At 39.3% G+C, this 68,871-nt stretch overlaps 1 long non-coding RNA gene across 1 annotated transcript; it reads right to left on the minus strand.

Moving 5' to 3' along the window:
- Positions 1-15,449: 15,449 nt before the first annotated feature.
- Positions 15,450-56,901, minus strand: LOC133220863 (uncharacterized). Its single transcript, XR_009727797.1, has 2 exons — positions 56,534-56,901; positions 15,450-17,026 (listed from the first exon to the last, which is right to left on the minus strand). It is a non-coding gene; the product is annotated as an uncharacterized LOC133220863 (long non-coding RNA).
- Between the last annotated feature and the right edge of the window lie 11,970 nt (positions 56,902-68,871).

Below are 68,871 nucleotides of genomic sequence, written 5' to 3' on the forward strand. Positions count from 1 at the left end.
TTGCTTTAGGTGACTCAGCAAATCTCAGAATTAAGGCACACAAGCCTCAGCTTCCAATACTTTAGTATTTCTGGTGTATATCAAATTTAGTTGTATTAAAGAACTTGTAGGCAGTCCTGAACATTATCCATAATATTTGCTTATATTCAGAAATTACTAGGAAGTAGTGAAGGGTGAGGAAGTTGACGAGGCCTTCTACAGGCAGCTGAGAGCGGTCTCACAGTCACAGGCCGTGGTCCTTGTGGGGGATTTTAACTTCCCTGATGTTTGCTGGAAGGACTACTCGGCAACCCAGCCGCAGTCCAGGAGGTTCCTCCAGTGTATGGATGATAACTTCCTCATGCAAATGGTGGATGAGCCAACCAGGAGAGGAGCGCTGCTGGATCTCATCCTCACTAACAAGGAGGGTCTGATTGAAGGAGTGAAGGTTGAGGGCTGCCTTGGTTGCAGCGACCACGAGATAGTAGAATTCAGGATCTTGTGTGGTAGGGCCAGTAGAATAGCAAGTAGAATTGCAACCCTGGACTTTAGCAGGGCAAACTTTGGCCTCTTCAAGCAATTGCTAGGGGAAATCCCATGGACTAGGCTGCTTGAAGGTAAAGGGGCCCAAGGTAGTTGGTTGACGTTCAAGGACTGCTTTTTCCGAGCTCAAGATCAGAGCATCCCGACATGTAGGAAGTCAAGGAAGAGGGTCAGGAGACCTGCTTGGCTAAATAGGGAATTGCTGGGTATGCTCAAGTGGAAGAGGAGAGTTTACAGGTCATGGAAGGAAGGGCTGGCCACTTGGGAGGAATATAAGGCTGCTGCTAGATGACGTAGGAAAGCAGCTAGGATGACTAAGGCCTCATTGGAATTAAAGCTGGTGAGAAGGGTCAAGGACAGCAGAAAGAGCTTTTTCAAATACATGGTAGATAAAACTAACACCAGAGGCAATGTAGGTCCGCTGATGAAAGGGACGGGTGCCCTGGTGACAGAAGATACAGAGATGGCAGAGTTACTGAATGCCTTATTTGTCTCTGTTTACTCTGCCGGAGGCAGTCCTGAAGAGCCCTGTACTGCTGAGACCTCAGATGAAGACACGTCAAAGGAGCGGTTTGCCTTAGTTGATGAGGAATGGGTTAGAGACCAGTTGAGCAATCTGGATATCCATAAATCCGTGAGTCCAGATGGGATGCACCCGCGGGTGCTGAGGGAACTGGCGGAGGTCATTGCTAGGCTGCTCTCCATCATCTTTACCAAGTCTTGGGAAACAGGAGAGGTGCCTGAGGACTGGAGGAAAGCAAATGTCACTCCCGTCTTCAGAAAGGGCAAGAAGGAGGACCCGGGTAACTATAGACCGGTCAGCCTCACCTCCATTCCTGGGAAAGTGATGTAACACCTTATCCTTGGTGCCATCTTAAGGCATATCAAGGATAAGAGGGTTATGAGGGGCAGTCAACATAGCTTCACCAAGGGGAAGTCATGCTTGACCAATCTCATAGCCTTTTATGAGGAAATAACACGGTGGATGGATGATGGCAGAGCGGTGGATGTGGTCTACCTTGACTTCAGCAAAGCGTTTGACACAGTCTCCCACAGCATCCTTGCAGCTAAATTGAGGAAGTGTGGTCTGGATGATCGGGTAGTGAGGTGGACTATGAACTGGCTGAAGGAGAGAAGCCAGAGAGTTGTAGTCTATGGGGTGGAGTCTAGTTGGAGGCCTGTATCTAGTGGAGTGCCTCAAGGGTCGGTACTGTGACCAGTATTATTTAATATATTCATCAATGATTTAGATGAGGGAATTGAGTGCACTATCAGCAAGTTTGCTGATGACACTAAGCTGGGAGGGGTGGCCGACAAGCCAGAAGGCTGTGCTGCCATCCAGCGAGATCTGGACAGCCTGGAGAGTTGGGCGGGGAATAACTTGATGAAATATAACAAGGGAAAGTGTAGAGTCCTACATCTGGGCAGGAACAACCCCAGGTTCCAGTATAGGTTGGGGAACGACCTGTTAGAGAGTAGTGTAGGGGAGAGGGACCTGGGGGTCCTGGTGGACGACAGGGTGACCATGAGCCGACACTGTGACCTTGTGGCCAAGAAGGCCAATGGCATCCTGGGGTGTATTAGAAGGGGGGTGGTTAGTAGGTCGAGAGAGGTCCTCCTTCCCCTCTACCCTGCCCTGGTGAGACCTCATCTGGAATATTGTGTCCAGTTCTGGGCCCCTCAGTTTAAGAAGGACAGGGACCTGCTGGAGAGAGTCCAGCGCAGGGCAACTAAGATGATTAAGGGAGTGGAGCATCTCCCTTATGAGGAAAGACTGAGGGAGCTGGGTTTCTATAGTTTGGAGAAGAGGAGATTGAGGGGTGACCTTATTAGTGTATATAAATATATAAAGGGGGAGTGTCACGAGGATGGAGCCAGGCTCTTCTCAGTGGCAAACAATGAAAGGACAAGGGGAAATGGGTACAAAGTGGAATACAAGAGATTCCACTTAAACTTGAGAAGAAACTTCTTCTCAGTGAGGGTGACAGAACACTGGAACAGGCTGCCCAGGGGGGTTGTGGAGTCTCCTTCTCTGGAGACATTCAAAACCCGCCTGGACACGTTCCTGTGTAACCTTATCTAGGTGTTCCTGCTCCAGCAGGGGGATTGGACTAGATGATCTTTTGAGGTCCCTTCCAATCTCTAACATACTGTGATACTATGATACTGTGATATCATAAGGCATGTTGCTAGAAAAGAGCTACTTTTTTATACCAAAAAAAATTTATGGTCAAAATATTCTCCCTATGTCACAACTGGGATATTTTTATAATTGCTTCCTTCTATCGTATTGCACCCCTCCAGAGCTGAGTTTTTTACTAGATTAATGGCAACATCATTCTTTGTGGAAGATGCGGTGTATCGAAGACATTACATAGATGATCGAGGTCTAAAGAGAGTTTCTAAAAATCTCATTCATGAAAGACTAACAGCAATAGATGTTTTTGGTTCTGATTTTTGTTTTTTAAAAAAAAAAGATTTATTACATAAGGCAACGTTGCAGCTACTTAAATAAGCACACAACTTACAAGTAGATTTGAAATCACATTTTATAATTGCAGACTAAACAAAACAGGTAACTAGACCTGAGAATAACTAACTGTGGACCTTACTCCTGTCTGATATCAGATCCTGTACACTAATTGAGATAAGCATCCTTTGAACATCTCAAAAGGTGATGCAATACACAATCTAAGGGACAGCGCTAAAGTTTCATGCATAGACAGCAGAATCACACTTTCTATCATTCAACTATTTAGCATTTTTATTTTTTTTAAAGATAGGTACCTTTAATTTAGATATCTTTAATATTCCTATCTGCAATCAGAAGTGTTCCTATTCATTCCATAGAAGACCCTTGGAAAAGGTCAGCAGCAGAGCTCAACAGCTGGCCCTGGATTTTGAGTGACATTTCTCAGCAATTTTTTTTGTTGTGTATCACAGTTATCAGTACAGATGTCAACAGGTGCAGTTAGTGCCTATTTCTGCCTCTGCCCCAGGACATATGCCTCTAAGTAGCCAGTTGCCAATATCACAGCACAGATGAGGATTTTCTGCTGCTATGGGGCAATCAGCATGAAGTTCTAAAAAGCTGAAGCATAAATGATGTATGACAAGAAGAAAGACAAGGTTAAGACTGTCAATGCAATGCCATACTCCTCTCAAATCATCTCTCTGACTCTCAAATCATCTCTCTGACTGAGGTTACATTTTTCCTAGAGAGGACAGAAAAAACAGATGTTGTCTTTGATAAAGTGATTTATGCCGTCACTAACAGGATCTACAGAAAAGAAGGCAATTGCATTCAACTACGTGAAAATGAACACCCCGAAGTTCTAGTTGTAAGTGCAAGTGGAAACTGTCAATTAAGGATTGGGAGTCTCTTTACAGAAAGGCAGCAGGGTGCAAAAGCACTGACAAGGACAATCCCTTCACTTCCAACCCTCCTCTCCTTTGATGATTAGCTGTAAAACGTTTGCATTAAGGTGAGGCAACCTTGTCAAAGTGATATATTTATTACAAGAGTTCATCCATTAGAATAATACATAGATCAGGCACTGTGATTCGTGGCAGCAAATAAACAATGGTCTCTATCTACTAGCTGCAGTGGCAGGTACAGCTTTTGCTATACAGCCAGATACAGTATGACCCAAACCTCTCACAGCCAATGTATATTTTTTTGTTAAGAGAATCAAGGCAGAACATTCAGCAGAAAATGTTGGTGAATCATTTATATCAAATTAGAAGGGGAATAGGGAGAGCTTTACATTAACAAGAATGGAGAGATAAAAGCATAAGGGGGGAAAGAAAGCGCTAGACTATAAAACAACTCATGTACATTGAAAGAGAGAGCAAAAAAATCCTCATTTGGTGTTTGGCTGTCAGTGAAATAAAAACTCAGAGTTAAATAATCTGGAATAAGATGGTCCATCTTGTTTTTATGGCTTTGCTGACAGATATAGCAGATTCAGATCTTTCCTTACAAAATGGGAAGAGGTTTACAGCCATGCTCTCCTTTCTTCCTCCTTTTTCTCTGACATCCTTTCTTCAGCCAGGGCTGCCACTGTCACTAAAAATGATTCACTTGTCTGAGCAATATCTATTCAACTATGGGAGAATAGAGGCCAGTACCACTCACTGTTCTGCTCTCCAGCCCTCCCACCAGCCTGAGCCCATCACCCATGGGCTCAAGCAGGCACTACACCCACCTCTGGCATGGCCCACTGGTGGGTCTCCCATCTCCCAGTTAAGGACAGTAAGCCCAGATTTTTTTGAGTTACAAGTTTAAATCAATGTATAAAAAGATGTTGTGTAATTTTTGTAAATACAGAAAGGTCTGAGGAACACTACTGAATAATATTGGTAAAATTTTCCCTGTTGAGTCTTCATTTATGGAAAGTAGAGCAAAACAGACATGTTATCATCGAGTATAAGAGTAACACAGTGATAGCAATCATATGCAATCCTTTGAAAACACGTGACCCCCAAAGAGAGCTTATTTTGTATACTATGAATTACCAGCAAAAACAGATATTAGGAATGTTGCTACAAGATACTATCAGCTGTTTGGTCAGGGTCATCGATTAGGTTACATATGTTTGTTTCAAAAGTAGCTGGAAAAAGGACAGAGAAATGCCTTCTCAGAGGCTGGATAAAAGAGTGAACTATTGTGTCCCCATCTTGAACAAAGATCCTCTTACTCAGAAAAAGCTTCAGAACAGTGTTTTTACAGTGAGGAGAATGCGTGTCAAAAAATACCCTCAGTCTAATCCTACATAAGCTAATTTACAATCTATTCAAGCTTTTATAATAGATCTCAACAGCACAGTATTTTAAGAAATAGGAAATAAATACTGTGTCTTCAGGACAGTCAAAGAGAATTAAACTTGTGTGAGACACTGCTGCTTTTGTTTTTTTTACCTATGATGGCTATTCATAGGTCAAAGATCAATTACTTCCAAAGCACTGAAATACTTAATGCAAGTAACAGATTTCTAGGTATATGATACAAGTTTTTTGTCCAGGAAGTCCAATATCCCCAGTAAAATTTTAGCTACTGTATAAAATCAAGTAATATTGTTGTCACACAAGACATCTCAAAATATTATCCTGTTACAAATGGCACACTTAGGGGCAAATATTTCTTTGCAGAAAACATCAAGTGTTTCACCCAGACACCTGAAACAACTAATGATGCCCCTTAACAATAGTGAAGCTTATGACATAAAAGGTTGATTGACCTGGCTCTTGAACCACACTGTTCAGAACATGTAGCCATCCCTGACTAGTGTCAGTAACACAGGAAATATGGAAAGAAGTCTAGTCAGTGTAAATTTCTTACAAATTGAAATGGCAGGCTATTTGCACTTTCTCTTCACTCTCTTGTACCTATCTTGACTGTTGTGGTGCTAAAAAGAGTGCGCCACAGTAAAAACCAAAGGAGTCAATCATTTACAGATGGCAGTGGATTAATTTATCTACAAGATGTACCCACCAGCTGAGGATGTGTACCTCCATACCATTGCTAGAGAGAGCTATACAGATTGATAATCACCTTACTGCAAAAACAGCAACAAGTGACAAGAACAACCTGCTAACAGCATTCATTAAATTAGATGCTTGGTAAATTTTAAGTGTAGTATTAACAAAAACCAATATGCAGTTATTCAGATCTGAACTGGATTATCACCATTGTTATATTTCATCACAGCACCTGCCTTCAGCAAAAATTTTATTGTGGTGCAATAGAAGCCAGTTATGCAACCACAAAATTTCTGTACTTCTTACTCAAGTGTTATGCCATTAGAAGTTGTTGTTGCAATACTAGTTTTATGACTGTGTCAGAAAACAAGCCATGCAATGGAATGGCATCAGTCACCACAGGATTGCTTTATATTTTCTATAAGTATGATAGAATATAGGCAAGAGAAAACATACATGTTAAACAGTAACTCAGAAAGAAGTTATAAGGCCATTACACAGTGATGTAGATTGTGAATCTGGCTTAAAATTGGTAGAAGACTTATTTAATTATAAAACTTTTCAAAGTGAAGCTAAGAATAGCTGTAGAAAGATAATTACACTCTTATAATTTAGTGCTCCTCTTTGATTATTTGAAATGTCCTTTACACTTTCAGAACTGATGTAATATAAGAACAAACACACTTATCTCATGTTTAAGTCAAAAGCACTTTTCAAATATTTCATTCTGTGTAGTTTAGAATTTGTGTAACAGTGGAAAATATATACTTGTCTGTTTCAATTTGTTCTGCAGTTATTTTCCAGCCAAGTAATATAATCCTACTTGAAAACTTAGTAAAACACAGCTGACTGTTCACAAGTTTCCAGCAGTACAAACTGACAGTAGTATTTGATAAAATACGCTGATTTCTCAAATTTGGAAAGTTGCTCGGACAATTTTGAAAATGTAAATTATGTAACTTCATACATATTCTTGTAATATTTTCCTATAAGTGTTTTGCCATAACCGTATTCTATATTTACATGTTTGTGTACAAGAAAAAAAGGTATTAAGTAGAAAAATAAATAGCATACAGAAAAAAGAAATTAAGTCCACATGTTAGGACAATTATACACATAAGAAAATGGAAAATTATAGCTTCATTATCCTTATCTGTAAATAAGCATAAGAATTACACTGTGTATCACTCAAATGTAGTTACCCTGTAATAAAATTAGTAATATATTGTAAATAGTTTTAAACTTTGTCTTTTTCATATAATTTTGATAAGCTAAGATTAAAAAAAAATGAGAGCTCCAAACAGTGCAATATCTTTGTTGAAATGTTTTGTTTCAAAAGCAAAACATTTCAGAGATTCATCAGTTTTGACAAAGCTTCGAGCATGGAAGATGTCTAAGGTCCAAGGTTACTAACACTCCTGGTTACTCCTGACTAGAAACACTCAAATTGAAAACTTGACCTTGCAGACTAGTAATGGTTATTTCTACAGTTCCATTTCACAGGAATATATAAATATTTTTGATTCAGTCTCACACAGAATGCTGGTAAAAGATGACTGAGGTTCTCTAAACATCAGCAAGGAGTCATTTTAACAAGGACCTTTTCATATTATTGGTTTTTAATTTTAGAAACAACAATCAAATAGTAGTATGACTCATACAAGGATCAAACAATTCTCAAATTTAGTGCAACCATGTCAGTTCCCCAGAGACTAAAATGAAAGTTATTAGAACACGTGAATTCATGGACACATGCCACCTTAGCACTAGCAAAATACACTTGAGAGTATACTGGGCCTTTCACCACCTACCTACACAATTTGCCTGCCATTATGAGCTTACCTTTCTACAGTAAGTTGATGTGCAATACATTTATGTCAGTCCTTTAGCTTGCTCACAATCCACTGACATAGGTGTATTCACTGGGATGCTGCAGTTCTCCACACCTACTACATCGATAGGTGGCAGACATTCTTCATGGGATTCCCATTATAGCAACAGACCAAGGCAGACTCTACCTACCCGCAATCAAAGGGCAGCAGAAGACTAGTAGACCGGGAAGACTACCAGCTCACTGTCAGAAGTTAGAAGCAAGCCCAGGTAGTCAGTCAGTCTTTCATGTCAGAAAAATAAATATCTATTTCCAATATCAGTAAGAAGTTTCTGAAACAGTAAGTGTCCGTTAAATAACCCAGACCTGAGCTGTGCTGTGCAGCTTCCACAAAATAGCTACTCAACAAAAATAAACTGGAACTTGTATTGACTTTTGAAGCTGACAAATTCTTTACCTGTTTGAAAACATTAAGAAAATCCAGGTTTTGAATACTAAAAACATAAGATATATTTTGCATATTATCCTAAGTAATTGATAAATTATAGTACAGCTTCATTTCTTATTTGAAAGGAAAAGGCAGTGTCCTAAGCACTATCTTGGACCACATAAGTAAAAAAAAAAACAAAAATGCCTAAAAATATTTATGGAGATGCTTTCACCTACCCTTTTGTTTTCAGATCAGTCAAATTTCAGGAGGCTTTTGTTACTCTAATTTGACTCAATTTGTTAGATACACCCTTGCAGATGTGTAACATGAGTTAGAGTTATGAAACTCACTAACTCACCTAAGTTGCAAGATACTTTCTTGCAAATGCAGTATTTCTGGATCTAATGTACAGACCTATCCATGGTAAAAGAATTTATAGAGTGCGTTGTGAAAAAAAATCTAAAAAGTATGCATGTATATTACATATGCACACATATATTTCTGTATACACAAATATATTTATTACATGCACATGTGTATGTAACTTTGAGAAGAATATCTCACTTGATCCATAGCTAAAAATTTGTTAACACAAGATTTGAGAAGAAATTGTGAGACATGAAGAAACAGCATTAGCTAACATTTTTTGAGTTACTACCACACTTAAAGCAATCCCTTTGAAAGGGAACTTCCAGTGCTCTGCACAGAAGCTGCCATATACTGAATTCATTTGAAACAAACACAAACCATTTCAGACCACCACAGTGAAAGAGTAAGGTAGTACGTCACATTAATCAGGAACTCACCTGTTGCTATTGCTTAAATGTCATTCTGTGACTTAGCTGAGACTCACTAACAAGGATGTTTTCCACCTATGTGAAACAAATATGATACTATTAGCAGCATCAATTAAGGTAGATAAAGTAATAGTCTAACTGAATGCTTGAGGAGTCTAATGGTTTTGCTTTCATTTTATGATGGATTGCACTCTGTACTCATGCTATAAAGCCAGACATGGGATCAATAGTTTCTTCTGCTTGGAACACCTCCTTGCCTGGAGTGTAACATATCTAATTTAAGATTTATTGCTCAAGCTTTTTTCTCTTACTCAAGGAATAATATATAATGAAAAAAACCCACCAAAACCCCCCAAACCAAAGTACTTTGTAGGTGTAATTTCCTCACCATTGTGTTTTAACAAACTTTTAAGTAATTTCCTCAGCTTAAACTCCACAGAAGCAAAAGGTCCATTTAACTTAGGACACATTCCAATTCGCACTTGGTAAAAAAGAATTTCCTGATCAGCTCATCTGGAGAAAAATGTGTTTGGAGCCTTGTGCTCTTAGGAGGACTCTTTAGGGACAGTGCAATGCACTACACTGAGTTTGCAAATTAAATACACTGAGAAAAAATAGTTTGGATCATGTAGGGTTTTTTTTCTTGTTCAAGTAAAGCTCATAGGAGTGTTAAAAATAATCTCCATTCTGTATTCTCAGGAACTAGGATGATGATGCATATTGAAGATAACATCATGTTGCAGCACCAAACAGGAAAATTCCAGGCTTCTCAGCATTTCACTCAAACTTGAAGGAGTAATTTCATACAAGAGAAACATAGATTATCTCAGTCTGCCAAGAAACGATTTTTATATTAAGGAAGCTTAAGGTGGACAATTGTTTGAGCAATGCAAACACTTTTATTGTCTCTAGCTTTCCCCTTTCATATCAGAAACAATAGTATTTAGTCATACTAGGCCAGCAACTGGTCCGCTTAAGAGTACACTTTATACTCAATTGGCAGAAAGAGTATTGTTGGCAATGTTTGTGGCTCAAACAAAAATAAAGAAAAAATCAAAGAAACAAAAACCTCACAAAACCCAAGCTTTGTGATCAAAACACATCTGAGATATCAAAAATACATAAAGACAATTTGATGAAACTTTTTTCAGCGCATGAAATGTATCCACATTTTCAAGTTACAATTATAGTACTTCATTATGGTCTTCCTTCTATTGTTTTTGTTTGTTTGTTTGTCTTTTTGTTTGGTTGGTTGGTGTTGGTTTTTTTTTTTTTTTGGTTGCTGTTGTTTGGCTTTTTTGTTTGTGCTTTTTTTTTTCTTTTTCTTTTTCTTTTTTTTTTTTCTTATCTTGCCCATGATGTTACTAAGGGCAAACTCTTACTGAAGCTAGTAGGACCTTGGCCCAAATTAAAGTCCAACAAGAGATCCATAGGATATAATGAAATCTAAAATACCTACACTTCTTTACACTCGCTTATAGAATTCATCTGCCACTCAAAACTTACTGAAAACAAGATGTTACTCCTCAAGATACAGAATGCAAAGAGCAAACTGATAATTGCTTCATAGTTTACACCACCAGTTTTCTGTGACTATGAGTAAGACAAGATACTCAGCTGCTTCCTCAAACATACACAACTAGTATGTAAGTGACTAAGTGCACTGGTACTGCTTTGGCCCTTTGTTCAACTTGAGAAAAGAAGGAAACCTGCCCACATGTCTACTGTAAATATTTACAGAAGGTGCACATTCTGTAGGCAACAGAAACCAGACAATAATTCTGTGATATGCGGCTCACCAAGGCTGCAGAAAAATCAAAGCAAGATTCCGAGAAATCAGTTTTTGACAGATTTGAAGATACCAACAACCATCCAACTAGTACAGCTTACATGGGGAAAGGAAATGCAAATAGACCAAAAGAATTGCTTATCAATACTACTGACTGCTTCTGTCTTAAAAATTATTTGCCTTTAGGACCCAGAAAGAGTGTTAGGCAAGTTCTGGCACACATCCACTGTGCTGACCAACTGGGAATTAGCAACACTTAATCATCTACATCAAAAGCAGGGTCTGTTTTTTCCCAAAGGTAAGGCCCACTATTTAAACAAACTGCAATCACATTTTATGTAACAGTAGTGATGCTGCTATTTCTGCCATGTGTTTTTAACCAGTTCTTAGCCACTTGTATCTGTAAGGAATCTGTAAGGTGATAGCAAGTGATGCTTTCTTGCACATGTAATTAACAAAGGCTTGATCCATCTCAGTTACAAATACATACTGCACAGAATAGAGAGGGAGAGTGGAGGGAGAGTGCGGGGAGGAGGAAAGAATGAATTATAAATGCATCTAATTTGGCTGCACGTGTGGACTGAGAAGAGTCCATGGCCCACAGTGTGTAAGCTGTCACCAAATTGCGTTTTGCTAATAATTCATATCTGCAGCCAGCAAATTAAGCCAGCCAAAGTGCCACCTACCCAGGTAGCTGTGCTGACTGTGTTCAGATATTAAACAGTTACAGCTTGGCTTTGCTTAATATGGCTTCTCTTAAAATTTCGACAGCTGGCTGAATGCTCTAGTAGGTTTTAGCTAAATTATCGCAAGGTTTCGATTTTCATCTTAAGCCTTGCAGATAGGTACGTAATCATATTATGCTAATAAATAGCCAGTGTTTCAAGGTCAACAGAATAAAGGGATCAAAAATTGTACAAATCAAAAACATAAAGAAAAGTCTTAAGCAGGCACAAGTTCTAATTTATTTCACATTGATGTTCATCACTGTTGGTCAAATAAATGCTCTTTTGCTTTCATTTCTGTGATACTGTGTGAGTTTCTAACTGCATGTGAGTTGCTTTTGATAAGCGTCCAGCAAGTCTGAAGCATAAAATCAACACATTGCACAGTGAAATATTCCATCTTAACAGACATGAAAGACACATCTCTTCTCCAACAGTGCAGAGATGTATCAAAATGCTGCCAGTACTCAGTTTTTGTCATCTCAAATACCCCATTAAATGCTGTAAACCACTTTGCCATTTCAGCTCTTTCTTATTATTTCACAACGCACTGAACCAATATCTTTTCAGTTGAATGTACCTAGAAAAAAAAAATCTGCATCAAGAGCCTGTTTTTTCCTTTTAATGAATCAAAATATCTTAAGCCTCTCTCACCAAGAACAACCTTCAAGTCTGTATTTGAGACAAACATGCTTACATCAACACTACTTTCTAGAGCAAACTCTGGTCAAACTTATTAAGGTTAAATTTGTATCACTTTGCTTCCAACTCCATTCTTTCCACAGTTTAGTTTTTACCTTGCCCAAGATGCATGTACAATCTTGAATTATCTACTCCTCCCCATCTTCTCATTCCAGATACTAAACATATCATACACCTGTCATGTACATACACCCATCGTACACCTTTTATATACATACACCTTTAAAAAGGTACATTTCCCATTTAACACATTATAAGTTTCTATTTATTTGAAAAGGCACATGGCATATTATACATTACATACAGATATGTAGGGGTAGCAATGAAAACATACAGCTTTTATTATCTTTAGGGAATGCAAGAGATCTTTTACCTGAGTTGAAAACCTTTTTCTCCCAGATTTCAAATGTTTGGATCTTTGGAATCAACTATTTCTTGACTCAACTGATACAACTTTTTGTACCTCTGTACATTAACACATCTCTGCTCTAATAGATATGAGCAATAAGAAAAAAAGACTTTTCAGTTATTCATATTATCCAGAGTTAAAACATCAATGGTTTTATAATAAGCATTGAGTAGAAGAGAAAGTCTGAAAGCTCCAGTAGCAGCATGGATGACTGAGGACCTCCCTCATCCATACTTCCTCTGAAGTAAACTCATCCCAGCCACATCTACATTAGCCACCTTCCCCCAGGTGGTGCTTTTTCTCTGCAACTTCTCCAAAATTAACTAGTGGAAGTATTAAAAAATACTACAAAACAGCCTGGGACCACAAGAGTCTCTTCCTCCTGAGTTGCTGACTTCATTGTATGCCACATCACAGATCAGAAGTTGTTTTACCATTTTATATCAAGATTACATAAGTATTTAAAATTATGAAATTTTAAAGTTTCAATTATTATATTTTACTAGTTAAAAAAAACCTGAAAAATCCTGCACATATCAGAACACAAAATTCAGGGAGAAACCCCAGGAAGACAACATGCCTAGCATAAGAATAAATTAACAGTATGGGGAAGGGTTAAGAATAATGTTCAAGTGGAAATCGAAACAACACCAGTGAGGAAAAGCTTTTCAAAACTGCTGATCCTGCATTTAACAGAAAAATCAGAGCAAACATGTTCACAATAGTAAAGATATGAAACCTGTTAAAGACAAACACATCTCCAAAGAGAAAAAATATGTGCTTTAAGATTCTGTCCATTCCTCAGAGTGACAATGTGAGTTATTCATTACAAGCACCTCTGGTACCCAGAAGGGCCCTCACACTCCAGTGAGGTATAAACATATGGAGGAGCAGAAACAGCCCCTCCTGTTTCCAGGTGGGAGGCTTCCAGATGTGCTAAGGAGGGCTCTCAAACAAGTTGTGTACAACAGTCACAGCTGGATAAAACAGATGAGTCCCAGAGCATACATCTCTCAAAGAGAGGTAATACCTCCAAGCATAACACAAAGGAGTCCAAGATGTTTTAGGGACTGAATGCTGTAAGTGAGTTCAGGTGGTGTTACAAGTATTCCAAATTGTGTTAGATAATATCCTTTATTCACTGTTATTATAGCAAAGTTTGACTGGAAAACTGTACATTTGAGACTAACATAATACAACTCAGAGACACTTGGAATAAACACCGAGTGAAGCAGATATCTCAAGTACATGGTCCCAGAGCAATTCCTAAACTCTCTTCAATCAGACATCTCTTCCAGGTATGCGATGCATTTGAAATACATACTAAAGAAGCCCCTTCAAACAACTCCCTTTCCTACTCTGAGCTGAAGAACCTGCATTTCTGTGTTCTCCTGAGGAATTCCCATAGCCATTCCACTACTTCCTCCACCTGAAAAGGTCTCACATCACTGCTACATTAAACCTAAAGATTAAGCCAGCAACTTTAATTACTGGTTTACAGAAAATGCAAAGAAATAGCTTTTAACACACCAAGAAGTAATCCAGAAATTTAGCTGTAAAGATTATTCTTTATATAAAATACTGCCCTTATTTCATAACTTAGACAAAGGTTACCAAGGCAGTGAATAGTTAAAAAAAATTGTCAATACAGAGCAGGTCAGCAAAAACTTTTCAAATATAAATGTGTTTATATACATTTCTAATACAAACATGCAGTTTTATATACATTTTTAACACAACCATGCAGTAATCCTAGGAAAATCCCAGCATGCTTGTCCTGTTGCTTGTTCTGGGGAAATATAAATGTACAGATACATGTTTCTTACTAGCCCCAAGATTGACTCGCGTTGAAATATAATGATGTCCCTTCCAGCAGTAACATTTTTTTACTGTATATTTTTTATGTAATTGTAGCAATGCTTCAGGAAGTATCCTGGATAGTCACTGCATTTGTTGAGCTCTCCTCACTTTGGTATTTTCTTAAATTCTAAATCAACCAAAGCAAACCTTTAGTGCTTCTTTCACAGCGAAATATTTGCACAGATTTACAACTTCTCGATGAGATTTGGACTCCCTAAGCACTGTAGAGTCTCTAGGCAGACACGTTACTTACGGGTGATCCAGGAACTCATTTAAGTAAGTGCTTCTCTCGCACTGGAAAACAGCATGCCTGTTACTGGGAAGGAAGTGCAGATGCTCACACAGAAGGGGAAAGTTATTGGATGAAAAAATATTGGCCTTATGAGCTCAGTTATTACATTTCTGGTTTGCATATTATGATAATGGATACTTGCAAGACTGCATTCAGTTTTAAGGAATACAAATGCTTTTGTGTCAGTGCAGTGAACTCTCCAGAATTTGAATGAGAAAAGAGGCACAAGCAGAACTATTTTACTGCCATTTCGGTCTCACCATAGGTGAACTCATGTTAAAAAATTAGACCTTCAAAGCTGTCTCTCCCTAGCTACTTTCTGAAGTTCTTCAGCTTATGTTTTTCAAAAAGTTGAAGGCTTATCAAGACCTACTCCGATTTCTGCAGTCATGCTCTGAACCCAGTATTATCTTCCTTTCTTAGCCCTTCTCTGCCTGTCCGTAATCTCCAGACATATCATATTAAGCCATTATAAATCAAATGTGAAGGAGATTATATTTTTCCTCTGCCATTAGCTGTCATTCTTCTCTGCACCCAGTACAACAGTATATAGACAAAACCACCCATCCATAATAGGGAAGTATGCATTTTTATTACTCCTCTCAGAGGAAATTTCACCTCCCAGTCTCTGCAGTCACAGTGAGAAAGGGAGGTTGGACTTGTTTTTGCACTCATGCTATCCCCACTTGTACCAGAAACAATTTGACATTGAGTGTGTCAGATGACAGAGTAATGTATTCAAGGCTGCCAAAATAAGCAGGTAGGATGCTAAGTGGGCAAGGGGTAGAGGGGAGTTCCTGGTGTCCTTGAGTGAAGTGTCTGATGATAAATTAAGGTAAAATTAAAACTAATGCTACTATAAAATCTAACTCCATGAATACTTCATAAAAATGTATTGAAGCTAATTGCCTACCTTGAACTTAACAATTTTAAGAGACCAGCCACAAGCCATCTGTGAAGCACCTTCTAATTTGAAGATTTCATTTGATATATATTTGTCTCCACTATTTAATGAAGTAGGCTCATTAATTTTTCAACAGGTACAACTTATTTTATGAAGTGTAAGTGAAAGGATAGCAGCAATGTAAGGCCATTTCTTAGATTTGTTTCAAAAAGAGAACACTTAGATTCTGTGTCTTAAATCTGTTATGAATAAAGCAATAAATACTGAACAGAAATTACTTTAAAATATCATTTAACCCTGCAGCCACTTCCACCAAAACAATCATGATGGGTGCAGTGCACAGGTTTGACAGCCCCATTATAAACTCATCTGATTGAGCTTTCAATGGATTGCCTGTTGCAACAAGGATATCAGGTGGCAAAGAAAGACTACTTTCTCCTTTCTTTCATAGCAGCTGTTGCTATTTTTGACCCTGATACTTTGTGTTTATTACATCTTCTTCATCAACAGCATTTCTAAAAAGCTGGCTGTGACAGAGATTAACAATCCCTGACGTGTTTCTTAACTGGAGCATATGCAACATTCTGTCCCTCATCCCATGTCTATTCCCAGAGGCAATCAATATCTATTTCCAGCAAGAATAGCAAGATCTACTCCTGCAAACTTCCAGTCATGCTGAGGGCATATTGATCCCTGGCTGCATTTCAGGCTTTGTGTTTACAGGAGTATATGGACGTGTCTGAACAAGACCTGTCCTCATTTCAAGCTCACTGTAAGTCGAGTAACTCCACTTAATATCACTATGAGAACGTGCTGAAATATCATGCTTATACTGTCTTGTTCTTTAGACTCAGCACTGCTCTAGAAGCAGCTTTCACATTTTTAAGCAGCCTGTAAGATGGGCGAGCCTATATCAAGCAATGAGAGATTGCCTAGATACTGTTCCCTGTCAGAAAAACCCTGGTGCAGATTGCAGGGTGTAGTACATACACAGAGCCGTCTCCAGCAGCTCAAGACTCCTCAACACCCCTGCTATGATGGGCATTATCAGGGCCCTGGTCTGAGTCTTCTGCAGAAAGTCTCTCAGCTTGAATCCAGCCTCTGAAACTGCAGAAAGCTCCAGCTGTCTGCAGAAACAGTACTGGGGAAACAGTGCCAGTAAAACCAAAGAGAAAGAAAGAACTTGCTGGAGTGTTATTACAGCTGAATCTGAAGATGACAGCATTTCCTCAGATACACAGACTGTAAGGTAGAGCTGGCATTCCTCTTATCCCTGAGAGATGCCTGCGTATTCAACAAGAAAAAAAGTTATGATGTCTCAGCACAAGACATTTGACTGTTTAGCTGAAAAGTCCATAGTTCTTTTTCTCTTACAGGTTTGGACTGTCTCCTAGTAGTTGAAAACAATAATAAAATTTGAAATTTCATTTCAGTTAATAAAGCTGTTTTCAACTAGTCACCCAAGCCACAAGGATGGGAACAGTGACAAAGAGTAAAGCACACCCAAATCACTGACAAAAGGCTCTGAATTTTCAGCAAAAAGTAAACAAAAGACTATGGCTGCATACTGGAAACAATAGAAATGTATAAATTTATGTAAATTACATGCTGCTAAGAGCTTCAGATCTATTTGATATGCTGGAGGGAAGGAATGCCATCCAGAGGGACCTTGACACGCTTGTGAGGTGGGCTGATGCCAAACTCATGCAGTTTAACCATGCCAAGTGCAAGGTCCTACACCTGGGTCGGAGCAATCCCAGGCACAGCTACAGGCTGGGCAGAGAAGAGACTCAGAGCAGCCCTGCGGAGAAGGACCTGGGGGTACTGGTCGATGAGAAAATGAACGTGAGCCAGCAGTGTGCGCTTGCAGCCCAGAAAGCCAACTGTATCCTGGGCTGCGTCAAAAGGAGCGTGACCAGCAGGTAGAAAGAGGTGATTCTGATCCTCTGCTCTCGTGAGACCTCACTTGGAGCATTGTGTGCAGTTCTGGTGTCCTCAACATAAAAGGACATGGATCTGTTGGAACAAGTCCAGAGGAGTCCACGAGGATGATCAGGGGGCTGGAGCACCTACCATATGAAGACAGGCTGAGAAAATTTGGGCTGGCTGTGCAGAGACCTCAGAGCAGACTTCTGGTATCTGAAGGGGGCCTATAAGGATGCTGAGGAGGGACGCTTCTTTAGGGTTTGTAGTGATAGGACAAGGGGTAATGGGTTCAAACTTAAACAGGGGAAGTCTAGGTTAGATATATATAAGAAGTTATTTACTCTGAGGGTGGTGAGGCCCAAGGTTGCCCAAGGACGTTGTGAATGCTCCATCCTTGGTGGTGTTCAAGGCCAGGCTGGACAGAGCCTTGGGTGGCATGGTCTAGTGTGAGGTGTCCCTGCCCATGGCAGGGGGGTTGGAACACGATGATCTTAAGGTCCTTTCCAGCTGTAACTGTTCCTTCCATGTTTCTATGATTCTATGAAAAACCATGATAACTGGTGTTTTAAAAATATAAAAAGGAGACTGATAGAGCAGCATATTTGAATTGGTAAGAAAAAAAAATAATAAATCAGCATGCTTCTTATAACTAGGTATGATTTCTCATGATACAGATGTGCCTTGAAGAGTCACATTAACACAGTGTTATTACACCCAATATCTCCCCACCCCTAGGTCACAGATTAAAATTAAGCAGAACTACAACTCTATTTAAATTATAATACACCTCTCATTTCATAGAGGAATCTCATTATGAAAGTCATAATTGCAAATTGCCCACCACACACATTAGGCAGAAGTTGGATTTATTTTAAATTAAAAAGTAGCATTTCTTATACCTCACCAGCATACTGCAAGGGTTATTATAACATTTTGGAGAGCTCTAGTTTTAGTTTGTCTTCAACTTTTGTACTGTAGAAAAATGAGTTTCTTATTTGAATTAACATTCTTGATACATTTTATAAGATGACCATGCCTCTTTTTTTGGCTTGTCTTCTCTCAGGGTATCATAAAGTTAAGTTTGACCTTACCACCACAGAATACCAGAAGAAATTTAAGAGCCTACTGTTTAAAATGGATTCAAAACAATGTTTTCATCAGGTTAGGGGTTACTTTGCCTGCTACATAAATTTTAACATATTCATCCAGATAGGTAATTATTCATAAGAAATGTATTACTAGCCCTGACAAAATGTAAACAGTTTTGATAACCCAAGGTGGTTGCAAGACGGGGAGAATGTTTCCAAGTTACCCTGCTTCTTCAAAGTACTAGTAAAAGTTTCTTTTATTTTTTTTTTTACCTCTCCCATGCACACCACACAATATAGGCAACAATATTTATGTCCAAAGTTACAAAGCCAGGATCTTTTTCCTGCCATGATGTGGCTATTTGTCAACACCTCACATACGCTGGTTTCAACAAAAAAAAAAACCCGCAGTACCCCATGGGTAATCAGCAGACTAAACAGTAAGCTCCTGTCCCACAGGTTAAGTGGAGATACTGTGGTCCAACGCTGATGTTGTGGTACTGAAACATCAAAGTCACTCATCTAGATTCCCACCGAAGTGGGCTCTGTTATGGCAAACAGATCTATAGACTGGACGTTTGTTTTACTTCCAGTTTTCATGGACTTTGCCAGAATATTCATTGTTGAAAGGATTCATTCAGTAAAGAGTCATGATTATTTCTCTTGAGTTTGTTTCCTGCAACTTTTGAGCACCTCTGTATATGTAATAGTACACAATGATCAGAACATTGCTGTCCGTGGGACTTGATAATAACACAGAACAGAATATTTCTAAGAATAGAATATTTCACTTAGAAGGGACTTGCAGTATATATCATCCATCATTTTTATCCCACAACAATATAAAATTATTTTTTGAATATTTAGATCTTGAGGAATTTTTTCCATCTGTAATTAACCAAGACGGAAAAACATCTATGCAACTAGCTCTCACAGTGTGCAAAGTGTGTTCTATTTGTCTAATGCAACATAACAACAGTTTTTATTTAAATTCAGTAGTAAGAGTAAAAAAACCAACACATCCTTGCATAAATCCTCATGCTGTAAAATCAGGGTGAAGAACAAGCAAATCCAATATTTTACATAAACCATAAATACTGAAACTTCAGCCAAGAATTTTAAGTGCAGTTCAACAATTGATAACGAAATTCTGTTCCCAAACTGCCGAAGTCATTCTGAACAAATGCTAATAGAGAATGAACCATCATGAGCTGTTAGCCTAATTCCTTTCTGCACAGAGGATTTTTTGTTAATTGTCCCTTTATTGTCTTGGACAAAGTTACAGAATAAATTTTAGAGCAACTTTCCAACTATAGTATACTAATAAGATTTTCACTTGGAGCAGCCAGCATTTAAAATAAAAGGCTAACAACTGACAGGAGCTGCAACCTTCCTGCACACCAAAATGCATTGTCTAATTTCACTGCAGCAGCACTTCACAAGCAAGCCACAGGTTATGAACTTATTGCAGAAAAGCCATTATTGAAAAGTAAAACTGGATAAAGCTGATCAATAGGGACAAACTGGACTGGCATTGGAAAATAAAGGGGACACATCAAGATGGACAGATGACATGTATGCAGAAGAGTCACTATCATGATTTGTAGAGTTTAAGTGTTTGAATGACTGGGGCAGACATATGTTCCTAGAAATTTTGTTGTATCTAATATGGGGTCAAGATGGAAAAAAAGCATACAGAAGTGCCTGTTTAAAGGGAATGGACCTAGGCAAAGTTCCCTTTATGGCTAAAAGACAATGTGAAAAGTGGAAAGCGAAGCAAGGTCCTCTGAAGGTGAAGTTAAAACACTTGTGACAGAAAATCAGGAGCTTGCAGAATGCGAAGAGAAGTTAAAAATGGTAAAAGGCATTGGCAGTACACAATCTCTAGGCAGTATTGTCAAATCATACATGATTTTGTTACAAGAATTGGGACATTAAGTTTTGAAAGCCTGCTCAGGGAGCAACAGAGCAGAGCACACATTTTATACATGTTTTAAAGAAATAATCTGAAAAGCCCAAATTAATGCAACATAAGGAAACCTGATAGATGAGGTTATATATGCCCAAGTCACACTTCACAAGAGAAGGGAGCAAGCAACCATGTCACTTGGAGAAAACAGCTGAGGCAGAGTAACTCAGTTTAGTTATTTTAAGCTTGATCTGACAGCAAAGAGATGGATATTGGGATAGATAGATCAAGGTGTTCATTCAGAAAGAAAACAATTCTGAAAGAGAACTATATGTAAGGGCTGTTCACATGAAGGAAATTCTGTCAACAGATTCGTAGCAAATCACTTGTTTCCCAGACCTGCAATTACAACTCTTTTCATAGACAGTTACACCTGCATACAAAACATCATATTTGGAGAAAATGAAATTATCCCAGTTCAGTATTTCCTTTCCAGACAGCTTTCTTCTCATATACCTCTCTGGCTATAAGACAAATAAGAAAGCAAGGGCACAGACATCTTATTGCTGGGCCCTCTGCATAAAATACACTCTCTAGAGTAACAGGGCAAAACAGCACCAGATCCTTTTTGTCATTGTTCAAATTCAGCACATGCCAAGCATTCTGCAGACAGTTTCACTCGCAGAACTATTGTGCATGAGTTTTGAAAGCCACCTGCTGACTTCAGAACCTGTGTTTTCATATGTATGTCAAAACAGCCCAAATACCCTTCACTCAGCAAATTAAAGATTCACAAGTGTGGATTTCCAAGAGCTCAACCATCCTGACATTATGACATCCTGTTCATTATGGCAATCTGTTTTCATTTCCTGTAGTCTTAAACCTTTGCATAAACCTTGTCTGTAAACCTGAACTTTGAAGAATTGTGAATATGTTAGGCAAAGCATGCAGCTGCTTGAATATTCTGTTCAAGTCTACTTCCAGACGTATAAAAGTATCTTATTTATTGCTCTACAGAAGCACTAGAAACCCACACCTCATCCTAACAAAGTGCACTTACCACAAACAAAGAAACTACCATAAGCCACATTAAAAATATTCCTTTCTAGTATTTACCAAGGTCAAAATGTAAAAAAATACAAAGCAAACTACATCGCAACATTTAGGTCTGTTTTGTCCTTAAGAACACCCATAAATTCTTTCTTAGCAGATCTTGTTCCCATCCGAGATCAAAGTATCCTTTTCCCCTTTTATTGTCCTCTAGTTTTATCACTGAATGACGACAGGATTACAGAAGGCTCTGATTTCTGCAAAAGTATCAAGCAGCCAAGTACTCAAAAACTCTAGCTAAAGGAACAATCATGCATAATTCTTACAATGGTTGGAGTATTTTTTTCATTTGGGGTGGGAGGGTACTGGGTTTTGTTTTGGTTAGTTGGGGTTTTTTTAACCCAGTTCTTCAAATTCTCATGTTCAAGGTAGTGATTGTTAGGAAATTTCAGTGGGAATTTCTGGAATTTTAAGATCAAAGTTATATACTTAAATAAACACTTGAATTCATGTTTCAGCAAGGTAAATGCTTTAGCTGAACACACAGACAAGATTTCCTAAGCTTTGTAGAATGTTATTTGCATGTTTCCAATGGAAATGGAATCTACACAGATAAAGTTGATGTTTCTACTTAGGCTTTATCCACGCTGAATGACTCAACTGTGGATAACTTAGATGGACTTACAAGCTAATAAACAGAATTTCTCTATTTTGTTGCATTTTGCTGTTCATAATTTCCATTGCTGAATCTGTTGAATTGTTATGTACATTAATATTCACCTATGTAAAACAAAGTTCACACCAATTATTATTCACAATAATGCAACTCAGATATTTTTCTAATGAGCAAATTGAAACTTCAACAGTATTCATGATAAAATATATTGTCAGGAACAGCCAGGCCATCAAATTCAGTTTTATTTTCTCTAGAGAAGTTGCAGTGAGCAGTTTCATTATACTTAAAATTGTTTTGTCAACACGCTTTAAAAGAGCAGTAGGGCTGTACAAAAGTATAGATGTTGCTTACTGTAACTTATAAAGAAAAAGAAATCATAACCTACTGATCTTTTCAGAGTGTTAGTATTATAAATGTCAGAAATCCCAAAATGTCCTTATTAAAGAACTTGAGAAGGTACAGTATGAGTACCAGACAGTTGAATCAAATTAGAGTGAAGAGCCTTTACAGTTACTTTTTGCAGTATAATTCAATGCAAACCTAATAAAAGGAGTTTTATCTTGCCATGATTATTAGATCATTACCTATAATAAATGTAAAGGTGTTTTAGACAGTCGTAAATTAAATATATCCTTTTCAATGGCCAAAGCCACCTTTTGCTTTCTACCTGCTCTCAAACCATCATGTGTTTCTGGCTTTAAAAGGTTAAACTGTGATTTCACCTAAGAATAATTGAGGGGAAGAAAAAACCCTCTTCATAATAAAAAAAACCACACCAACAGCAAGATTTTACATGAACATTGTAACTGATCCTTTATATGTCATTGAATCATAGAATAGTTAGGGTTGGAAAGGACCTTAAGATCATCATGTTCCAGCCCCCCTGCCATGGGCAGGGACACCTTGCTCTAAACCATATCACCCAAGGCCTCATCCAACCTGGCCTTGAACACTGCCAGGGATGGAGCATTCACAACCTCCCTGGACAACCTATTCCAGTGCCTCACCACCCTAACAGGAATGAATTTCTTCCTTATATCCAATCTAAACTTCCCCTGTTTAAGTTTTAACCCATTACCCCACGTCCTATCACTACAGTCCCTAATTCTCCAGCTGGACATTGGTCTCCAGCTGGACATTGAGCCATTGACCACAACTGTTTGTGTGCGGCCATCCAGCCAGTTCTTTATCCACTGAGTGGTCCATTCATCAAATTGATGTCTCTCCAATTTAGAGACAAGAATGTCGTGTGGGACAGTATCGAACGCTTTACACAAATCCAGGTAGAAGACATCAAGTGCTTTACCTCTGTCCATCAGTTCTGTAGCCCCATCATAGAAGGCCACCAAATTGGTCAGGCAGGATTTCCCCTTGGTGAAGCCATGCTGGCTGTCACCAAGCACCTTGTTGATTTTCATGTGCCTTAGCATGCCTTCCAGGAGAATCTGCTCCAAGATTTTGCCAGGCACAGAAGTGAGACTGACTGGTCTGTAATTCCCTGGGTCATCCATTTTCTCCTTCTTGAAAATGAGGGTTATATTTCCCTTTTTTCAGTGATCGGGAGCTTCACCTGACTGCCATGATTTTTCAAATATGATGGCCAGCGGCCATCTTTTCCCTTTAACCTGACCCACAAACTCTCTGTTAACTGCTCACCTGCCCCCAGACAGAGTTCGCTACTCTCCAGTCTATCCCTAACACAAAAGGCAGCTCCCCCTCCTTGCCTATAATACTTATAATACTTATAATACTTCACGCATTGGGTGGCCAATAAATGAATTCACTATAGCCTGTGCAAAGGGAATTAAACCATTGTTTGTAACATTTGGTAATGGGCTCAAATATTTTATATCACCTTGACCTGTAAATTTGAGAATCTCTAACAGCCTGTGGCAAGGTATTCAGAGGGATTGAGCACAACTCTCCTTCATTCTCAGCAAGAATCAGTGGTGGTCACAAGAGATCACAATCTAGGCAGGAATACCTGACCTGGATTTATATGTATTCTCCCTAGAGATTGCATGGCTTACTGCTTCAGCTAATTCCTGCTGCTTCTCTTTCTGTTGGGGCTTTCATCATCAAGGTTGAATGATTAAAAAAAAAATAAAAATCCAATTAGTCTTTCAATCACTTAAATTCATTTTAACTTCTTTATTACTCTCTCAGCTGATACACCTGTGTTCCTTCTGACCCCTCTACAGTTCTGCCACTGAAAGATATTCTTTTCAGAGAATACAAGAGAAAAAAAAAACAAACAAAGGGAAACATCAATGCATTACTAGTTCCTTTGTTTTTCTGTCACACAACTCATACATATTTGTATTGCAGACCAACAAACAGCATCTCTTATCAGCCAGGAGCCAGTATCACCTATTTCAGAGTTTGGTAAATATTATCAGAACACCTGTATTCAAAACGAGAACTGATAAATCAAAGGCAGCAAATTAAATTAAATGTTTCTCTAGGTTCATGAGAAAAAACTGTAATTGGAAAGTTCATATCTATTTAATTATGAGTTTCAATGTTTTGCAACTGTTTTATTAGTCCTTATTTCACGATGAAAGTGCATATGTTCTTCTTCATTTTAGTGGTTAATAGATAGTTTGCTTTCAATTTAATTGAAATATTCAACTTTCAATAGTTTTCTTTGCAAGCAATGGCAAGCTGATTGCTGAGCTGGACTTCAAGCTCCAGTGTGTCTGATGACTCCAGCATTTTCATAGAGTGAGGTGCCAAAAGAATCATCTACGTGCTTCAAACCAAACCTGTGCCTAAGTCACTAATCTGTTCCCCAGTTACAGGCTGGTTCTAATAAAAGTTAAGGCTAAATTCCTGGCATTCTTGGGCATTTGCTATTAATTTGCATTAAAATGTGTTTTCACTTTGAATTTCACACCTCAGAGCCCCATTAAAAGCAGAATATGCTACTGAAAGAAATCCCATAAAGATAGTAAAACCCCATAAGAATGCACCCTGCATTTTGTTTAAGCTACAGGCAAAAGAAGTACAGACTTCACTGGGGTGAAGTCTGCATGGAGTAGAAATAACAATTAAAATCTGAACACAGGCTTTGTGTGTAATAGGCCCTGTGATGATCCCCTAATACCTTCAAGCCAAAGCTTGTAAGAATTTTGCATTTAGTATTAAGTTTACTTTTGCCTATATTCTTTCTACACGTTACCTATATGGATTTTATTTTTTCTTTTCTTCTATTTTTCAAAGTTCAGCTAAAAAATAAAATCTCTGTAGCAAGAAAGCCAAGCTTTGCCATCACTGATTAACCAGATTCCTCAAGCATTTAAGCAAATTTGTTAATTTCTGAAGGCTTATCAGTTCACAGAATAGTATTTCTTCTACTTATGGGGTTTCAAACTTTAGCTTGAGGCTTTAAACTAGCGGGCTACTAGTGAGATCTACAGATTTAGGATCTTAAAAGGCTGCATTTTTAAAGATGCTAACTTTTGTTTGCTTGTAATGCTCAGATTGACAATGGAAATAAGCACACAGTGCTTTAAGAGCACAAGCCCCCACTACGATGTACCATAAGATGTGTTTACTGCTCCTGTGTGAGATACTACAGGTAAACTACTATCAAAGACTGAAAGATTTTATTTTTTAAAGATTATTTAAAAGAACCACCATTGACCTTGTACATATTCCTCATTTTCTACCTTTCTAAACTGTGTGTCTTTTATTCAATATGACTTTTCCTTAGTGGTAAAAGTGGTAATGTAGTAAAATTGTAAGAAAAACACTTCAATTAGCTCAATTTTAAAGGAATAAGTCTTTCAGCACAGATTTTAGACTTAGAATTTCAAGCTTATTTGTTTATATACACATGCTACTCTAGATATTAATGTTAAAACTTTTCTGATTATTTAAAAAACATGAAGCAAAGTGAGTGATCCTTATGAAAAAATCAGCTTTCATTCAACATTAGCTGAGAAAAATCCCAACAAATGTAACTTCTCATTAAATGAAAAGTAATGAATGCATTTTATATCTATTTTTATTGTAGGACTATGAGTCTTAGCTTTAAGGAATTCATCAACATATTTGTGTAAGCTTGTTCAGATAATCAGCCTTGGATGAACAAAGCATGTTCTGCCAGATCTGCTGTGATGATTTTCTTGTAATAGAGCTGTGGGACATGAAGGGTCTCAACTGCTCTTCTCATTAATCAAATCCTAACTCATGCCGTGTAAGTGCCATTATGAAGAGAAGCACATGATACTAACCCACACACAGGATCAAATAATCTGAATTCTTCAGGTGTGTGAACTTCTCTGGGTGAAGGGAGGATATACATAAGACTTAGCCCCTAGAGAAGTGGTCCACAGAGCATAGTATGCCATAACCTTCACATCACAGATAAAACCATAGAAAACACAGAAAAAATTGCCTTAGCCTGATTAACCATTTTCTGTGATCTCTGTGAAAATGACTTCTGCCAGAATACTATACACCTCACCAATCATTATCCTTTCATGTGGGCTTACCTAGAAAAAAAGTAGCTGAAAACAGGACAACATGGTATCACTGCTCCAGAACCTTCTGAAAAAAAAAAAAGGATTATTCTGAGGAGTAAGGTTTCCTTTGTAAAGGAGGTTGAGTAAGCTCAACCAGCTACTCTCAGCAGGTTTTTCTGTACAGCATGGCAAAGTCTAAAGGTCAAAAAAAAAAAAAAAAATTATTAAGAGGCATTCTGCAGTAAGCAGAGTACTTGGAAAGCATCTTTACCCAGTTTTCAGGGTTTGGTTTTATGGTGTACTTGGTTTGATTTGTTTTAGGTTTTTTGTAATAGTATTTTGTGTTTGGTTTGGTTTTTTGTGGGAGTTTTCTGTTTAGATGCTTTTTTCTAATAGCAGAATTACACAGACTGTAGGTCTTAAGAGGGTTCCTGAGTTTACTTATGTCCTACTGTATATATTATATAACACAGGTTACTTTCTTGAGAAATGTCCAGATGTGTTCAGACTCTCAGCAATAGGTATGTGTTTGTTTATGTAAGAAGTACCAATTCTCAGTAAGATAGCAAAGAGCAAGGGGTGAATAAATAGGGCAAGTATCTCACCCAACCAAGTAGCCAAAAACAGAAAGAAGAAGCAGCCTGTGCTTAGTGAGGGTCTTCCCTTTTATAAAAGCACACAAACAAAAGAATGAGTTGTGGAGCTAGACAGACTGAAAATTAAAAATTTTATGCTGATGGTCTCTCTATACCTACTGAATAACGTAGAAATCTAGTGCAGCAGAGAAGCCATTCCAGCATCTTTAACAATCATTACAGATGCTCTACATGCAAGGCCCATACATTAGACTATTAGATATAATCCAGCTATCATTCTCATCCTATGAGCTACTGCATCAAACTGCCTGGAATGCTCAGATATTGTTTTGCTTTTAGCAAGATAATATTCACTTTATTCAGAAGAAAAAGTAAGTTTCAGTGGTTGTGGTTGTGGTTGCTGTGCTCCACTCAGCTTCAGCTTGCTGTACACAAAAACATACTGTACAGAAACACAGAAGGTATACTTTTTTAACCCCTCAGTTTAACCTTTTCTATAGAGCCAAATTTGTACCTTCTTTGACAAAAGACCACAGAATCTTCAGGTTTTGTTTCTGGTCCCATGTGCCTGAGGAAAACCCAGGGTTCAGAGCCAAACATGAAGCAGTGCTTTGTACACCACAGTGAGCTGCACAGCTTCACACACCATGGATAATTAAGTAGCTGGCAGTAATTGAAAGTATCCCCACTTCTTTCACAGCAAGTACTTCTTTCACAATAAGTATTACTAGTTGATGTATTGTAGCTACTGACACATGACAGAATAATTTGTCTGCAATCCAACTCCAACACTGAATTGCTGGAACTTGGAGTTGTCTGTGGCCTAGAAGGAGACATTGTGCTAGAGTTTCATTTGCTGTTCTTGAAGGCAAGAGTTTTATAAAAGTTCGTGAAATACAGCTAACAAAGGCTGCAGAGGGTATGAATCTCAGAAGCAGCAGCACAAATGGCTATTGTTATTTAACAGGGCAGCAAAAGCATGAGTCTCACCAAGCTATCATATCATAGGGAATATTTAATGTTTGCATTGGAACTACTATTTTTCTGTCATTTATCTGCAACAGCTATTACATTTTTTTTTGTTTGTTTTTTAATACAAATTAGGCATAGCAGTCTTATAGAACAGAGACACTGAAATGAATATTACAGACCAAAGTTACCCACAATTTTCATGTCTAAAGAGACTGTCTCAAGTAGTCCACAACTACAATTAGCTCAGTCCTAAATCTTCAGTTAAAGATGTGCCCCACAACATCCAGTTTCTGGTGAAATGGTCTTTAAAGAGACAGTTGCACATGCACTCTGACTACGAAAAAAGGTCTGAAAAAACTTTGATAGTTAAAAACTTAATCCCATATGTGGCATAGAAACTCAGATAATCCTAATGTAATATGAAAAACATTTTTGACAGAAAAAAAATCACATTAGAGCTCTAACAGTTGAGCCATCACTAAAGACCTTAATACCTATTTACATGGCTTGGTGGTGAGAGTTTAAAAAAATTTGCACTAATACTTTGAGAAAAATCATGATGCTATTTGCTTTCTGGGATATAGAAAGAGATTAAACTGTCAAGAAAAGCATCAAGTTTTCTAAACTGTGCTATTTACTGATGATGGCTAAATAACTTCCCCTCATTACTGAGAAAAGTGATTCTGCAGCAAAATATCCGTGGATATTTGCATAAGCTAGTCTGATGAAGTTGGGTTTTTTCCCCACCCATATAACCTGAAGAAAGGATTTCTCCACATTTTCTTAAAGTAATAAAACATTGACCTTAAGAGTCCCTTTTACTACAGCAGCTCCTCTAGGTTTCTCATAAACCTCGTATTCTGGAACCAAATTACACTGTGCATTTCAACTAGTGTTTTTCTGGCTGCTGAACTGTTTTCTGAGCTGGACACTACTGAGCTGGGCAGTGTCTTTCCTATAGAAACCTAGAAGTCTGTCTCTATGATATTAAAGCCGCTGCTTGCACAACTGAACAGTGACTCAAGTTGTCAGGGAAGATACCTTCCTTTAGATTATTTCATTCCAAAGCATGGAACTACTTTTTTCTTCACCTGAACTCTTACCTTCCTAAGTCTTCCTCATGCTCTGCCTCTTTTACACTTAGAATAGCAGAGCATTAGTCTAGACCAGGACCTAACCTTTTTTGCATTCCCTGCAGACAGAGCAGCTGATTTTCAAGTGCACGGGGAAGCTGCAGGTTACAGCAGCTCTTGCTCTTTCCCTAATCAACTTCGTGGAAAAGTGAATAAATAGAAAAAAACCCACAGAAATGCAGGGGACGTAGTCTAAGTAGAGAAGAAAAGCATTCCTGATAGGAGGGCAAAAGGGGACAAAAGAGTAACTATTAGAAAGAACTAACAGAAGGTAAGAGGAAGGGAAAGCATGCATGACAGAGGGGAAGGGAAGGAAGTGGCTGAGCAGCACTGCAGGTAAAGCCTTCCTGTTGCTTTTGATTTCTGTTCAGTTAAGAACAAAGCTTCTCTACAGCTAAAAAGAAAAATAAATCCCAAGGTTGCTGAGACTGCAGTATAAACTCCTACCCATGTAAACCCTTGAACTTCATTCATCCTTTGATGACCCATTAATTCTGTACAGTCGGCTACTACTGTGACAGCATCATCCAGTCAAAACCACCTTATCTCTAGTTCTCAGCCTCTGTGAGCAAAACCAACAGTTTGATACTTTCAGATATATTTGTGTCTGTTTTGGTCTTCAGTTTTTCACTAGCATTAATTGTGGCAATAGATCAAGCATTATGGGTTTAAACTTGAAGGCCACTGCAGGTCATAGTAGGCATATGCTTACCTTTAAAAAATTGGAGACTGGTTCACCTGATAACCTCAGGCCTTAATCCAGAAAGAAAATTTTAATTGCAAAGAAATTCCAAATCAAAAGCTTTTTATAACTTGCAACATTTGCAACAACAGTACACTAAGAACAGACAAAGTTAACACTATTCTATTGAAAAATGACTTTACTTATGAGTAAATACAACCTAAGAATATGTTTGAATCTGATGTTTAATGAACTATTTTCATGCATAGTTATGCTGCACTGCAGATTCCCTTGGTACATATCAGAGATTGTCTTCTGTTAAAATGTAATCTTATTCTCTTCAAATAAAAGTTATTTTTTTCTCCAGAATAAGCGGGATTGAACCACTCTTGCAATCACAGCACCAAGAGTTAACACTTAAACACTTGAAATAAGTTTCTAGTTATTTCTAACTAGTTGCTAGCAACTTTCTAGTATGTGATATATAAATACTACAAAAATCCATGGAAACAATCATGTTAAACATTTTAATACTCTAGATAACTCATTTTCACCACATCAAAGGGTGCTGCAAGTATAAGAGTAAGTGTTCTGCCTGATGATGCTCTCTGGTTCTGCACTGGTGAAGAAACATGCTCAGAGAGCCTAACATTGAACTTAGGAAATGAAAAAAATGTTTCTCCTTCAAGTTTAAATCATTTCTTCCTCCATTCTTGTTCATTCATCAGTCCCCTGATGTACCGTGTCTGTAAACTGTTTCTTTACTGTTCTCTAATCTTTTCAAGTATTTCAATTTGGCTTGGATTTCTTTTCAGTTGGCTTCCCCCCCCCCACCTCCCCCCCCATTTGTTTGCTTCTACCATTACGATTTGGGCTTGAACTTATTCCAAATGGTCTAAGATCCCCTTTCTTACAGCTTCCCCATTTTTTCTGTTCACAGAACCAGACTGTCTTTACGCTTTCCAAATGCCACAATAGAAGCGCTGAAATCACAGGAAACTTCTACACGTTCCTTAGGTGTAGAAGCCTTTTTACAACTGTACAGAATAATTTGTCCTGAATAGTACTTGGTTAGAAATTTTGTGGGTTAGAACATGCTTAAAACTGCTGTGACACTCAATTTCTTTCTGCTAAGCCAAATGAAAACAAATGTTAAAATGCCTTTCAGATGACTGAAAAAACATCACCTTTCAGAACATTACCATGAAAAAAAAAATCTAAATCTAAAGGGAGTCAGCCCCCTTTGGCTTTAGTTTATAATTAGCAAAAACATATTTCTATTGCAGTCTGGTGATTTTTTTTTTTTTTTTTTTACTTTGGGAAGGTCCTCAAGGAAGAATGAGTTAGAAAGTTTAGAATGAGATAAACAAGCAATTCTGAATTCAAACTCAGATGCTTCAGTTCTGGGGAACTTGCACTTATGTGGCAGAAGTCACATTCCTTAGATTCTCCTCCCCATTCCCCCAGGAGCCGATAAGAAAGCCAAACCCGATAATTTTATTTCATCACCATGGACTTCGGGGCTGATTCACAAAGAAGGCAGTAAAGCCCTTATGGGATGTGAAATGTCATTACAAAATCCAAAGCCCAAACGTTTCAAGGTTCCAAGACAGCGATTTATTTACATAAAAGTCAACATAAGACTTTCTTGTACTAGAGCTTTAAAAGCTGTCTCTAAATTTTCACTTAATTCATTCTACCCTGCTGTACACACTTCAGTGACTCAGCCTGCTATAGTTACATTGTACTTTATTTATTGTATCAGCAACTTCATTTGGGGCAAAAAAAAATAAATATTTTACAATCATCATACAAAATACCATGTCTTCCTCACTACCAGCAGTAAAATTTCATTTTCTCCATGCTTACAGAAGCTAATCTTCATTTCCTTTTTTTCCTCATTGCTTGTAATTAGCATTTGCCCTAATTTTTATCACACTCCCCTGAGGTGATATAAAAAAAAATAAAAAGAAAAAGGAAAAAGTATATACGTTACTCGGTTGAGACTGATAACATTTTATACTGGTAAAACAAACATGCATATAAAAAATAATTTAGCAGTCAGCTGCAAAAGCAATCAAGACAGCCCCAAACCACTTCAGAATTACCTGAAATAGTAAGATCTTGCAAGCAATGTATTCAAGAGGTTATTCAGCACCATGAATATTACGCTTCCTTGAGAAGTTTTGGTTTAGGTATGAAAGTCTAAGAAAATACATCAATATAACTATGCAAAATTTATATAAGAACTGAGATGTCACTAACAAACCAGGACAAGGTAATGCCTCAGGTAGGGCAGAGTGCTTGGAAGGTTATTGTGTCACTGTATGGCACTGCTTTTATTTAAGTTTCATCTGAAAGACCTGGCTAGCATAGCATCATAGAATATTTAGGATTGGAAATGACCTTAAGATCATCTACCTCCAAGCCCCTGCCTTGGGCAGAGACACCTCACACTAAACCATGTCACCCAAAGCTCTGTCCAACCTGGCCTTGAACATTGAAGGGGATGGAGCATTCACACCCTCCCTGGGCAACCCATTCCAGTGCCTCACCACCCTCACAGTAAGAAAATTCTTCCTTAGATCTAACCTAGACTTCTCTTGTTTAAGTTTTAACCTGTTACCCCTTCTCCTATCACTACATGCCCTGATGAAAAGTCCCTCCCCAGCATCCTTGTAGGCCCCCTTCAGATACTGGAAGGCTGCTATGAGGTCTCCATGCAGCCTTCTCTTCTCCAGGCTGAACAGCCCCAACTTTCTCAGCCTGCCTTCATACAGGAGGTGGTCAAGCCCTCTAATCTTTGTGGCCCTCCTCCGGACTTGCTCCAACAGATCCATGTCCTTCTTAAGTTGAGAACACCAGGACTGCACACAATACTCCAAGTGAGGACTCACGACAGCAAAGTAGAGGGGCAGAATCACTCCCTTTGACCTGCTGGTCACGCTATTTTCGATACAGCCCAGGATACGGTTGGCTTTCTAGCCTACGAGAACACACTGCAGCCGGCTCATGATCAGTTTCTCATTGACCAACACCCCCAAGTCCTTTTCCTCAGGGCTGCTCTGAATCTCTTCTCTGCCCAGCCTGTAGCTGTGCCTGGGATTGCTCTGACCCAGGTGTAGGACCTTGCACTTGACTTGGTGGAACTTCATAAGGTTGGCATTGGCCCAACTCTCAAGTGTGTCAAGTTCCCTCTGGATAGCGTCCCTTCCCTCGAGTGTATCAACTGAACCACATAAGTTGGTGGTGTTGGTAAACATGCTGAGAGTGCATTCAATCCCACTGTCCATGTCACCGACAAAGATGTTGAACAGAATCAGTCCCAACACCAATCCCTGAGGGACACCACTCATAACCGGTCTCCAACTGGACATTGAGCCATTGACCACAACTCTGTGTGTGCGGCCATGCAGCCAGTTCTTTATCCACCGAGTAGTCCATTCATCAAATTGATGTCTCTTCAATTTAGAGACAAGGATGTCGTGCGGGACAGTGTCAAACGCTTTGCACAAGTCCAGGCTGATGATCTCAACTGCTCCACCCCTGTCCATCAGTTCTGTAGCCCTATCACAGAAGGCCATCAAATTGGTCAGGCAGTCTTTCCCCTTAGTGAAGTCATGCTGGCTGTGACCAAGCACCTTGTTGGTTTTCATGTGCCTTATCATACCTTCCCGGATAATCTGCTCCAAGATTTTGCCAGGCACAGAAGTGAGACTGACTGGTTTGCAGTTCCCTGGGTTTTCCATTTTCCCCTTCTTAAAAATATTTCAGTATTAAAACTGAAGGTCCCAAACACAACTTGAACAGATATACCAGGATATCACATAGTACTGCAGATATCAACAAATAAGCCGTTTCAGTCACAGTATCACAGTATCACAGTATGTTAGAGATTGGAAGGGACCTCAAAAGATCATCTAGTCCAACCCCCCTGATGTTTTCAGTTGTTCCTAAGTAATGTTTACTCTGACCAAGGACTTTCTCAGTCTCATGCTCTGCCAGGGGGGAGGGGAAGTCAGGAGGAAGCAAAGATAGGACACCTGACCCAAACTAGCCAAAGGGGTATTCCATACCACAGCACTTCGTGCCCAGTATATAAGCTGGGGGCAGTTAGCAAGAAAGTCTAGATCACAGCTCAGGTCAGTGAGTGGTGAGTGATTGTATTATATTCCCTTGTTATTTCCCTTATTATTATTGGTGGCAGCAGTAGTGGTTTGTGTTATACCTTAGTTACTGGGCTGTTCTTATCTTAACCATTGGGATTTATACTCCTTCAGTTCTCCTCCCCATCCCTCTGGGAGCAGGAGGAGGAAGGTGGGAGGGGGTGGAGTGAGCGATTGGCTGTGTGGTTCTGAGTTACTGGCTGGGCTTAAACCACAACACACCCTCTCTCAATCGATTTGATTCCTTATACATGGATAATGATATTTCTGATAGAAGCATGTACTATGAAGAGCTATGTTGGATAAGAAAGGAAGAGCAAACAACTCCACCACAGAAAAACCCTAAAAGCTCACTGTGGCCCACAGATAAACTGACAGGACAACAGAAAGGTGAGCCCATGCCAAGACATCCCCATGAGACCCTGTCCACAAAGCATAGGCCGCTCCTTGTAGCCTCTGAAAGCCCCTGTGCTGCATTACCTCAGGGCTGTAACCAGCAAAATCCACTGGAAAAGCTCCAGTGCCCACAACAGAGAACAATTATTGCAACCCATAACACCTCTTTCCACAAACATTAATAGCACTCATCTACTAAGCCAATAAAACACCAACATAGCTTCTGCATCAGGGACCCTCTTCATCCTTTATTCTACTATGACCTATACCATATTCTCCGTGAAACAAAGATATCAGCAAATGCCCCACCCAGACCTTTTGTAAAAGCCACCCCTAATCGCCTGATTGCCCACAGGCGGGATAAGTAATGAGCTCCCATACCTGAGGCAGGTAAATCATCAGGCTCAGTCCTCATCAGTACTCAGTAGCACTTCCCAGACTGCTGTTCTCCTTTTCACAAAGGAGAACAAAACCACCATGTGATGAGTGCTGCATTACTTGCATTTCATTGTACATTAAGTATTCCTGCTTTAAAATTACTTGTTCTGAAAGAGTTATGTGCAGTCTTTTGCATACATGTAGGATCTTTACAATGTGTTTGCTGCTGATAAATGTTGCACCCTGCCTGTCCTTTAAAACTGGTTTACAGGGATTACCAGCCATCATGCTGAATTCTTTAGAATCACAGAATCAACTAGCTTGAGAAACAACTTTGGGATAGTGGATGACTGTGACATGCAATGACATCATAGAATTGGGTGTTGATGCAAAGGAGATCATTCATCCATACATTTATCCCTAAGGTGAAGGACTAGATGGTTAGAGGGGGTTTGCCCCACTAACCCTGCCCAGTGCCATTCTCCCAGCAGCAATGGAATGGGTACAAACCTCTCTCTGTTTCTCCCCCTTGCTCCCAAATCAGACCTGGGTGCAGTGGCTTGGCTTCCCCAAAGGGCCCTGCTCAGTCCCGCATCCAAGCCACAGACATGCTACTGTGCACAGCTGGCTCCCAGCGCAGCAGGATGCTGCTGCTTCTTTCTTCATCCTCTTAGCTAAAGGCAACCAAACTGAGATGATTGCTCAGTGTATTCCCAGCATGAGGAATATTTTCATGGCAGGTTCTTTTAAGTGTTTTTGAAGTGCTTTATAAAACTAAATATTACTGGAAGGCTTACGAACAATACCTATAAAAATTTTTGTGGAAACTAAGGTGTTAGTGAGGGAACACACACATGAGAATGAAAGTGTTTAATGTGGAATGTGATAGGGAGATATCTTCCAGTAGCATCCACTGCTCCAAGTACCTTCTGATGTTCTAACTGCTTCTTCTCACCCACTCATGCTGTGACTCACCCATAGAAAAAGGAGAATTTTGCGTCAGGAGGTAGAATGTGTTTACCCGGACACTATTATCTTTGCTTTCAGGGTACTACAGGATATAAAGGTTTTGACACTTCACAGATGTATGATGCACCTTGGCAGCAAACAAACACATTGCAATCACAGACTGATCAGGTTGTGCCCCTTAATGTCCTGTGCCATGACTCTTCAGCACATGTTGCTGAGCTCAAGAAAGGAATGACTTGATTGGGAAGAGTGAAACGTACTGTGCAGAAATCCCCTCTAATGGGTATTTCTCAGTCCCACCATGTGCTCCTTTTCCCAGGAACGGGCAGAGCTTTGAGCGACTTGGTCTAGTGGAAGACGTTCCTGCCTGTGGCATGGGGTTGTAACTAGATAAGCTTTCAGGTCCCTTCCAGACCATTCTGTGATCATATGAATCCACTACAAACCTTTCTGTGATCCTATGACTCTATGATTCCAGAGACAGCTCCAGTGCAGCCTACCCCAGCCCCAGCACGTCATGGTCAAGGGCAGTTTTTTATGTGAGACAGGATGGTGGGGAGGGACTCTTCATTGGGGAATGCAGTGATAAGACAAGGGGTAATGGGTTAAAACTTAAACAGGGGAAGTTTAAATTGGATATAAGGAAGAAGTTATTTACTGTAAGGGTGGTGAGGCACTGGAATGGGTTGCCCAGGGAAGTTGTTAATGCTCTATCCCTGGGGGTGCCTGTCCAGTGGTGGTAGACCTGTGGTGACTTGTCAGATCATGGGGCAGGTGGCAGCCGATGGCCAGGACACCCCTACATGGGAGGACACGTGCAGAAGGATCAATATCTTGTCCGCGATTGAGACTGGTGATCTGGTGTGGAACAGAGCAAGCAGTGAGTGTGACCTACATGCCCTGTTCCCTCCTCCTTGCCACCCCTCCACTGTCCACAGCCAGGGTCTCTAGGGCATCCTTGTGGTGCCTGGAACACGTTGCCGCCTGCTGTCACCCCCACCTCAGCCTCACCTCCGGCTGTAGCAGTGCTGCTGGCACCTGGAGCGGCATATCTTCCAGCACCTGGAGCGGTAAACGATCGGGTACCTGGTGTTGAATGGAGATGGCCATGAGCCCCCCGCTCCACTCCCTCCTCCTTGCCACCCCTCCATCACCCAGGGCTGCTGTCCCCAGGATGGACCCCCATCATCAGTAGGTGACAAGTTGTTACAGGTCTACCACCACTGCGCAGGCCTGCTCAGAATACACTGCTGAAACATGGATGCTGTCTTGCCTGGAGTTGGCTGGCTATGCTAGAACCAGGGGCCTGGGTTGGTCCAAGCCCCAGGGGCTCCTGAGCCTAGCAGACTTTCTTTGGAAATGCATCCACAAAGTGGCTGGTGGCTTCCCCAGAGGCCCTTCTGTCTCAACAGACACTCCGCACTTCACAGCTATGGAGAAGTTGTGCTTTTGGCAGCATAAAAACTGCCCCTGACCATGGAGTACCCAGGGCAGGGGGAGGCTGCACCAGAGCTGTCTCTGGAATCACAGAGTCATAGGATGACAGAATGGTTTGGGTTGGAAGAGACCTTACATCTCATCTGGGAATGGCTTTAAGATTTTCTTTACCTACTTTTATACTGCTTCTTCCCATTTCATTATTATTACTGTGCTCAAGGGGCCACAGTCCAATGAAAAATTGCTCTCTTTCATTCCTGGCATTTTAGGCTTAGGACCAAATGGAGCTACACAGGTGTAAATGAAGACTGGATTTTGTTCCCAGTGTCCCTTGTACATGACTTGACCTTAACTCATAAATAACAGGAAGAAAAATGTGGCTTGACTTCTTGCCTTATTTAATTCCCGAAGTGCCTACTGTATAGTTTAGTTACATTTATTTAATTGCAGAATCCAGGAAAAGACTTAAATTTAGTCCATTTGACTGGAGTTCATGCTTTTAAATTTAGATCACTAACTCGTTAAACATGTTCTCTGGTTCTATGGCCAGGAACTGACTGACATTATAACTATTGCTTTCATTTAGTTTACAGCTTATCCTTTGAACACAGCACTTCAGAACGGTATCTGCTCAGAGACCTTTTGATAACCAACGAGATAGTTTAGAAGGTCTATAATATTACTGATATATAAACCTGGAATTAAGTTCTGACACTCTACATACTGCAAGCTATTGACTTCTCATCAGCAGTGGCATCAGAATTATGCCAAGCAGTTAAGTATGAGGTGGCTGAGCTGTGAGCTACTTGCAAGTTACTGAAGACACTGAAAAAAATAAAGCCTAAACTTGATTGATAAGATTGGCTATTTCCTCAGTCTTCTCTCAGTCAAAAAGCATTAGTTTTCAATATGAAGCCTTTGTAATAATATACCTTTACCTGTGTTTTCAACAAGTTTAGGAAAAACATAATGGAAATGGTCAGGTGTTTAATTTTTTTTGCAATGTTCAGCAACACAGAGAAGGCAGCCACATTGTCCATTGTGAACTCAGCACAACTGAGACTGAATTTTAACCCTTAATAATGATAAATTGTGTCATGGTGCTAAACAGAGCACAGCATAAATTGACTCCCTCTTGAACATCTAGGAGCCTTGGGGCATCCTCTGCATAATAGCTGCTCATAAATATTAGAGGAAGTCTTCTCCATTAGAGCTCCACACTAAGTGGTATTTCTGCTGCTGAAGAGATAGTGTTTTTAACTTTTTTACTTATGTTTTGCTCTGAGGTTTCCCATTCTGTGGCTTATGGTCATTGTCCTGGGTTCAGCAGTAGCATTTTTTCTCCTTCTTGGTAGCTGGTGCAGTGCTGTGTTTTTTACTTTTGGCCTGGGAACAGTGCTGATAGCACCAATGTTTTTAGTTACTGCTCAAATGTTTGGTCTGTCCAATGACTTTCTGAACCTCATGCTCTGCCAGGGAGGAGGGGAAGCCGGGAGGAAGCAGGGAGAGGACACCTGATCCAAATGGATCTATTCTATACCACAGCACATCATGCCCAGGATGTAACTGGGAGTTACCCAGAAGGGCTGGTTCACTGCGGGGTTGGACGAGGTATTGGTCGGTGCTCAGTCGGATGGGGTGGGGCGAGTTATCGGTTGGCAGGTGGTGAGGTGCTGTATTCTGTAATTTGGTGTAAGAACTAACCTTAAGATCGAGGAGGATATAAATCAGTCACACACATCTGCTCATCTATCTTGCTACTTTTCTAAAGGGATAATCACTTCTGGAGTTCTGAGTCCAAGTGGGTACAAGAAAATTCAGGTAATTTCAAGCCAGAAGCACTAAAAACTTATAAGAAATGCACTTTCTTGAGAATTTGCATCAATTACTTACAACTTAAAAGAAGGTAAAGGGGGGAAGAAAAGGTAATAATGACCCCTTTCCTTGGAAGGATTGAACACTAAAAGTCCATTTATTTTTCTCAAAGGAAAAAAGGCTATCAGAAGAAACAGTGTTTTTTTAGCTTTTGCCTCATGATTGCATCAGGGTTTTCAGAGAACTGCTACTGGCTTTATTGGGAAAAAGACATTTAAGACCCATCGTTTTATGACTCTGAGCAATGTATCCTTCTGCCAGGTTCCATCACATCAAAAGAAAGAAAATATTCTTGTATTTTAGAATTTGCTCAACAAACATGATAATGAGACAGCAGACTCTGAACTTGACATACAAAGGAAGTAGAAATGGCTTCAGCAATACCCACTGCAGCAGTTTTGCTTTGTGGGTATTAATTTAAACAACATGAAAAAAATATTTAAAAGTTCAGAACTTTCTTGCCAAAAGAAGGAATTTAACTGTGAGAGAAATTCATCGTATTTTCAAAACTGAATCCCAGTTTCTGCACGGAAAGCCACTATCCATGTATTCTTTAGCTGACAGGATGCAGTTTGCTTTTTTAACTGCAAACTCCACGTCTCTATTGACCAGGTATCAGGACTGTCTGGCATAAAATCATTTTAACTGGCTGCAATGCAACACATCTTCATGCAAACTGTTAATATTTAATTTAGGCATGCATGGAGAGCAAATATGTGTATTAATTCCTTGTAGTTTTCTGATATACACAGCAGCTGTGATTTGATTTGAATTGATTTTGCTTCTAACTCAGGTGACATCCAATAAAAAACTGTTGTATTCACCACAAAGTGATTTATGATGGCAGGACTCTATTGTATACTTTCCACTGCATTAGTCAGAAATCCACTTTTACTTCATTAAAGCAACAAATATAATCAATACTTATATGATTTACAAGTTCTCATGCAAGGAAAAAGATTCTACCTTTATGTCAAATGGAGTTAAAATACAGATCATTTACTACAGAATGTCTCTGCCCCAGTGTGTAAATGCCACTAATCAAAATCAGAGTCCACATTCAAGATTTTAGCTTTGATTAAACTCTGGGTAGCACATCACAATTATTAAGTGCAGTACTTAAGCACTTACAGCTAAACATGCCTAGGCATGCTTTGATAAGTAGTGCTGAGCATTAGCACTGTGCCATTTTGTATTTAAACAGCCATGTAGTTTCATCGTAACGGAAAACTAAAGGCATTGGTTTAAACATGAGCATTACACAAATGACATTAGGAGATAAAGTTATTACTAGCAATACATTAGTAATATGCCTGTTATTTTAAAACATCTTTAGTAATGTTGCATTGCAACATTTCCAGGAGGTGTCATCCATGGCCATCTCATGAAATACGTTAGTTTGTTTCCAAATTTCCTCCAGATCTGTTTCAATTCTGCCATTTTAGTCTGTATAGGAACACTAACTTTCATTGATTATGGAAGAAACCCCTCTTTGTGATGCCAGTAACATGTCTAGAGCCATTCGGTTTTGTAATATCACCTTAGGTAGGCTAGTTATCTCTTGTTGTTCTGCCTGGATTATATCGATGTTTTTACTTTCCATTTCCTCTATGGTTGCCGAGATATTTATAATTGCCTTCTCTAATTCACTTACTGCCAAAGATGGAATTATCCCTTTTACAAAACTATGAAATGAGTTGTGCCGTTCAATAATAGGGTTAAACCCTCACTTAATTCATTTAGCAAAACTTCTAATCCAGGTCCCGGAAGGGTACCTGTTGATAATAGTAAAATTGGGTATTACAGCACCTAAGGTGCATGCCCCCTTCCAGTTGGGGGTAGAATCTTATGAGCATTTTTTCCACATAACCAGTACCATCCTTTCCCTTTAGGAACGGGCCATCACTGAACTACAATACCATCTATATTAATTGTATGATTGCAATTTGAATGGTGACCTACATCTGTGGCATTTAAACAAGCATGATCTCCTACCCTGGTTCCTGGTGTAATACATCTTTGTGCACAGGTGTAGTATTTATTACCTGGGTTAGAATTAACTATTCCAAATGTTAACCTTTCCTTCGAATACAGATTGCTAGTGTTCACCCACAAATTTGTCCATGAGACAGTGTTAGGAATTGGAACTCCAATTAATGGGAGATCCAGGCTTTCTCCTGATTTAGGCAACTGTGCACACACCCAACAGTCACTACGATTAAAACATTAGTAACATTCTGCACTAATTTCAGGTATAAATTCTGGTCCCAAGCTTGTGCGCCAGTTATCATATGAGTCCAAATTATGACCGACACAATTTCATACGCAAGGGTACTGAAGGTTCAATCCACCCTGTCTTCTCTGTCTCTGGTGCTTTCTTTATTCTTGAATAATGTGCCCAAGCAGGTTGTTCCTTTATCTTCACTGCTGTAAAGGTGATCAATAATATCTGGTACAGTCCGCTCCACTTCTCCTGTAGAGGATCTCCTGAAAAATTCTTAACATAAACCCAGTCTCCAGATCTGAAAGGGTGAATTGGATAATCCAAACCTCTGGCTCTTGTCCCTACTATTCTCTTATTTATCTCCTCCAACTGTTTTCCCAGATTGATCAGAAACTGTTGGAGATAGCCTTCTCCCACTTCCTGAAGACTTTCTCCTTTAAACTGGGACTGATATGGTCTTCCATACAAAATCTCAAATGGGCTAACCTCTTCTTTTGACCGGGGTCTAGTTCAAATTCTTAATAAAGCCAGTGGTAATGCCTGGTACCAGTATAAATTTGTTTCCTGACATATTTTACTAATTTGTTGTTTAATCAGATGGTTTATCTTTTCTACTTGCCCACTGGCCTGAGGCCTATATGGAACATGCAGTTGCCAATCAGTTTCTAATTTTTTGCTAATTTCTTGTAACAATTTTGCACTAAAGTGCGAGTCTCGGTCAGAAGAAATTGCCTCTGGTACCCCAAAATGATCTTATTATCTTGTTAAATAATATTTTAATCACTTGTTTTGCATTATTTATTCTGTAAGGGAATGCTTCTGGCCAGCCTGAAAAAGTATCCGTTAACACCCATAAATATCGATAACCACCCCTTTTTTTTTTTTTGGTAATTCAGAAAAATCTATTTGCCACTGCTGTCCGGATAACTTCCTCTCCCAGTTGTCCCAGTTTGATTTCTATTTTCAGTCTTAGGATTATTCTTAAGACATAGCTGACATTGTTTTGTCACTAATTGAACTGTGGTGTATAGATTCCTTCCTACAATTTGTTTGTCTAAATATTTATGCAAAGAGTTGCTACCCCAATGAGTTTTATTATGTTCTTCCTGAGCTAACATCCAGAGCTGGTTATAGGGGATTACAATTCGCCCACCAGGTATTTGAGCCCAACCCTCTATTTTCCTGTCCCTTTAGATCCTCAATCAATTTTCTATCCTCTTTTGAATATCTAGGTTTAGATTTTTCAATTGTTAGTTTGCCATCAGGGATTAAGGATATGATTTGAAATTGTTCAGCTGCTCATTTGGCTTCAAAATTGGCCAAATTATTTCCAATTTCTTGATCAGAGCCACCTTGTTGATGTCCTTTACAGTACATAACAGCTACTTCTTCAGGTAGCTGAACAGCTTCCAGTAATTGTAGAATTTCTGTAGCATGGTTAATCTGTTTCCCTTGTGTGTTCAAAGGTCCACATTCTTTCCAGATAGCACCATGGACATGGACCACACCAAATGCATATTTAGAATCAGTCCTAATATTTATCCTTTTATCTTTAGCCAGTTCCAGGGCTCTTATTAATGCTATTATTTTTGACTTCTGGGCAGAGGTGTTACCAGGTGAAGGTTTAGATTTTTTTTTTTTTTTTTTTTTCCTGTGAAGTGGTGGTAATGGCATATCCTGCCTTTCATTTACCATTTTTCATGAAGCTACTACCATCAGTAAACCAAGAATCAGCATCTTCCAGAGGTTTTTCTTTCAAGTCTGGTCGGCTCGAATATACAGTCTCTATGGTGGTCAAGCAGTCTTTTGTTAGTGGTTCTGTCGACTGTTCCTGCAAAAGGATGCTGGATTCACAACGTTAGTGACCACAATTTCTGTATCATCCTGTTCTACAGTGGTGGCCTGGTATTTAAAAAAACGTGAAGGAGATAACCTCCTTTCTGCTCCAGGACTACTGATACCACATGGGACACTAGTACAGTAATCTTTTGTCCCAAAGTAAATTTGCAAGCCTCTTTAATATTTGTGATAACTGCTGCCATAGCTTTTAGGCATCTGGGCCATCCTTTGCTCGCTTCATCCAGCTGTTTTGAAAAATAGGCCACTACCCTTCTGTAGGGTCCTAGTTTTTGAGCAAGGACCCCCAAAGCTATTCCTTGCTCTTCACAGGAATATAGCCAAAAGGATTTAGTCACATCCAGGAGTCACAGAGCTGCAGTTCTCATTAGCTCTGTTTTTAAATTTCTAAAAACCCCCTCTGCTGTATCAGTCCATTCTAAAGAGGGAGAGTTTCCTTTCAACAGTTCATATAGTGGTCTTACCAGAACACCATAATCATGGATCCAAAGTCTGCACCATCCAGTCATTCCCAGGGATGTCCGGAGCTCCTTGATGGTCGATGGTCTTGGAGTCTGGCAAATGGCTTCTTTTCTAGCAGTTCCAAGTTCTCTCTGTCCTCCTGTTATTTCATATCCTAGGTAGGAAACTTGGGTTTGGGTTAGTTGCGCCTTTTGTCTGGATACCCGATAACCATTCAGTCCCAGAAAATTTAACAATTCCACTGTCCACTGGATACATTCTTCCTTTGTTTCTGTAGCAATTAACAGGTCATCCACATATTGTAACAGAGTCCCGTTTGAGTAGGTGGCTTCCATGATTCTAGTTCTCATGCTAGCTGATTTCCAAAAATTGCCGGACTGTTTTTTTTTTTTTAACCCTTTAGGTAATACTGTCCAAGTTAATTGAGTTTCCCTTCCTCTGTCAGGATTTTCCCATTTGAAAGCAAATAATTGTGGCTTTCTTTGGCCAATGGTAAGCAAAAGAAAGTGTCCTTTAAATCCAGGATGGCAAACAATTTCTGATTATTATTCAATTTAGTCAATCAGTCATACGAATTAACTACTACTGGACGAATATCCTGTGCAATTTTGTTGATTGCCCTGAGATTGTGAACCAATCTACAACTTTTCTCATCATATTTCTTTACTGTCCAGATAGGAGTATTATATTCCAATTCACATTCAATTAATAATCTATATTTTAAAATTTATCAATTTTTTTTTTATTCCCTTTGATCTTCTAATTTTAAGGGATACTGTTTTATTCTAATTGGGTAGGCCCCCCTTTTTATTTCCACTTTAACAGGCAAAGCATTTTTCTCCTTACCTGGAACTTCAGATGCCCATACTCCCACATATACCTGATTAAGGATTTCTTCTATTTCAGGGAGGTCCTCCTTTTTGCTTTTCTGTTGAATTAAACTCAAAACTGCAATTAATTGTTTTTAACTCTGAATTCCATTTTGCCTTCTTTAAATGTTGCTTCTCGCCCTAACAAAGATTTTAGAGAATTTGGCATGCATAAAAATTTATGCATTCCGATTTGTTTTCCCAATTTGTACTTTAAAGGTTCCAAAAAGAATGCCTTTTTTTTTTTTCTTTTTTTTTTCCTCTTTTCCTTGGTGGCCAGTAGCTCCCACATCTGTAACGAATTCTTTTCTCTCTTATTTAACACCAAATAAGTTACTCCTGTATCCACTAAAATTCCACTTTATTTCCCCTAGTTCATAGTCTTAATGTAACCAGTGGATCTGCTAGGGTAGATTCCCCAGGTCCCCGTCAGTTTAGTTCCAGTTCAGTCACCGGAGCCACTCCATGGCACTGCCCCCACCCCAGGGCAGTCTCACTTCCAGCGTCCAAAACCCCCCATAGCACGCACACCGGTCCGGTCCCACAGAAGAGAAGAGCCCACTCCCCCACCTCCTGCAGACATCCCTCCTCCCACGCTCAAACACTGGAGCTGCTCGATCTCCCCTCCTTTCCCCCTTGGTTTTCCTTTTTTTTTTTTTTTCTTTTTCTCACAGCAGCTCCCCCTGCTCTGCAGGGCCTGCAGATGCCTGCCTCTGCAACGGCACTTCTGGTTTAACCCCTTCTTAACTCTGAATGTGGATGTGCCGCTTGTTGCCTGTGACAGAAATCTCTTCCTCCTTATCAATATCAGATAGGACAGAGGCAGAGGGTGCTCCTCTCGGAGGTACCTGTGGTACGTGATTTTCCACCCTATCTTCCTGATTACTGTTTTTTAACTTTAAACATCTTTCCCCAATATCAGAGGCTGAGCATCTCCAGCGTAACTTTCAGTTTTTCCCTGTCCTTTTCCAAAGCCAAAATTAAGGAATCTGGTGGAGCTATATTAATTTTGCATTCAGTCTATCACTCTGTGTGATTTCTTAAAGTGAAAAACGTACCTGCATACATTACTTCATCCCATTTTCCTTGCCCCCTTAAAACAACATCAATTGTAACAATGTATTATAGTTCAGAGTTCCATTTTTAGGCCATTTTCCCTGATCTTCCAAAGTATACAAAGGCCATCATTGGTTACAATATTTTACCAATATTTTCTTATTTACCAAGCCCCCAGGAGACCCTCCAAGTTCTTTCCAGTGTGCCAAAATGCACCCAAAATGATTATTTTTCAAGATCTCTTCACTCTGCTCATTTTCCATTATCAATCTCACATTCACACACACACACACACAGAGAATCCCCAGACATACTCCACAGTTACAACACCTGAGACAAGGACAGAGACTTAAATTCAACCGAACAACCAACAGTTAATAACACAGTTATAACATCCTGTCACCAGTACCAAAATCACAAGACCAAAATCGTTACTGTAACAAGCCACAAAATAAGAAGAATACCAGTAGAATCAAAAGCAATACTTCCTAACCCCTATGGCTCAGACCATATTGTAACATTAATAGGGGGTTTCCTTGAACCCTTTATAGTTGACCAGCCTGTCAGTGTCCCAAGAAGGACGAGACATTTGTGTCCGGCCACCCTGTCTGCATCCCACTGTGGGAACCATACTGGACAGCCTGCTGTATCAGAAGGTGATTTGATTAACATATTCAGGGACCCATGCTGACAGCATCACTGAATCAAATCCCTTATGGGCTGTTGATAGCACACTGGACCCAAAACCATTTCCACAAGACACCCCCTACATCTTGTAGGACCCAAACCACAAGATGCCCCCTGATTAGTTATAACAGTCTGTCACTGATAACAAAATCACAAAACTAATATCCTTAATGTAACAAGCCACAAAACAAATCAAATACCAACAAGATCCAAAACCATTTCCACAAGACACCCCCTGCGTCGTGCAGGACCCAATCCACAAGAAGCCCCCTGCTTCTTGTGGGTGTATACTGAAGAGACACTAGCAGCCGTGTATACAACTTTACCGATGAGATTTCTTATCTTGATTTACGGAAGGCTTCCAAACCATGCATACACTTACCAAACCAATTTACCAAACCAATTTACCAAATCGAGGTGCCCCCTGCACCTTACAGACTATACAAAATAAAAGAATACCTTTTATGAGATGGTCCTTGTCTGCTCCCTCAGCTATCTGAATGAGTTGAGGGGTCCCTCTGGGAAAAACTCCCGAGGGCCCTAGGGGAGCCCTGTCCTCAGCGGGTCCTGCAGCTGAGCAGAAAGGGTCCCATCTGGGTCGCCAAATTGATTCAGAGAAAACTCCAGGAGCAAACTTGCCAACAAAGTTTTCAAGCTGGCAAGCAGGTATCCTTTATTGCGGCACCCGGAGACACGGGGGATAGCTCCTCCTAATGTGTGCCAGTTCATGCTCACATCTCTCTGAGATACGCAGCACAGGCACATCTTCAGGCACATCTTCACTGTAACCTTGCAACCCAGACAACCTGTATAGGTTCTGAATGCTTACACATTCATATGGCATTGTTGAGCCTAAGTCCTTTTTAAGATTCAAAGCAAAGATGATTAATAACCAATCCAAGTCATGCTGGAGATTCCGCTGATGCACATAGATCACCCACTTTCCTGTACTGAGGAATTCCTGATGCAGGAAAGGGTCTTGCCTGCTGCTGTAAGGGGTCTATGTTTCTGTAACATCTATTGCATGTATGCAAAGAGTACAGCATGTAAAAAGATGTCTAAGTGTAGTACAGCAAGTGAGCAGCTGCTGGCTGTATGCATACCTGTATTGGGCTCAGCAGAAATCACCTATTTGACTTTCAACAACAAAAAAAATTCAGTCATTAACACCTGAGCTAAAGGAACACCTCACATAACTATCAATTGCTAGCATTCCTGCTCTTTGTTGGCACAGGTTAGACATCAGTGGGGGACTGTTACAACACCCTGTTAGCATTACATAATTTGCTAGAAAAGTTATTCTTCAGCATTTAGGACTTGCAACACCATTTCACAGTGGTTTTTTACTGTAACAAAGTGCAGGAAACTACATAGATATCTTAAATATCATGGGACAGACACAGGAATGAGTCTGTCTCTCTCAGCCCCTCAAGCTACAGCAGTAATTCTGCTAGCTGTCAGAAAATAAAAAGCCCCCCTCTCTCTCTGAAGCAAAACATCCGATCTTCATCCCACAGTCAGTGCTCTACACCACTAATAGGAAATCCAGGGAATATCTGTGTCGTGGTGAGCTGGTAACTCAGAACCATGCAGCTGCTCTCTCACTCTTCCCCTTCCTCCTTCCCCCCTGCTCCTGGTGGGGTGGGAAGGAGAATCGAAAGAATGTAAAACCCATGGGTTGAGATGAGAACAGTCCAATAACTAAGGTACCATACATATCTATTACTACGACCACTAATAATAATGATGATAAGGGAAATAACAAGGGGAGAGAATATAAAGCTAAAAACAGGAGGGAAAAAAAAACCCAAGTGATGCACAATTGCTCACCACCCATCAACCAATACTCAGCCCAACCAGAACAGCAATCTGGGCCTTCCAAGTAACTCCCTCTAGTTTATATACTGGGCATGATGTGCTGTGGTATGGAATACCCTTTTGGCTAGTTTGGATCAGGTGTCTTGTCTCTGCTCTCTCACGGTTTCTTGTGCCCTTCCTCACTGGCAGAGTGTGAGAGATGGAAAAGTCCTTGACCAGGGTATACATTACTTGGCAACAACTAAAACCATCGGTGTGTTATGAGCACTGTTCTCAGACTAAAGCCAAACACGCAGCACTGCACCAGCTACTGAAAATGAGAAAAATAACTGAATGCAGGACAATTTGACAGTTTAGAAGGAACAAAGCCAGGACTGTGTGAGATTTAAAAAGTACCTTCCATTTCTGTTCTCTCTTCCAATGATTCAACAATAGGAGGGAAAGGATAAAATTCTTTATATTAAAGGATTTTTTTCTTCAGAAAGGGTACATTATTATCTTCACTAAAGGAATTCAAAGTGTTTTCATCTAGACAGTTCAAGGATATATACATCTACCACACCTAGGAAGTTTTACTTTTAAAAATACACCAGCTGGTATATTTTTATCAGCTGGTAAAATGTTGGTATAACTTCCTGGAGTTCCTAAACACTAAACTGCTTTTTCTGTTTAGAGCTTCTTTTATACATACTAGAAGAGGCTCCTTGCTGACATCCCACTAATTCAAAGGTACCTATAGAGTTCCTTTGCAATATATGAAGCCATCTATAAAGATAGTTAAGAAAGACACCAGATGAATACATAGACAAAAACTGACTTAAGAAAAACCAACAAACCAGAGTCCTTTCTGAGGAGATATTTCTCCTAGGCAAAGAGGTTATTCAGCCTTATGCCTTGTCAGAGGATTTTCCCTTAAGGCCATATTATGTTAACTTCATGTACAACAGGGTGTATAATACATAGGTCAAAATTATTTGCTTCATGTTACTTGTGTCTCTGTCCTTTTGACTCCTATTGGCCTATCACAGTATAGATCCTGCATTCTTCAAGGTCAAACAGTGGGTTTTGGGGTGGGTTAGAGGCCAGTGACACACTCTTGGTAATATAGAATTTGAGGAGTGGATCAGGTAGGAGTGCAGTTTTGTAAAGGCTAACATCTCTAGAGATACCAAGTTAGAACAGGAATTTACTTTTAATTTGGCATCCCCAACTTCACAATTTAGTCCTAATGGTTGAAATAAAAAGCAATGACATGAATAGTCCCCAAGACTCTTTAACCTGTTCCAAACCAGCTGTTTCAAACATAGCTGCTCATGAGCATATGGTAAAGAAAAAGAGAGCTCTTTAGCTGCCACAAAAAGCCTTGATTGTTGTTCATCTGTATTTACTTTTCACTGACGAAAATCTGTACTTGGGAGCAACAAGTACTACATGAGCACCTTGGTTGTTGTTCATCTGTGTTTACTTTTCGCTGACAAAAATCTGTACTTGGGAGCAACAAGTACTACATGAGCAAAGTACAGGACACTTGGCTGCCTTTATAATAGCAGTGGTGGATGGGAATTAGACGGGCATTACACAAACCCTGTTCTGACAGAGCCCATTTTTTGGCTACGTATGTGATGTAAAATATAACTTGCAATGAATAAATCTTCAAAAGGCCTTGGTTATAGAAAAAAAAAAATCACAGTTTGTATGTGTTTTCAGCTAGATGAAGGATTACTTCAGAGGCCTCACCCATCTTATCCTTGATAGCCCAGTAACAGGTATCTTTAAGTATCTTTACCCTGAGTAATCTTTTCAGGGTAGGTAAGCCACTTAGCCTGTACTTAAAACAGCCTAGCAAAATATTGCAATAAAAAGGGTAGCAAAGAAGTTTGACAGCAGTTGCAAAAAAAAAAAAAAAAAAAAAAAAAGTATTAATTCTGAGACTATGTGGGTAGCTTCCATTAGCAGCTACACTAATTTTACAGAGAAAGAAGTGGCATTTTGAACTTGTAATCCACATGCCTTCTCCAGAGCAAATAGTCAGGGGTACAAAGAAAGTACCCCAATGAGGAGTAAACCTCCAGTTAGTGCACCGTACCTTGTGCTTAGATGCTCAGCTAAACAGCTATCTACTCCTTTGGTGGAGCTTTTTTCTCACAGTGCTAAAAGAAACACACAAAAGAAATTTCTTTGTGGCCTAAGAGTAAATTGTAAGCAAGCCTTGTTTAAATGATATTTTGCTATGTAAAACATCTGTTTCTAGGTACTGTCTGTAGATTTTTCTTTCGAACATCTTTGTCCCACATTTTCTACATCATTTTCTGCAAATGATTTTGTCCTCAGAATGAAGTGAGACCATTTATCTATTAGTTTTAGGCTTATCACATGAAATTAAGCACCAGAATGTTCAGTAATTAGAGACCTCACCCTGGAAAATTGGATAATGACAGAGTCCTTGAAATCAATGAAGGTTAAAGCTGCATGTTTATAATAATATTCTTCTAACACCAAGATAAGATGTTGATTAAGATGTTGTATCAGCTACATAACAATTAAAAGTTATATTTAATCCTGTAGGGAGAGTTTATTTTGAGCATTGTGTGACCTCACTAATTTATCCAGCAAATAACCCCCCTACTTTGAAGCCAAAGATAACAAATACTGTACTTTGTTAAGCTTTTCATGACTGGTCCAAAAAGTCCAAACTAAGAAAGCCAAATTGTCCAACTCCTTCACCATCACACTACCAAAGACATGAGTCATTCCATATGCTTAAAATAAAGCACACACTTTTCTGAACCAAAGCTGACTTAAATTACATCTGGCCCTTTTACTTTTCACTTAAATCCATCTATTTGTGGCCTTTCAATGCTTAAAGGGGTGAGAAAAATAAGGACAGATGTTAGCCTAGATGTTGCCTGTAGCAATGGGACAAGTGGTAATGGTTTTAAAGGAAAAGAAGGTAGATCCAGGTTAGCTATAAAGAAGAAATATTTTACAGTAAGACACTGGCAATGGTTGCTCAGAGAGGTAATAGGTGCCCTATTTCTGAAAACATTCAAGGCCAGGTTGGATGGGGCTCTGAGAAACCCGATGTAGATGAAGGTGTCCCTGCTCATTGCACGGGGGGTGGAACTAGATGAGCTTTATCCTTCTAACCTAAGGTCCCTTCTAACCTAAAGTATTTTGTGATCTCAGTCCAACAGGCAACAAATTGTCCACATGAAGAATGCTGCTTCCAGTAATCATACACTGCTTTTCTTTCTATTACTTTATACAGCACTAAAGACAACTCTCATCTGGAGCATATCAACGAAGTTCTTCTTCTTCAAGTCAGATCCCATAGTTCTAAGTTGTGAGAAACTGAACTGAAATCAGATTCCACTGTCCATTGTCTCAAAGAATGGTATAAGAAGCTGAGATGGGATTCCAGAGACAATTGTCTGAGAGATGGGTGTGAGGAGCTAAGACTCTTCCATTATCTTGGGGACTGGAGTGAGGAATTGCTGCCCATTATCCCAAGAACTGCTGCATATGTGCAGTTTAGAGCTGGTTGCAAGACCAGTGATACTGGTCCACCAGAAACACTTAGTATGTGACATTAAGAACAGAGGTAGTCCTCCCAACTCATAATAAAAGGGGGAAAAGGTAATCATGAGCAACACCTCTATGAGGACACCTCCATGAGGACACCCACCTTCAGCGACACTATGGGCTCTTGGGGACACTCTGCTCTGACACCAACTATGGACCCTGGAGGACTCTCACCACCTCTGATACCAACTATAGACCCTGGAGGACTCCCACCACTGAGGATAATGACCATGAATCAGTGGGACACTGCTAGATCCACAATGGTGCCTATCTCTCTACACCCTAAATTCCTGCTTCATTTCTTTTTCTTTTTTTATCTGTCCTGTCGCTATCTCCTTTTTTATAATAATTGTTGCCTCTTAATAAACAAACTGATTGATTACTGTATTTGCCCTCACTTGCGTCTTAATTTCAGTCTTGAGACCAAGAACAAAATAGGTCTGTGTAGTGGTTTAAGTTCAGCCTGTAACTCAGAACCATGCAGTTCTCTCATGCCAACCACCTTCTTTCCTCCCCCCCACCCTGGTCCTAGGGGGATGAAGAGAAGAATTGAAAGAATGTAAAGCCCACAGGTTGAAATAAGAACAGTCCAATAACTGAGGTATAAAAAAAGTCTACTGCTGCTACCACCAGTAATAATAATGATACGTGAAATAACAAGGGGAGAGAATATGACACGAAAAGGGGAAAAAGAAAAGAAAACAAACACAAGTGATGCACAATACAATTGCTCACCACCCACCAACCAATACCCAGCCCAACCAGAACAACAGTCTGGGCCTTCCAAGTAACTCCCTCTAGTTTATACTGGGCATGATGTGCTGTGGTATGGAATACCCCTTTGGCTAGTTTGGGTCAGGTGTCCTGTCTCTGCTTCTTCACAGCTTCTTGTGCTCCTCTTCATTGGCAGAGATGAGAGATGGAAAAGTCCTTGATCAGGGTAAACATTACTTGGCAACAACTAAAACCATCAGTGTGTTATGAGCACTGTTCTCAGACTAAAGCCAAACACACAGCACTGATTCAGCTACCAAAAAAGAGAAAAATAACTGTTACAGCTGAACGCAGGACAGTCCAACACTGAGTTTTTCTCCAGTTGTACACTGACATAAGTAAGAAAACCTATCATTCTTGCCAGTTACAACAATATCAATTCTACATTTTCCTGAACAACAGAATGTATGTTACCAGTTTTCTGCACCTAGAGCCAGCCTATCTATGTATGTAAAAAAAAAAAAAAAAAGAAGTTCAACAGAGTGGTCTTCATAAGAGTGTTTTATTATTATCTTACCCTCAATCTGTTCCTTTGAATGGGCTATCCCTTCTTTGTGTTTCCTTTTAGTATTAAGGACAATTTCTGCAGAGAAAAGTGTGAAGCTAATCTGTGGTGGTGACAGCTTTTGTTAGTATGCAGGTGTGACTCCACTGCAATAGGGAGGTCACTTCAGAGCCTCCTGCAAAGCCATTCCTCTAAATATCCTATTACATCTTCCTCTTCTTTAGCTCCAAGGTAAAAAGGCTCCAAGTTTTACATAGTAAACATGGATAAACAGAAACTATTCTTGATATTTTTCTCATTAATTCCCATTTTTAATAAATTACAGCACTTGGAAACATGGTGTTTTACGTTTTGTTTATAAAAAAAGTTTTGAATATATTTTATGATTTTGCTTTCATATAAGAATCATTGGATCAGATCCTCCTTTGTTTGATCTCACAAGCAATAAGATTTCCCAAAATGGTATGCACAACTTCACATTTACTTCTGAGCAAGTGTTCACACAGGCAGTGTGAAACAACATTCTAATTTCTCTGTTTGTGTTCCTGCAACTAAACCTTAAATGTGCCTTTAAAATAGAAATTTGCTTAAGATTTTTTGCATGATATTTATAATTAAAGATCTTGGGGGAGGTTAAGTTGTTTTAGTACTTTTCAGGACATAAAAGCATTTGATGTTTTGCAATAAGATTTACTTCCCTGATCAACAACTGAAATTGTTGTGAATCTGATCTTCTCTAAACAGTGCAATTTTAGTCACTTTAAATCAGATCTACCTTCCACTATATCCATTGTCAGCATGCAAATAGGAGAACTAGTTCTGAATCCTTCTGATAAGTTTAAAGTCCACAGATTTGCCCTAGATCTTCCTTTGCCCTACTTCTCTTTTGTCGTTAAATTTACTCTGATAAAGAATCTGTGAACTACAGAATTTGATCTATTATTTCTCACTTGTGGTTGCATTCAACTTCTAAAGTCGATGCCCTGATCTAATTTTTGTGGTTGTGATTCATGTCTATGACTGAAAAGAAAATCACCAGAGAACTGAATTGTATTGCCTCAGCTCTTCACATGTAAAGTTCATGAGCTCTAAAAAGTTCAAAAGTTGAAAGGACTTAATTTTTTAGTTCAAATGCTCCATACTGGGAAGACAAGGACTTCTTTTTGGTAATGATGTGGGGCTGGCTGTTTATCAAGACAACAAAGGCTACCTGCTGAGCTGGCCCCAAGCCCTGCAGCCAATCTCCCCTCATGAGTAGATGTGCTCCAGGCCCCAACACGGAAATAGTTGGGAGAAAAATGTACCAATGCCTAGAAAGAAGCTTAAATTTTGGACAACCAAGTCAACAAATAGACAAAAAGATATCATTATGTATAGATGCTGTTCCATTTTGGGGAGGATTGAAAAATTAGTTGGTGTACACACACATTTTTATTAAATTAAAATATGTGTTAATTACACAAATAAAACATGATTTTATTTAGATTTAGATTTATTTAAATTTCAGATTTAGATAGGTAGGTAGGTAGGTAGATAGATAGATAGATAGATAGATAGATAGATAGATAGATAGATACTCAGGAAAAAATCCTCCTGAAATAAAGATTTTCAAACTGAAGTGCTGTTGTGTTGAATTTCAAGCCAAAATATATGGCCTGGGGTAAGCAAAAGCCAGCTCGTGTATGTCAGGCTGGCGTGGCAGTAGTATTAGTAGGCAGTAAGCTTCCAGTCCTAGTGGGTACAGAAACCAAAAAAACCCACTCAGTATAATTTTGAAGGTATTTCAACTGCTTTTGAGCTCACTTAAAAAAACAAGCTATTTCCACAGATGACTAGACCAGCTGTAAACCTCTGAAAGAATCTACCTGACATTATTTCTCCATCCTGATAAAAAAGTCCCTGCCTTACATTTGTAAATTAGAGTAAGTTTTCTAATTTAACATTATAGCAAGCAATTCCTATGTAAACTTGGCAGAACTTTTGAGGGCAAATAATGCATTGGAATCAATGAATAAGGGAAGGGGTGAGTCTACAACCTTAAATGCTGAATTACTGAACCTGTTAGATGAGAACGTACTAGAAACTAATCTTTATGGAAAATGCTGGGTAATCATTCTTTCCACCTCAGTATAACTGACTCTGATATTATACCTTGTTTATGATTTTGAGTCCAGGGCTCCTCTGAGCTTCTAAAGTGAGTGTAACTCAACACCTTCAACTACACACAGAAACTTTCTACATTGTGCATATTTCTATGCCAGAGACTAAATAACAAAACATTCCTTTCTCAAACATCCTGTGTGGAAAGTTATATTGTTTAACCAACATCTTCAGACCCACACAGATAAAATCAAAATCAAACACATCTGCTATGTTTTTCCTCTGAGCATTAGTGTCTTGGTAATAACAAGTTCCATTCCCTTAAATGAGTGAAAACAGCAGGCATGTTCCTTATGGGTTTTTTTCTGCTTTTGTTGGGTGGTAAGTTGGCAGCATCAATTGTATTAGTATTTCTGTCAGCACCCACATTAAATATGTTTCTTTATGGGAGAAATCACATTCCAACCTACTCTGGACATCTAAATTTATATCTTTCATCCCACCCAGACTGAAATCCAGCTACCACCTGGATTCCTGTGGCAAGTTACACAACTGAGAAAATGCAGCATGGCTCTGTAATAATTTCAGGCTCTTTGCAAGAGATATCAAGGAACATAATTTGAAGTTAGATATTTAGTATTCTGCCTCATTTATAGATAAGGTTTTTAATTCATTGGCTTCAGATTATTCATGAGCAACCAATGTTCAACACAAAGAATGTTTTGATCAAACATTTGGCACTTCTGATAAAGGTTGTTTGCTGACTGTATGCAACTTTTTGGAAAACTAGAGTCCTTATATTCATATTCACATTCACAATTCCAAATTTAATTACTGTAACTGTTCTGAATTGCTTTACACACTTTGTTTTGACTAATGCTCATTGCCTAGCTCATAAGCCCACAAGATGAACTGACACAGTTGGATCAAATACAAAAGAACTTGGTGGTGGAGGCTGAGGGACATAAAATGCTCTCCATCAGTTTTGATGACAGGGTTCTACAATAAAAGTAGAAGTCCAAGGTTTGTATCCACCAGGGCTGTCACAGGAAATCATATGTGATATCTCTAAGCACACATTAGTCTACAAGAAGAGCTTCACATCTAACTGTGCTCCCTCCACTTTCCCATTTACCTTGGTTCCCACTTGCAAGCACATGCTTTGCTCAGACAGGGAACATACCCAGATGATGTGTTGCAGGGGCTTTCAATGCAACTGCTCCTTTTCACATCTGGGACAGCAGCAGTTTCTCAGCTTAATGTTTTTCAACAATCTTTCTACCATTTTCCTTGCAATTCCTTTCCTCCATCCCAAGACTCCCACAATGAACATGCTTCTGGAGAGCTGGAGGAAAGGTGAAATATCATGAAATAGTTTTGTTGTATGGTAATAAATCACAAGTCTCTCACCGATAACTCTTCAAACATGCAAGTAAAGTAGAATAATTTGAAATCAGGATCTTTCTTTTTTCCTCTCTCCACTGTACTTTATTGATGGGTGAAAGGCTAATGTAGTCTCAAGTGTTCTGTGTCCGCCCCAACTATTTCATTTCAACAAATAACCTTGCTGTGAATACATTTTAATTAGTGATTTCATACTTGGAATTGCACAGTTGTAATACAGTAGGTGTGCGGATCTATTGAAATACTATAAAAAAGGCATGATCATTTTCAAAAGCTCTGTTGGAATAATGCAGGTAAAAATTTCCCGTGCTGGTATCTGTTTTCTGTGTCCAATGTATCATTAGCACTTAGCATTCCCTCCGTATTTATAAAAGGGTAGATGCTTGGACTTCAGGATGCCCCCACAGTGCTGGAGATTTTTCATTCTTTGTTCGGTATTGCTTGCTGAGATCATTGTAATGAAGAGAGGATTTTTATCTCATTTGATAATTTTGGTCTAATTGATTGAAAGATATTACAAAGAAAAATTGGAACAGCCCATGAGATTCAAAAGAATTTTCATAACTCTATGTGCCTGATGTGGGATCTTTTAATACAATGTGGAATAAAACAAAGTAGGGCCTAGGAACAAAAAATTAAAACCTTGTCATATGTGTTAGTGTTGAAGGCAGGCTGACAAACCAAGAGTTTTGAGGAGCAGTGAAAGAAAAATCTTCAAGACCTGTATCTGAACTTACAAACAAGATGCTTGGCTTCAGCCTAGAGGGACATGGTATAAAGTTAAAGGGGGTGATAATATATAATGTGATTAAATCAGGCATTAGTTTCATTAACTAGGATTGCTGCTTAATTAATTTGGCTCTTGCTCTCAGGACAGACAGTGTGACACAGAACAAAAAGAATGATAAAGGCCAAATGGATTTTTAAATACCAGTCTGCATTTGATATGCAAGTTCCCTTGAAGGGGATTTGGTTTGGTTTCTTTGTTTTGCAAAATTATCATGCTTAAGAAAACTGCCAGAAATTCACTGGCATGTCAATAGAAATAAGAAAGTGTTCTGAAAATGTAGGCAATTTACACCTACTACAGTGACTACAGTTAAGGAACATGTACATATATATATAAGCTGTCATATCTGCTCCCTTTAAATCCGTCATAATGTCAGTGTAGACATTTGGCAAGATTTCTGCCCTGCACATAGTCTGAACGAGTGGGCTGCCTTCAGCTGTTGTATGTGCTGGCACCTGAGCCAGGGTTTTCAGCCCAGGGAAGAGTAACCCAGCAGCAGAGGACAAAGGGAAGAGCTGCAGGGTCTGAGCAATGCCTAGGCTCTTTACAAAGAAGAACACAATGTGATTTTCCTAGGCTCCTCATTTCTGGGAAAAAGATGATGGTGGTAACAACTGGCAAGAGCATATCTTTGCTTTCCCATGTCCTTTGGGTTTTTGTTGTCTCTGATCTAGAATTTTAGAGAGGAAGTACCTGCAAAACTTGGGTGCCATTCATGCTGAAGTTCTGACCCTCTTCTGACACATATACAATACTGAAGTCTTAATTGACTGTTTAGCATGACAGTAGCTCGCAGAGGAAAATTTGCTGCCTGTGCAGCTCTGCTTGCAGCTGTTGTGATACAGAGAAAGCATGAGAGTCCTCAGGTTCTGATCAGCAATGGGATTGGAGTGTCAGCTGCCACTTAATGTAGCATGCCAGCATCACACATAATGCAGCTGAATGTAGTAATGTTTTAGCCAGTGGTGTGGTCATTTTGTCATGGATATTGTATTGATAGTACCTAAAAATAATCAGTGGCAGGAGAAAAGCTGATGGTCTCAGAACAAATTCACATGAAAAGGAGTGAAACAGGACTGTTGATATTCCATTTGAAATTTACTAGTTCAGAAAATGAGACTTTCAATACATTGTAAAATTACAGATTACAAAAGCAATTTACTGAATCTGCTATGCCTTTAAATGTGCATCTTACTGAAAAGGCTCCACAATGTGTGCTTACACTTCTGTTGCAATGCAGACCTGGCATCTGCTTCATTCATCCCTCATCTATACTCCATTATTTCATGATTTCTCTTGACCAGTGCCTAAATTTCGTGAATCCTAAACACCAGAGTCTCCAAATGAGAAGAGCCTGGCTTCCAGGGAGAAGGAGCTTATTTGCATATACCCTCCTCAGGCAAGCATAGCAGCATCCCTGTCTGCAGCAGTATATGGGTCCTAATTAATTACCTATACATTGCTCTAGGCAGGAAGGCGTTTTCATCAAGAGCACCAAGCAAGTAGTAGTTTTCTTTCCAGAGAAACCTCAAGGTATAAATACATCCAGAAGGTGTCATGAGATCACTTGTCTGAGTTCTTCAATATTAAGGGCTTTAGAAGAGGGGAAGGGAGGCTGGAACATGATGACTGAGAGGTCAGAAAGCAATCAGGTCACCTGAAATACAGCAGCCCTACAACTTGGTATCAAAAACCGGGGAAAAAAGAAAAAATATAAAGGACTCCCAAGTATCAACGTTTAGTCAGTGATGGAAGAAATCAAGACTGAGGTGTATGTGTATGGGTTTTTCTATGGGATGCTTGGGAAGAAATCTGAGAAACCTGCATAAACTTGAAAGGAATGTGTAATGAAGTAACACGACAGCAGAGAGTTTAACTAGATAGGGGTGGGTAAAGAGATAAGATATAAGAACACTATGCAAGGACCTCACAAATTCTGTATCATATACATTCTTAACTATCAAATTTTAAAAGGGGAGAGGAGTATATTGATATTACAAAATAGAAGAGAGTCTGGTTTGCTTTGTGCAAATAAAGCTTACAAAATATTGTGTATTACTGAAGAAAACAAAGCACAAAAGATAGTTCCAGGAAAAATAAGGACTGAAATCAACAAATAAACAGGGAATAACAACATTTATCCACACCTGCTGCCTTGTAGTTGCTGGAAATTGAACATCTTGGATGCATCTATCTGTACTGGGCAAATAGAATCATAGAATCGTAGAATAGTTAGGGTTGGAAAGGACCTTAAGATCATCAAGTTCCAACCCCCCTGCCATGGGCAGGGACACCTCGCTCTAAACCATATTACTCAAGGCCTCGTCCAACCTGGCCTTGAACACTGCCAGGGATGGAGCATTCAAAACCTCCCTGGGCAACCTATTCCAGTGCCTCACTACCCTAACAGGAAAGAATTTCCTCCTTATATCCAATCTAAACTTCCCCTGTTTAAGTTTTAACCCATTACCCCTTGTCGTACCACTAGAGTCCCTAATGAAAAGTCCATCCCCAGCATCCCTATATGCCCCCTTCAGATACTGGAAGGCTGCTATGAGGTCTCCACGCAGCCTTCTCTTCTCCAGGCTGAACAGCCCCAACTTTCTCAGCCAATCTTCATATGGGAGGTGCTCCAGTCCCCTGATCATTCTCGTGGCCCTCCTCTGGACTTGTTCCAACAGATCCATGTCCTTTTTATGTTGAGGACACCAGAACTGTACACAATACTCCAAGTGAGGTCTCACGAGAGCAGAATAGAGGGGCAGGATAACCTTCTTTGACCTGCTGGTCACACTCCTTTTGATGCAGCCCAGGATATGGTTGGCTTTCTGGGCTGCAAGCACACACTGCTGGCTCATGTTCATTTTCTCATTGACCAGCACCCCCAAGTCCTTCTCCGTAAGGCTGCTCTGAATCTCTTCTCTGCCCACCCTGTAGCTGTGTCTGGGATTGCTCCAACGCAGGTGTAGGACCTTGCACTTGGCATGATTACCTTGCACTTGGCATGATGTTTATTGTCCTAGGTGAAAGTCTGGAAAAATCAAAACCCCTGGGGCACATCCTTCTTTTTCAGCAAGTTTAGTCAATGAAGCTATTAACATTTAGAACACCTGATGATATGCCTCCCCTTGTAACTGAAACTCTACTTTTCCCAGATATGGCAATTTTAACAGAAGCAGAAGAGCAGGAAAAGGGTCCATTCCATTTAGTCCATTTATACTGAGCTAGACTAGATCTGAGTTAGAACAGATACTTCTTATCCCCCAGGAAAACGGTTTCTGTTAATTTCTTGGTAAGGGATTCACCCTTGAGTGAATTCATGTGCTCCATAAACCTGTTCAAGAAAAGGCAGAGGGACACACTGCCTATTTCCACCTCTCACTCTCTTCTTTCATCTCAGTGTGCATATTACAAGTCAAAGAGAGAGGCTATATTTTATTCCTGACTGACTGTTTCAGTTTTCCAGAAATGAGCAAATACCCAAGACTGCACACCAATCTTAGTTCAAAGCACACTCTGGTTCCTATAGAAAAACTACTCCCCTTCTCATTGCCTTTTATGAATGGAAGTAGATGATTGCCCTGTGTGGTTGAGTGTAAGGAAAACAGGTTGGTAAGGTGTTTTCTGCACTAGCACCTATATACTTTTTGGGTCTCCAAATTAGGATGCAAAAGAAGAACGCAGTCTTTGCCTTAGCCAAATGTAAAGGGAACATTTTTGCATATTTTTGATATGTGATCTTATCAGCAGACAGCTTTACTTTTCAGTGACATAAATCCTTGTAATCCCACAGTATAGAAATCTGACAGTACAGGAAGTAATCTTTATGATGGATAAAAGTCTTTGCACAGCATATATTGCACCACAGGATAATTATTTATTACTGTTGTTAGCATTACTGAGTGTTTAATGTACTTCTGGCGAGTGAGCAGAAAATAAGCAGGACCTGGTGACAACATTAAGAATGTACTTCTTCACATGGCAAGTAACTTCTTTAGATTCCTATCAGGCTGTAACATTTTCCCCCTACATGCAAGAGCATTAAAATAAAAACTTTGAATATATAAATCAGAGAAGGGTGAGTTCAGGGCCAAGAAGGAGACGAATGAATTCTGTAGATGTTAAAGCTGAAAGGGGCCTCTTAGATCATCTTGTTACGCTTCCCTTCCCATTGCTACTAACAACTGCTAGTGTCATGAAAGTATAATCTTACATAGTAAAAGTACAGAAAAGAAATATTGGGCTCTCCCCTCTGGCTGCTCATCAGTGCATTAACGTTTTCTACAGAATATTTACTACAGCTTTATTTTTCTATACTTCTCTGCTTTCTCACGTACCGCATCTGATATTCACATCATCACCTCTGCAGCAATGATGAACTTTCTCTATATAAGTTATCCCACTGTAGGACTGACCTTCCCTTAAGAATGCCTTTTTCTCCTAATGCATAAAATGAATTTACTTTTTTTTCTAGTTTCAGTTCATTACATCTTTTAAGTACTTGATAATTCCTCACTATCTTTATTGTCGCTGTAGTTAGATATTTATAGATAAGTACATCCTTTCCTTATTGCTTCAATATGGAGGCAAGGAAGTGACACCCATATAACAAACAGCAAATATACTTGATAAACTGAGGAATCACATAGGAGAAGATGTTCAAAGGCATAAAGAGGAATTAACGACCTTAAGTTCAAGCATGTGTGTATGCATACAGTTGTGTAAAAGAGGAAAGAAAAGGGGAAAGGATTTTCAGTATGACTAATTAATATTCCTCCTTAAGGAATGATTCTTTTAAGGTGTTTTGAGAGCAGTGAGATGGATCTATCAGTATTTATTTTCACTTCACAGAAACAATCAATATGGAGATGAAATAAGGCATATAAGGTGATCCTGTCTACCTCTTGCCATTAGGAATTGCATAATAATGCTTCATGCTTTCTGCATTCAGCTGCACAAGCCTTAAGCAATAGTATTTCTTTGCCTGTCTGTGTTAGAGCTTGAGCCCACGGTTAAGCCCCAGGGTTCCAGGAGAGAGCAGGTCACCATGAGCTGGCAGAGTGCCACCATTGCTGAAGCTGGGCCATGCTTCCTGACCTGAACCAGGACCAGAGATGAGCAACTGCTCATTATGAGCTTCATCCCCTTTCCCTCTAAGTAAGCTGCAACACTCGACTCTTTTACCACCTTTTATCCCTTATGTAGAATTTTGATCATTTCACAAGTGACTCTCCTTCCTTCTGTTTTAACATTACCTTTATTATTTTCCCTAAAATTGTTATTGGAAATGTGTCCTTGAAAGAAATCTATCATTACAGTTTTATGCTCATAGCTGACCAAAGGGTGATCTTTCTTTCCCACATTTCTTATCTCACCAATATGTTTATTAAAGCTTGCAATATCTTTAGACCATTTGCTAGTACTGACTTTCTGCTTTCTGAATACCAGAGTACCATCCTAGCAGTCTCGTGATGTATCATCTGAACACAGGCCATTTTTTAGCTATTACACAAACATTTATTTTTTTTACTGAGAGTTAGATCTGTATTCATGTATATTAAAGGGAATGATAGCTGTTTCTGTTATTAGTATCTCCAACTTACTTATATTCTGAAACAAATAATGTTAACACTGGTGGTATAAGCCTAGTAAAAGATATCATATGTTAAAAGTGTTGGAAAACAAACATGGTTCAGTGGGCTGGGAGGAAAGGGCTAGTTGGTTCCTCAGACTGATCAATTCACGTATTACTGAGTATCAAGTTTTACCCACTAGAGAACATCACTAGAGAAACTTTACAGGATGGTCTCACATTGGTTTCCATTTTAGCTCAGGCCTGTTTTTTTCTTCAGAAAAAGCTTTTTTAGCTATGGTTCAAAGTAGGTGCAGAGATGGCAGCATAGCAATCACAGAATGTTAAGTTTAAACACTGAGAAAATGAAGTTTTTGCTTTCTAATAGCAGAGCTTTAATGTTCATATCTTCTTGCTGAATCTGAAACACCTGTTTCTGTTTCAGCTGACTTTGCCTCATTCTTTCAGTACAGCAAAACAGTACGCACAAACTGTGTGGCAGTCCTGAATTACTACTAAGTAAGCCTATTTTCTGTGAATATTCTGTGGTCATTGACAAACAGAATTTTGAATGGTGAGGAGTTCATTTAGTCTTTAAATAGAATTAACATTTCCTTGAAATGGAGAGGGGTTTTGTATGAAATAGAATTGGTTCCTCCGATGGGTGCAAGAATAAGTCTACTTTTGGCTGCTGACTCAGCAAAATTTTAGCGATCACATCAAATAAATCCAAGCAATAACCACTGTGATTTTTAAAATACATCTTAAGGCTATGTGCCCTGTCTGCACAATAATGTAAACTCTGTCTGGACAGCTGAGCAACTGAGAGTTCAGTGTTTTGGCAGGCTGTTGACTTTTCCTGTTTACCTGAACTGAATTTAAGGCCGTGACTCATCTTGGATTTGCATTTGTTTTACAAGCTCTTTGTGTCTGAAAAAGTGGATGTGAAATCCTGACTTAAATAGCATCTCCTGCTACTAACATCTCATCTCCAACCCTCTGTAGCCACAGGACAAGAAAAGTAGTGGAGAAGAATCAGCGAAGATTTTAAAACTTTTTTTTTTTTTTTTAATCTTCCTTCAGTTAATCTTGAATCCTTCTACATTTGCTATTATAATTTTAATTTGGCAATTTTTCCTCATGACACATTAACTGAAACAGACGCGTAAGATCTCTGAATTGTAGAAAGTATACCACACCAGGTACACCCTCAAACTTCGATTTATCATAGAATAGCTATGGTTGGAAAGGACCTTAAGATCAGCTAGTTCCAACCCCCCTGCCATGGTCAAGGACACCTCACACTAAACCATATCACCCAAGGCTCTGTCCAGCCTGGCCTTGAACACAGTCAGGGATGGAGCATTCACCACTTCTCTGGGCAACCTGTGCCAGTGCCTCACCACCCTCAGAGTAAAGAACTTCTTCCTTATATCTAACCTGAATCTTCCCTATTTCAGTTTAAACCCACTACCCCTTGTCCTGTTGCTACAGTCCCTTATGAAGAGTCCCTCTCTGGCATCTTTGTAGGCCCCCTTCAGATACTGGAAGGCTGCCATGAAGTCTCCACGCAGCCTTCTCTTCTCCAGGCTGAACAGCCCCAGCTTTCTTAGCCTGTCTTCATACGGAAAGATAGAGGTGCTTACATACAGGTGCCTGCTGGATCTAGACTTGCTCCAACAGCTCCATGTCCTTCTTATGTTGAGGACACCAGAACTGTACACAATACTCCAAAAGTGGGGTCTCACAAGAGCATAACAGAGGGGCAGCATCACCTGAAATGAAATTATTTCTACCAAGCTGTAATCTCACTATCCTCACACTGCAGTTAATAACAACTGATCTTTTGGTTAGGTCTATCTGTGTTTTTACCCATTCTCCATTCCGAACTGTCAGTCTCCCACACATACACTAGAAGGCCTCCAAACCTCTACTAGAAAAAAATAGTTCTACCTATGCCATTGCAGATTTTGCAGTTTTGTTGGCTTGTTTCCAATATATTTTAATTATTCTGATATATCTGTGTTCAAATTATGTGATTTTCAGCCACCTCTGTGTTCTTTGTCAACATGTGAATGCATCAGGCAGAGGGAAGATGTCTGTGGAAGCTGAATCTCTGTCAGACATATTGCAGTGCCCATGAAAGGCAGAGATTAGGATAAAAAGGAAGGAAATGACTCAATAGACCTTCTGGTTGTTAACATGATGGATTCACTTGTCTGTGACTTTGAGGGCTTCCAACCCAGCAGTGTTTTGGATGAGAGGTTGAAGAGCCAACAGCTTACTGTACTTGACTCTGTAATTTCCTTACCACCAGCTGGGGCAAAGGGTGTTCAGTACCTGCCTGGGACAATCATATCCTGATGTCCCCTGTGCCAGCAGAGCCAGAGCTGCAGCAAAAGGATGGGAGGACAGGATTTGTTTCTTTTAGCAAGACCAGGAGGCAGGACAAAGACCTTCTGCAGAGCTTCTGCAGTGTCCCCAAATAAATTTTTGTCTCCAGACTTGTGCAGAATGAAAATAATTCTGTAGTTTTATACCAGGCATACAAGTATTAAAAATTTTCTCCAATTTTTCCAGCTGTTATATTCCATGAAAAGCAAATCAACAAGTTCTTAAACAGATTTTTACCTCATCACTGCAAAGTGGAAATCTCCTATGACTTGGAGGAAAAAAAAACCAACCAAACTTTATAACTTGAGTGAAACTTTTGAATGACTAATATTCAAAGACACACTTTACTATATTAGTTTTCTATTACTAACATCATCTCTCTTTAAGTTTTCCTCTTCCAACTATAATTCAGCTGGCAGCATTTCAGTTGTTGTAGAAGTAGTCTGATAATACTTCACACCAAGCTGTGTAAAGCCTTTAAAATTATGGACCTAAAATTCTTATGTCCATGTTGCATTAGGATTATCCAAAATCCAGAGGTCATGCAAATTAGCTGTATTTAGGCAGAGCAGAATTCTGAAGAAAATCGAATCATAGAATAGCTAGGGTTAGAAAGGACCTTAAGATCATCTAGTTCCAACCCCACTGCCATGGGCAGGGACACCTCACACTAAACCATGTCACCCAAGGCTTTGTCCAACCTTGCCTTGAACACCACCAGGGATGGAGCATTTACAACTTCACTGGGCAACCTGTGCCAGTGCCTCACCACCCTTACAGTAAAGAACTTCTTCCTTATATCCAATTTAAACTTCCCCTGTTTAAGTTTGAACCCATTACCCCTTGTCCTACCACTACAATCCCTAATGAAGAGTCCCTCCCCCAGCATCCTTATAGGCCCCAAATACTAATATCCTTAGTCCACACCTCATTCATATCTAACAGAAGATGGATCCACTGCCATAATTAGTGCTCTGATTTATGACTTACATTATTTTTCAATACATGTTACTGCCACATCTTCATTTTCCATGTACATCATTACTGATGCCTTCGTAACAGCTACATAACAGTGACAAAAAGAACAGTGGTGAAGAATTATTGAGAATTATTGGAGAGGAGTTCATGTTTTTTCATAAGTGTATAGGTAGAGCCAGTAGTTGTTCTAAAGCTACAGTTTCCCATTATAAGACTTATTTAGTTATTTTTAAATTAAATCTATGTTGGAAAAATATATGGTTTGACTAGCTGGAATTTACTAAAATCTGCATTCAAAAAAAAAAACAAAACAAAACAAACAACAACCAAACAAAAAAAAAAATCCCAACAATTACACACACTTATATAGTCTTTGGGATTTTCTCATAGGTCATTACCTTTCCAGACAGCTCCCGGAAGAGGGAGAAAGGAAAGATGATCAGAAAGTGACTACAGCCCAAAGTAGGAAGCAGAAGGTTGACTACAGTCTGTTAAAGCAGAACCTGAAACAAAAAAAACCCAGCAGACCCTTTTTTATTCTTGTCCCATTTAGTAAATCAGGAGTAAAAAAAAAAAAAAAAAAAAAAAAAGAAGGAAAAAGGAAATTGAGATATTGTGTACATCAGGAAGCTCTTTGTTCTTTTCCTCTCCCATGATTAAATGCTAGAGGTGCCTTTTGCTCACTGGTAATGTGTGTGTCTGTCAACACCATGGTTGAATCTGGTGCAATTGAATGCAATTCTACTTATACTACTAATTTTGAAATGTCAGGCCTCAATTTAGCCCTAAATAGAACAGAAATTTTAATTGCAAAGCAAACATTTATCTTCCTTCTTAGTCATTCTCCCTTTTCAGCAACCTAAATGACCTTAAAAACTTTCTAGAAAGCCTAGATACATTTATTTGAGTTCATCTTTTAATTGTTATTTTTGATCTAATGTATGCATTCTTGTATTTCCAAATATAGATGGGTGTTTTGAAATACTACTTTACTGTGTTGAATAGTAGTTGAAAATGTTGAAATTATTTATTTGGTGTTAAACAATATGTCTATCGAGAACACATAACTATTCAAATCCAAGATGTGATTGTACAGAAATACTCCACTGCTACAGTATATTAAATAAGGATAATATAGATTGATGGGATACAAATGCAATGAAGTGTCATTAACTCACTTTTAAATAGTCACTAAACATGTGAATTAATGAGATGAACTCCACAGAAGTGAAGAAAAACACAATCCACCAAACACTGAATTAGTTAAGAACTGAAAATTGTCATTTACAGAGCATAGACCCTTCTCTGAACTGCAAGTTTCCTATAATTCTTCTCTTTTGTTGAATCTACCTGGTTTTGGAGCCTGACTGGTACAGATAACAACCTGCTCTTTTCCACCCTGTCCAGATTCCCACAGTAGGGGAGAGAAGAAAATAGCTCTAGGGAGGAGGTGGTGGCTGCCAGCACAGGCTTTCATGGCAGCAAGGGGACAGCCCCTGCATCTGGACCTCTAAGTGGAGACAGTGTTTCAGATACAAGGTCTGGATATATATATATATATAGTGACATATGAAAAGGTATTGGATAGCCCATATTCAAGTTCTGGACAAAGATTTCTTTTTTTTCATTAGTGATTTCTGGGATGTTTCCAAGCTATTGGGAACAGGATTAATCTTGACATTTTTCATTATGGAAGAATAGGGTTTCTTGGACTTTAGGGCTGTTATATGAAAAGAAGAAAGAATAAGAAAAAAAGAGACAAGAAAAAAAATCAAAACACACTCACAAAAAAAAAAAAAAGAAGAAAAGGAGAATTGTCTTACCCTGTCTCTATCAGTAGTGGATTTCTACAGTGGATGTCTTTGAATCTGTTTTATTCATTGTGATTGCACTAATGTCACTAACTACTATCAGTACTTACTGAACAGAGTCCCCCTTATAACTTTTCCTTAAGCTAGCTACAAGATTTTGTCACATTTCTGGTGGAAGTTACATCAGACTTGCTGCTCTTGCTGTACTTGTCAGTGGACCATTTTTGCCCCTGACACTGCCTCTCTAACCTGGCATTGTATGGAGTGCCTTACATGAAGGCCACACCATCCCCAACAAGCTCTACTCTCTTCACAGTCAGTTCTCGACAATATTCTGCATTCAGTCTGCACCTTCTGTCCACCTTCAGTGACCTATGGCATCCAGTAAGATCACACCATAGATACCTAAAATACTCTGTTCTCCTTTGTTTTGCTATGAATCTTTGGCAGATGGAGTGAGGCTTCACATCCCTACAGGGGCAGTAAAACATATGCAGTGGATTGAAGAACTCTTTTTGTATCTG

The sequence above is a fragment of the Neopsephotus bourkii genome, unplaced genomic scaffold (assembly GCF_033783945.1).
Source record: "Neopsephotus bourkii isolate Nb327-2 ecotype Australia unplaced genomic scaffold, CSIRO-AGI_Nbou_v1 NB_1488, whole genome shotgun sequence".
Taxonomy (NCBI): Eukaryota; Metazoa; Chordata; class Aves; order Psittaciformes; family Psittacidae; genus Neopsephotus; species Neopsephotus bourkii.